At 50.4% G+C, this 70462-nt stretch overlaps 2 protein-coding genes across 2 annotated transcripts in view; one reads left to right on the top strand and one right to left on the bottom strand.

Moving 5' to 3' along the window:
* LOC105516240 overlaps positions 1-11688 on the top strand; it is a 38071-nt gene extending 26383 nt beyond the window's left edge. Inside the window, exon 5 of the mRNA XM_011948353.1 lies at positions 11597-11688. Within this exon, the coding sequence (XP_011803743.1) occupies positions 11597-11604 (8 nt within the window). The 3' untranslated portion in view covers positions 11605-11688. The remainder of the gene's footprint in view (positions 1-11596) is intronic.
* A 33739-nt stretch (positions 11689-45427) lies between these two features.
* On the bottom strand, positions 45428-69980 carry RHCG (Rh family, C glycoprotein). The gene is made up of 11 exons (XM_011948311.1): positions 69734-69980; positions 60206-60392; positions 56400-56550; positions 53629-53776; positions 52729-52895; positions 51254-51391; positions 50916-51052; positions 50484-50608; positions 50156-50229; positions 46737-46889; positions 45428-45880 (listed from the first exon to the last, which is right to left on the bottom strand). The coding sequence occupies exons 1-10, from the start codon at positions 69915-69917 to the stop codon at positions 46761-46763; spliced, it is 1440 nt and encodes a 479-aa protein (XP_011803701.1). The 5' UTR covers positions 69918-69980; the 3' UTR covers positions 45428-45880; positions 46737-46760.
* Between the last annotated feature and the right edge of the window lie 482 nt (positions 69981-70462).

The following is a 70462-nucleotide window of genomic DNA, read 5'->3' as shown; positions in this document are numbered from 1 at the left end:
GTCAGGAGATCGAGACCATCCTGGCTAACACGGTGAAACCCCGACTCTACTAAAAAATACAAAAAACTAGTTGGGCGAGGTGGCGGGCGCCTGTAATCCCAGCTACTTGGGAGGCTGAGGCAGGAGAATGGCGTAAACCCGGGAGGCGGAGCTTGCAGTGAGCTGAGATCCGGCCACTGCACTCCAGCCTGGGCAACAGAGTGAGACTCCGTCTCAAAAAAAAAAGAAAAAAAAAATTCTTTTAAGGGGGTAGCGGGGTGAGGTTTTGCTGTGTTGCCCAGGCGATCTTGAACTCCTGGCTTCAAGCAATCCTCCTACCTCAGCCTCCAGAGTAGCTGGGATTACAGATGCAAGTCACTGTGGCTGGTTTGCATCTTGCTTTTTTAAACTTCACATTCTATTTTAGGGGTGGTCCCATATCAGCATGTGCAGAGCTGTCTCATTCTTTCTTAACACATGGCAGGCTGCTGCTGCTGAGAGTCTTTGGGTATGAACAAGAGGTGATCCGGGCTTTTAAGGGACTCAGAAGGATGTATATCCTTTCATGCTCAGCATTTGGCACAGTGGTCAGCACCACACAGAAGCACTTACTAAATGTTTATGGCTCAGTGAGTGAGTAGCAAATAAAGAGGGAGGAGTTGGAGAAGTAAATAGAGGCTAGACCTTGGTGGGTTTTTTTTTTCTTCTTTTTCTTTTCTTTTTTTTTGAGACAGAGTCTCGCTCTATCACCCAGGCTGGAGTGCAGTGGGACGATCTCGGCTCACTGCAACCTCTGCCTCCCAGGTTCAAGTGATTCTCCTGCCTTAGGCTCCCAAGTAGCTGGGATTACAGGCATGCACCACGATGCCCAGCTCCCGGCTCATTTTTTGTATTTTTAGTAGAGATGGGACTTTACCATGTCAGCCAGGATGGTCTCGAACCCCTGACCTCAAGTGATCTGGCTGCCTTGGACTCCCAAAGTGTTAGGATTACAGATGTGAGCCGCCATGCCTGGCCCCATGAATGGTTTTGATGGCCATGCTGAAGGTTTGCATTTTCTCTGATCAGGGATGAGGTCCCCTGAAGGCCCTCATATGGGGGCCAGCATGGTCAGACCTGCTGTCATGGAAAGGTCCTCTGGGAGCTCAGGTAGAATCAGGGTGACCACATAGATGACCACAAATGAGGTGCAGGAGGCTGTACACTGTCCTCATATGCACTGTCTTCTCCTTTACTGGCCCTCCTGGCAGGAGGAGTATGCACCTATCTCTGGTGAAGGCAGGCTGGCTATGTGACTTGTTTTGACCAATGAAACATGTGGGGAAGAGATATGTGACATTTTTCAGCAGGAGCCTTAAGGGATAGTAAGTTTGGGGTTTGTTGTGCTCTCCTTCAGTTCCCAGGAATGGTGGGAGTATGGGTCAATATGGAACTCACTGCAGCCTGCATCCCGGAGTGACTTGGATGAGCAGAGGCTTCTTGCCCATCTTCAATGGGCATGTAAATAGGAGTGGGAATGAAACATAGTTGCTTTAAGTCATTGAGGTTTGGAGGGTTGCTGTCACCATAATATAGCCTACCCTGACTGAAAGTCTTGCAAAAAACCTTTCTGTTAATATGTCACGTGAGATTAGACTCTAGGCTCAGATTTTTCACCTACATTTCTGTCCAGTGGAACATTTGAAAGTCATGTGGGGTTCAGGCCAAAGTTTTGCTATGTGCAACTGTCAGGAATTCTCACCTCGATCCCTGCTCACCAAATATCCATAGTGCCCCCACCATTACAAATTATGTCTCACAAAAATGTAACACCCTGTGGGACGCCGCTGCTCCTCTTGAAAATCTGTGGTCTGGTCCAATCATGAATCCTTTGCTGGGCCTGCGATGGGGTGGCTGCCTGGGATTCTATTAGGAAGGAGAAGGAAGGAGTGGAGGTAGGGAGGTTACAAGTGTCCCACCAGGCCTCAAGCTCACCTGTTACTCGTAGGATTTATGGTTCACTCCTAGAGTCCCTTTGTGGGCCTGAAACATCTTAGAAGACTCACAGAGGGGCTCTCAGGAGGACGTTTGCTTAGGGGTGTATGTGTATGTGTGTATATGTGTGTGTGTGTGTGTGTGTGTGTGTGTGTGTGTGTTTTCCATTGAGCTGACTGGCATAGGGAATATTCATGCCTCTCAGTCATAAAGAAAGAATAGACAGATGGTTCAGTTGTGGTTCTGTGTCTACCAGGAGAGAATAAGCTTTCTCCTCTCAACTTTTCCCAGGACACTTACCCTCAGACGTGTCCAGCTCTTCCTGCAAAGCTCCTTTCCTGCTATTATCTCATTGGACCCTTGCCCCCTGTTGGGTTACTCATATTTTTTTATTATTAACATATAAGAACTCTTTATGTATTATAGATATCACTCCTTTTTTACTTACGTTGTAGACATCTTCTTCCATCGGTCACTTTTCATTTACCTTCATATGAGGTATTTTTTGCTTCACGTAAGTTTGAAATTTTTATGTAATCAGGCCTGGGAATCCAGATGCCTTTGCATGCACCAGGATTGTGGGGCGGGGTGAGCTGGTGATGGAGGCCTGCTGTGGCGAGGGAATTTGAGACTTGGCAAATGTCCAGCAGCCTAGACAAGCCCTCCCCTCCACTCCTCTCCCCAGGAGACACAGCCATTTTCAAGGCCTGGGATGTGGAGTTTCTCCTAAATCCCACCACATAATCCTCTGGAGTCATGAATAGCTGGCAGTGCTGTCTGAGGAAGGCCAAGAGGTCCCTGAAGGTCCTCTCTTGGCTTCAGGAGTAGGGTGTGCAGGGCATCAATGTGATCCAGTGGAGGCCACCAAGATCTGGGAGCCAGAGTGGGCAGGATGAGTCTCAGTGCACCAACTAACTGGTTGTGTGGCCTTGGGGCAGTCCCTGCCCTGCTCTGGGCTCAGCTTCCTTTTCTGTCCAGGGAGTGGGCCTGACCATTGTGGTGTAGTTTACATTCACTGATGCTATTCCACCACTGTTGCTCCACACACACACCCTTGAAAGAGTCCCACTGCTGGAGGCTGCCCTCAACCTGGCATGCTCTGACTCCTCACTTAGGGCAGGAGGGGGCTGTGGCATGAGGATGTCTAGGAGTATCCAAACCTCAGAAACTTGCTCCTGGTATGGGATGTGATTTCTAAGCCTCCCTGGTGCCTGGCTTCAGCCCTGGAAGTATAGAATGGAGGCAGGTCCTGGGGATCCCCCACTGGACTTCCCTGCCTGCAACATATCAAACCTATTAAAACACACTCACATTCTGCTCTGTGAATTATGTGACAATTGGCTGGTTGGCATGAGTTCCATTCTGTAGACATCTAATTAAACATTTGTTCATTTGGATTTTGTAGTTTCCATTTAAAAATCTGGATACTTCTGTTTTTCATGCCCTTATATTTTTGTTGCCCTAGAAAAATCCATAAGCCAAGCCCTGTGCCTGTCATCACTGCTGGAGAACCCAGCGCTGTGCTCACACCCCACCTCCCCACCAGGCCAGGTCTCCTCCAACTCCTCCCCAGGACCAATGCCCAGTTCTGAAAGTCTCTCCAGCTCATCCTACACAACACAGTTGAAATGATCTTAACTGACTTGTTTTTATTATAAGGACTTTACACATTTTAATTTAATAGTTTTTGTTTCATGTATTTTTCAGAAAGGTGATTCATTCCCATGGCTCAAAATGAACAAAATACACGCAGTGAAAGTTTCCCCATCCCTGTGCCTAGCCACGAATCTCATTTCCTGAGGACACTGATGTCCCCCATTTTAAAATATCTTCCAGATATATCCTATGAACACTCACAATGTATAGTCTTTATTTTGCACCCTTCCTTCGTTTTTTAAAAACACAAGTAATAGCACACAGAGCGCCTTTCTGAGCACACGTCCGCTCAGACTTTGCTCGGCTCCCTGATGCGCGTCGTGGGAAAGCCTGAGCTCTTCCGGCTGGGACTAAAGGCCCTCCGTGACCCAGCCGCTTCTGAGCGCCCTTCAACGTCCTTGTTCACCGCCAGGCTGTACACAACTGGATCTCCTTGTGAGCCTCCCGCCAGGCTGTGAGGTGCTCAGGGACAGAGGCTGTACCTCATTTGTCTGGACTCCCCAGGGCCAGTCACCGTGCCTGGCACCGAGCGCGCTCAGCAAACGTAGCCGAGCGGGTTCGGAGGCGTCCGGAGGCGGGGATCCCTTTGCCACAGCGACACCTCGTGGTAGATTTCGGAAGTGCAGCAGAGACCGGGCAAGGGGCAGGAGTAGGCGACAGAGGCGGTCTTTGTCGCTCAGGACCTTTGCTGGGCCCTGAATCCTCTTCTATTCCTTTCTGCCTTCCATTCCCGACCCCACCTTGTCCGCCAGCGCCCACTCTGGGACCCACCCTCCCACCACCGGTACTGCTATTGGCTGGAGAGATCCACCCACTCCTGACCAGCGGACTTGGGCACTTAGCAGATGGTGCACGTGGGCATGTGTGTGTGTGTGTACACGCACACGTATCTCAAGGTACCTAGCATATACCCTGAGCAGATTTTTAATACCACCCCTCTTCTATAAGACAAAATTATTGGCAGTAGTAATCATGAAATGAATAACAATAAATGGCAGGCAGCCAAAATTTTCTTTTATTGAATTTCCTATATAAACTCATGCCATTTCAAAAATAAATAAAATAAGAAATAGTCATTATAGTTCAAAAAGGAAAAAAATGGGCAAATGCTTTTAAATTACATTATTTAAACAAAGAGGGGAAATATACTTACATATTGATTTGTCCCAGTAATGAATAACATTACATTAGAACTAAATAAGACTAAAATACTAACAATCTGCAAAGAAGAGACTTCAATTTTTTTTTTTTTTTTTTTTTTTGAGACAGAGTCTTGCTCTGTCGCCCAGGCTGGAGTGCAGTGGCCCGATCTCAGCTCACTGCAAGCTCCGCCTCCCGGGTTCACGCCATTCTCCTGCCTCAGCCTCCTGAGCAGCTGGGACTACAGGCCCCCGCCACCTCGCCCGGCTAGTTTTTTTGTATTTTTTAGTAGAGACGGGGTTTCACCGTGTTAGCCAGGATGGTCTCGATCTCCTGACCTCGTGATCCGCCCGTCTCGGCCTCCCAAAGTGCTGGGATTACAGGCTTGAGCCACCGCGCCCAGCCGAGACTTCAATTTTTTTAAACATATTGTTCAAATTCAATAAAATATTCCCTATAAATGTAAAATTTGCATTTTCCAAACAAAAACTATTGCAGCTTCACAGCCTGCTCTCTGATTCACAGTTTTAAATTTTAGTCACAAATAAAATTAAGCAATTCAAGTTCTGTTCTACAACTTCACTATCACTGAGCTAGGGCCTGGAGACACAGCCTGCACCTGAAGTGACTTGGTGGATTCCAACCATCAAAACCTGTCTAGGGGCCAACTGCGGAGCCAGGAGTTCTTGGAATTAACTTTCATGTAGAACACAAGGTTAACTAAAGGATAAGTAATATAAATGTGCATATTTGAAGCCTACATATGTAATCCCAGCTATTCAGGAGGCTGAGGCAGGAGAATTGCTTGAACTTGGGAGGCGGAAGTTGCAGTGTGCTGAGATCACTGCACTCCAGCCTGGGCAACAAGAGCAAAACTCCATCTCAAAAATAAATAAATAAATAAATAATAAAAATAAATAAACAGTTTAAGACACAAAAAGACAAATGTATGATTCTACTCATGTGAGGTACCTAGAATAGGCAAATTCACAGAAACAGAAGTAGAATAGAGGTTACCAGCAATTGGGAGATGGGAGATGGAGAGTTATTGTTTAATAGGTACAGAGTTTCTGTTCAGGATGATGAAGTCCTGGATCGTGGTGACAGTCACACAACATCGTGAATGTACTTAATGCCACCGAATTCTACACTTTATATGATTTTTATCATATAAAACATCACATTGAAAAAGCAGTTAGATGGTAAATTTTATGTTATGCATACTTTACCCCAATAAAAAGTCAGACTAAAACAGGTTAGAATTAACAGAATAATTTGGGGAGGGGAATGGAGCATCATTTTATGGACACGGTTAAGGAATTGCAGTGCAAGTTGATAATCAAAAGCATGATGACTTTTAAATTCTCTACAGACAAAGCACCTGCCTGCCCCTGGCTGGCTCCGTCCTACCTCCTGGCCCTTGGGACATCACTGGTGTGTTTACCTTTGTGGGTCCATGGTTTGGTTGTCCTTTTTGTGTGTCTGAGTCTGTGAGGTATTTGTCTTTTTTTTTTTTGAGACGGAGTCTCACTCTGTTGCCCAGGCTGGCGTGCAGTGGCCAGATCTCAGCCCACTGCCTACTGCAAGCTCCGCCACCCAGATTTATCCCATTCTCCTGCTCCAGCCTCCAGAGTAGCTGGGGCTACAGGCACCCGCCACCTCGCTTTGCTAGTTTTTTGTATTTTTTAATAGAGACTGGGTTTCACCGTGTTAGCCAGGATGGTCTCAATCTCCTGACCTCGTGATCCGCCCGTCTCGGCCTCCCAAAGTGCCGGGATTACAGGCTTGAGCCACCGCGCCCGGCCAAGGTATTTGTCTTTGGGTTTCCAATATGTGTGTCTTGGTCTCTCTGCTTAAGTCCCATTTTGTGTACATTTGTGTGTTGTGTGAGGATTAAATGAGATGATCAGGGCCAGGCACATGTCACAGGGCCCATGATAAAGATCCAAAAGCCATTGTCTGCTGTGTGCTTGTGTGTGTGTGTTCATCTTTGTGTCTCCCTGCATCTGTTGGTGAGGGGATCTCGTGTCTCTTGCGTATGTTTCTGTATGTATCAGCGCTGTGTGTGACGGACACAAGGTCCACCCTTGCTCCCTCTCTCTGGCCTAGGGGTGAGTGGATGGGGCTGTCAGGGAGGGGTGTTGCTGCCCTCAGTTCTCAGGCTTAGGGATCTCCCAGAGCTGGCCTGATGGAAAAGGATGCCCCATAGCCTGGCTTTCCGGACAGCCACACCAAAATGTCTCTGAGGCTGTCCTCTGGGTGAGTCCTAGGCTTTCCAGAAATCCCAGCTGGCTCTGCACTTGCTTGTCCATGGGCTCCAAACGGAACTGTCAGTATTGGATAGCAAATAACCCCAGCAGTATCCAAGGCCCCTTGAGGATACCTTGATTCACATACTTACACAGAACTAGTGGTGTGAGTCATTAAAGCGAATGGCCTGGGAGCCATATGCAACTCAAATCCTGAACTGGTGTCTGGAGACACGATCCATGTTCCTCCCCTAGCTGGGGAGCCTGGGCTCATCATCAGGCACCTCTGTGGGTCTCAATTCTGCAACCTTCCAAGTGGGCACAGTCACTTCAATTGGAATCCCTTCCTCCCTCCCTCCAAACACACCTGCAGCAGTCAGGGACTCACATTGAGTCTTCAATGTGAGTCCCTTTCAAGGCCAACAGGATGAGCCTTGTGAAGGTCTTCAGCATTCAGAGCCCTTGATGAATAGGTGGGGTGGGGTGGGGGCAGGGAGGTGTCCTGCCAAGGCCTTCTGGCAGTCCTGCAGCTTCAGGGGCTGGAGGGAGCAGGGCAGACTCACAGAGGGGAAGGGAGGCCTCTATACATACTTCCCTTTCCAGCTCCAAGATTCCCAAGTGGAGGTGGGGTGCGGGTGGCCAGGAAGCCCGTTTCCTGAACAAAGGTCAGCCCCTCTTGCCGTTGATGCTCTTTTGGGAGCCTTGGCCTTGGCCAGCAGGAAAGAAAGGCTCCTTCTCTTTGGGTGGGGGCAGGTGCTGGCACGGGACTGCCTGGGAAACAGAGTCCAGTGTCTGGCTCCAGTGGGCATTCAGACACCCAGGGCCTGGCAGGCTCTGCCAGCTGCCTGAAAAAGTGGGCATTGTTCTGTCTTCATCCACACCAAAGGGGCCTTCCCTCCACTGCTCCTGGGAGCCTGGCTGACTCTTGCTGCCAGGGTGGGCTGGGACCCAGAAGTGTCCACATCCAGGCACCACAACCAGCTCTGTGGGAGGAGCGGCAGGTGTGGGCTTGGAGGATGGGCTGGGACTCATTCTCATTCTCATTCAAGTGCTTGGAGTTTGGGAAAAGAGTTCTGGATTCTGAACCACCCTCTGAGCTACAGGAAGGTCTGATTTGTGTGTGTGTGTGTGTGTGTGTGTGTCTGTGTGTGTGTACCAAGCAGCAGGGACACAGTGCCTCTCAGATGCTTTGGGTGTCCCAGTTCCCATCTGTGTGGTTCAGCTCTGCTCTGACATTCTTCCCTCAGCTTTCCACGCTAGCAAGAAGCCACAGAACTCCTTCATTAGTCTAGAGCTCTGGGAAGGGAGCTCCTAAATGCAGTGACGAGCTTAGGAAACCCACTTCCTGATGGGGAGACTTAGCAGGACAGGAGGCTTGTGTGGGTCATTTCCCTATTCCAGGAAACGGGCCTTTCCTTCCGGGAGTGAGCAAAGCTAATGAAGAAGGGACCTTCTGCTCTTTCATCCATGACACACAGGTGACTGAACGCAATGCGGTGCCCTAGACTGGATCCTAGAACAAAGCTCATTCCCAGAAAAACTGCTGAAATCCAAATAAGTATGGAGTTTAGTTCATGGTGTTGTAACTCTGTTAATTTCTTAGTTATGGCAAATGTACCATGGCAATATCAGAGGTTAATGTTAGGGCAATCTCACTGTACCATCTGCAACTTTTCCGTAAATCTAAAGTCATTTCAAAATTAAAAGGCAGGTAGATGCTGTAGCAGGAGTGTTTACCACCTCATCTCTTTACCCTCAACATATTCAGTTTACTAAGATTGCTGGAAACCTTAGCCCAAGGCTGCTTCTGAATACAGCTAATGTGCCATTAATGACCATTCCACATTCACACTGGGCCTAAGGAACGTAGCTACTATATAGAGACCAGATCGTCATGAATGTCAGGGGCTTGATCCCAGGCATCTCGTTTAATGCACTCCCCAGCTTACAAGCAGTAACTCTAACTTGTTTGAGAGATGGAGAAACCTTGGATCAGTGGGATTGTGAAGTTTGCTGAGGCCACACAGCCAGAACTGCAGAGTCCAGTTTTGCTGAATTCCGAGTTGGGGTGCTTTGGGGGTGCTTGCTGGAGTACTGTGCCTATAGGGTGCGACTCGTATCTGACAAAGCAGCTGGCTAAGGAAATGGGTCCTGTGATGTGAGGATGGCCCAGAAGAGGAGCCGTTTCAAAGCCTGCAGGAGCTGCATTCTGTCTGCAAACCAGTGGCTCCTCATGGGGGAAGACTTAAAAGTAGCCCCATGGTTCATCAGAGGCTTGAAGGCCATTCTTAAGCCCACCCTCCTCCGTCACCAGTTCCTGCTGCTGTCCTGGGAAATAGGAAAGCAGCATTCCTCCAGCCCCAAACTCAACCTTCCTTGGTGCTCTTCTGGTCCTTTCTAGGCCCCTTGGGCAAAGGAACTTTCCTTCACTCCCAATGCAGCTGCCCAGGCTGTGGGTGGCTGGGGCCCAGTTGGCCCCCCTGGTGGGTGGTGGGGGGTGTGGGGAGGATGCCTCCGTGGGCGGCCAGTGAGAGCCGGCTTCCTGGGGCCTCCCCGGGACTGAGCAGCGTGGCCACTTCCGAAGGCCCCTTTGTCCGTCCCTTTATCCAGAAGAGCGGCTGCAATTGTGCAGGGCACAAAGCCCCCGCCGGCCCTGACTTCCCACCCCTGCCTGTGGCCTGCCTGGGAGAGGGTTTCCCAGGCTCCACAAGAAGGCAGCCTCCTGCCCCCTCCTAGGCAGCCAGGGACCCAGACCTTCTACTTCCGGGCCCAGGATCTATTCATCTAGCCTATCCCAGCTCCCCCGTCCCCCAGGGGGCCCAGGCATTCACAGAGGCCACGGACTCACTGCTCCTCCATTGCGTATCCTGGACACACACGGGCAAATGGTTCCCAGGCTTACCACTGGGGTGGTGAGGGAGACCCCAGGAAGACGCTGTGTGCTCCATTCACCTGCTGCAAAGCATTTTTGGAGGATTTGCTGACATGCAGGCATCTTGGGGTGGTGGATTGAGTGTGGGTCACCCCAAGAGGCAGCTGGAAAGTGGGATACAGCCTGGGAGTGGGCTGGAAGGCGTGCCTGCAGGGTCCTCGTGCCTGCTGTGAATACATAGCAGCTGTGCCAGAGGAGGGACAGAGTGAAGGAGGGAAGAGGGAGAAGGAAAGGTATCTTGACCTCCTCCTCTCCTCTCCTTATGCCTTTAAGCATTGGCATGCTAAACCCTGGGCTGCCATCACTGCATGCAGTCCTTCTAGTACTAGTACTACCCCTTCTTATAGACAACCAAGGCTGAAAGGAGTCAAGTGACTTTCTCAAGGTCTCACAGTGGAATTCAAGGTAGTGGGTCTTTGACACTTAAGTCTGTGCTTCCCCTTCAGGAAAGGGGGCAGAGAATGCCAGAGGGGTGAACTACATGGCCAAGCCTGCAGAGGCTGCTCCAGGGCTGGCTGCCTTGCCTGGCCTGCCCAGGTACTGGGGCTCTCTGGGAACCCAACTTCGGCTGATCCCCTGGGGATGGCCCCCTCTGCTCAGTCTAAAGGCTCTGGCCTGTCTAGGAAAGGGCCAGAAAAGCCCTTCACCCTGGTTTCATCCCTTACCTCTCTGCCCACCCCTCATGGCCAAAGAGGGACTGAGGATGGCACTCCTGGGCCTATCCATATGCCCCGGGAGCACTCCTGGAGGAAATCTTGGCCCACCTAGTGGCTGATGGCTTTTACCCAACCTGTTTTCTTCTGGGTTAGACGAGGCAGTGACTCAAGGTCTAGAGGTCCTTCCCTGGAATCCAGAAGGGCATTCCTAGCCCCAGGGGCCAGGCTCAGGACATCAGCCCTCCAGACAGAGCCAGCCCTGCTCTAGCCTCCAACAAGCCCGGGTCCTTCTGGTGTCCTTAGGAGCAAGCTCATTTCTGGATTTCTCTGCAGTGACCGAACCAGCCCTGCTGACACTTCTTTCTCATGCCTCTTCCTTGCCTCTCTCTTCTCCCCCTTCCCTTCCACCCCATTCTCCTGTACTTCCTCCTTTTCTCTTTTCTATTTTCCTTCCTCTCCCTTCCTCTGTCTTCCTCCTCCCCTTTCTCCTCTTCCTCTTTCTTCTCTTCCTTCCTACCCCTTTTTCCTCTCCCTTTCCTCTCCAGTTCTCCTCCCCTTCTTTCTTTCCTTCCTCCTGCTTCACATCCTCTTCTTCCTCAGGCCCTCTGTCCCTTCCTTCTTCCCTCCTTCTTCCTCCTTCTTCTACCTCCAGTCCTCTCCAAGGGCCCAGGACTTGAAGCTCATATAAACAATGTAGTGATCAGTCTCCTCCTGTCATCCCAGAGTGCCCACAAATCACAAAGCTTACATCAAAGGGAGGTCTTGGGCTTCCTTTGCTGAAGTCCCTCATTTTACAGATGGGCCCAGAGAGGGTATGCAACTTGCACAAGGTCACATAGCTCAGAGCACTGAAGTACCATGTAGCCACTTGTCCATGGGAATACAAATAATCACAGTTACCATTAATTGAGTAACTACTCAGTATTAGGTCCTGTGCCAGGTACTTTATATCTATTCCATGATATCAACCCTTTAGAATAGGTGTTGCTGTTGCCTTTTACTTTGCACAGGGAACTGAAACACAGAGAAGTCCAATGACTTATCCAAGGTCACACAGCTAGAAGGCAGAAGAGCAAGGATTCAGCCTGGGTTGGCTCAACTCAACTCTGATCTGCCTTTTTTTTTTTTTTTTTTTTTGGCATGCTAAGCCATATGACATCTATTCTCACTCTGTCGTCCAGGTTGGAGTGCAGTGGCACAATCTCGGCTCACTGCAACCTCTGCTTCCCAGGTTCAAGTCATTCTCTTGCCTCCGCCTCCCAAGTAGCTGGGACTACAGACGCATGCCACCACGCCTGGCTAATTTTTTGTATTTTTTGCTAGAGCGGGGTTTTGCCATGTTGGTCAGGCTGGTCTTGAACTCCTGACCTCAAGTGATCTGCCTGCCTTGGCTTCCCAAAATGCTGCAATTACAGGCATGAGCCACTGTGCCGGGCCCAACTCTGAGCATTCATGAGATCTGCTAGGGTCACTAGCTCTAGCTTCCTCCTCTTCAGGACTCATTGGTCACTGACTTCCCCAGAGCCTGCTTGAGGTCCCACGAGGCCTCTGTGTTATACCAGACTATCCTTAGTCAGCCCAGACCTGAGGCCGCATCATATACCTAGATCCTGCCTGAGACGAGACCATCAGTTCAACCAGGGAGCCTGTCCTGCTTGCTCAGGCCCCGCACATGAGGGCAGAGGAGAATCTTGGGAGAGCAGGGTGGGAGGAAGGCCTTGGAGAATCTCCTTTTCGCATCTGTCTGCCCACCCAGGAGCTCTCTCTCTGAGATGCCGTATGAATTCAGTGTCCACAGAAGCTCAGGGTAGAGGTGAGAGTACAGCTACAGCTGTGGGGATGAGGCCAGGAAGGAGGCAGCAAGAGACACCCCAACCCGTTGCTGCCTCTTGGAGCAGAAGGAGACCTGTCAGATGTGGGAGGGCAATGGGCTACACCCTCTCGAAGAGGTGCTAAGCTTGGGCCTCTTGCCAGCTCTGAAGAGAGCCTGACCCCAGCTGAGCCAGGTCAGTGTAGGCCAGAATGTCTGCAGGAGGCTGCTCAGTCCAGCAACTAGGTTCTTGTCCTTCACATGGCTTCCCTGCACTCATCGGTCACAGGCCCTGTGAGTGTGGGAGTAGTAAGGGATCCAGGTGGCAGGGAGTTCCTGGTGCTGGCTGGCTGAGCACCCCAGACTAAATGTGTGCCAATACCAGGATCTGAGAGGAGAAAAGAAATGGGTCCACTTGACAGATGAGGAAACTGAGACCCAGACTGGGGAAGAGAGTTTTGTGAGTTCACACAGTAGATGACAGACAGTCCTGGCTCTTGGAGGAGAGGAGTCTGGGAGGACCACCAGGGGATTCCCCTCCTCATCCCATACTGGCTCACCAGCCCAAGAGTGCTCAGAGCTTGGAGGACTGCTATCAGGAAGCTGGGCAACTTCTTCCCAGAACAGGGCTTGGGTCCAGAGGGAGTGCTTATGGAGGTCCTGCCTGCAGCACCAGAGCTAGCCCATATGGCATCCCCATTTGAGTTGGACAAGAGGACCCCCTCTCCCTATCACTTTACCTCCCTTTGCTAGATGGTAAACACATCCAGACTTTCTTTTCTTTTCTTTTTGTCTTTTCTTTTTTGACAGAGTCTCCCTCTGTCACCCAGGCTGGAGTGCAGTGGTGCGATCTCGGCTCACTGAAACCTCTACCTCTCAGGTTCAAGCGATTCTCCTGCCTCAGACTCCCAAGTAGCTGGAATTACAGGCGCCCACCACCATGCCCAGCTAATTTTTTTGTATTTTTAGTGGAGATGGGGGTTTCACCATGTTGGTCAGGCTGGTTTTGAACTCCTGACCTCAAGCAATCCACCTGCCTAGGCCTCCCAAAGTGCTGGGATTACAGGCATGAGCCACCATGCCCATCCCACATCCAGACTTTCTGATCCAATGCCTGAGGGCACCCCAGTCACCTGGCCCCTCTCCATGCCCCTCTCTTCCCTCTGCCATCACCTCTCTCTACAGCCCCTCTTCTTTCTCTATCTACCCTCTCGTTCTCTGAGCTCAGCTGGGCCATGTCCCCAGTACCCCCAGAAGTCCCAGCTTTACAGAGGGGCTCCTCTTGCTGGCCTCCCTCTGCCTCTGCTTGCCCCAGCAGACCCACCTTAGCACCTGCTGTACCTTTGGGCCAGACGCCATCCCTCCTTCCTCTCCTGGACTGCTCCTAAGCATGCATCCGGTCTTAGTGCTCCCTTCTTTTAGGAGGCCTTTGCACCTTTGTGACCCCGTTGGCTGACTTAGCTGCCCCTCTTCTAGGCTCCTCCTTGGGTGGGCCTGCATGCTGCATGCTGACACTCTGGTTCCCCAGGTGGCACAAGGCTTCCAGAGCAAGAGAGTCTATCTGTCTCTCACCCACCTGCATCTCTATGCCTAGATCCAGAATAAAAATCGCTACTATTTAATGACTATATTGAATGTTTCCTGTGTACCAGACACTGTGCAGAACATGTTATATACCATACCTCAGTGACTCTTCACAATGACCTCTTATATTCTATTACTAATAATAAGTACTAACGATAATATATGCTATCATTAAGCCCCTTCTACAGGTAAAGAACTCCAGAAAAGTTTCCTGTTCAGGAGTATGTCTCAATCTTCTGTGATAGGTACCGTCTCTGGGAAAATGAGAGTTGAATGAACCAGTGAATAAACCGCAAGGATCTTCAGAGATGGGCAGGGAGAAACTGGGCTGCTTCTCTCACCAGAGGGTGGCATCTGGTCCCTGATCCCAGCAGGGACTGTGTCCCAGCCCAAGGGGTTCTAGAACCTTCTGAGATTAGCTCTGGGTCCAAGCCTCAGGTGTGAGATGTATGCGCCTCATTCTGTGAGTTCTGGGCCCACCTGTGTAAAATGGGCATTGCAATCCTGCCCTGGCTACCTGCATGCTGGTTTCAGGGGCTCAGGCCCAATCCTGAATGTCAACATGCTTGAAAATGGTAGGCCGGGTGCAATGACTCAATCCTGTAATCTCAGCACTTTGGAAGGCTGATGTGGAAGGATGCCTTGTGCCAGGGAGTTTGAGACCCCCCTGGGCAACATAGCAACACTCCGTCTCTAAAATAATTTTTTACACCATTTTGGGAGACTGAGGCAGGCAGATCACTTGAGGTCAGGAGTTCGAGACTAGCCTGACCAATGTAGTAAAATCCTGTCTCTACTGAAAATACAAAAATTAGCAGGTGTGGCGGCAGGTGCCTGTAATCTCAGCTACTCTGGAGGTTGAGGCAGGATAATCACTTGAACCCAGGAGGCGGAAGTTGTAGTGAGCCAAGATTGCACCATTGCACTCCAGCCTGGGCAACAAGAGTGAAACTCCATCTCAAAAAATAAATAAATGAATAAATAAATTTTAAAAATTCGCCAGGCAAGGTGGTGCACACCTATAGTCCCAACTACCTGGGAGGCTGAGGCAGGGGGAGTCGCTTGAGCCCAGGAGCTGGAGGTTGCCATGAGCCAGGCTGGTAGCTGTCCACTGTGCCATGAGCATAGATGGGAGTGAGATGGTGGCAAGTCACCAGGAGCTGGAAAGCTGCCCCCTGAGGCAATGCAGCTGTGGCTGCACAGGCTCTATCCACCTGCTGTGTCAGGGAGGAGGGAGGAGAGGAAGAGAGAAGGCACTGCTGGGGCAGTGGGCAGACCAGGATCAGTGGCCTGGGTGAGGTCTAGGGCATCCAGATGCCCCTCCTCTTCCCAAGGCCACTGTGGCTTCCCACTAATCCTGGGCATAGGAAGGCGTGGAACCAGGAAGGCAGAGCAAACCTCACAGCCTGAGGGGAGCACCTGTGGGCGAGGCCTGGGAGAGGAGCTGAGAGAGGAGCTGAGGCTGCACAGCAAGGAGCTCGCCAGTGAAACAAGGCTGAGTGTCGCTGACTTATTCAACAACCTCTATTGAGCCCTTTTACTGAGCATGATGATCCAGGCATCGTGACATACAGCTCTGAACAAAACACATGATCATCCCTGCCTCACAGAGCTGACACCAGAAGGTGTCAGAAGGTGGGCAATGACACCAGAAGGTGGAGAAGGTGGGCAATAAACAAGATAAATAAGTACATTATAGACATGATCTGAAGGTGAGGAATAAAGCAGGAAGGTGAACAGGGTGTGCTGGGGCTGCCATTGCAAATAAGGAGGCCAGGGAAGGCCTCATTAAGAGGGTGACATTTGAGCAAAGGCATGAAGGCAACTCTGATGCCGACCCACCTATTCATACTTTGGAGTCAAGTTCGGATGTCAGCTCCAAGACTGCAAGGGTATTGGTTTTTTCACTGGTGGATCCCAAACACTCGGGTAGGGCCTGGTGCCTGGTTCAATAAGTATTTGTGGATATGATAGAAATGAAAAAAAGGAGTCATTTGGCATCCAGTCATTGCCGGAGCTGGTGCTGGGGTTCTCCTGGTGAAGATTCCAGCCCCCACCCTCCTGGGACAATGCTTGAAAACCACTAACCCTACTGGAAAAGCAGCAAGGGGCGAGGTGGCAGGAGGGAGGGGACGTTTGCTGTCTACAGGCAAGACTATGTCGTCTTGCTTGGGTTCCCGGGTCATGCAGGGTCTGCGGTACTGTGGTGCCGTGCGGTCAGAGACCATGGTGGTGGCTGGGAGCCTCTGATGTGCTTCTGGAGCCGGGCTGCAGTGGCTTACATGGGACAGCTGAGGGTGTTCTATGTCGGTGGGGGTAGGGGCAGGGGCTCTAGGTTCTGGTTGCCGCCTGCCGCCCCCTGGGAAGGCAGTAGGTGGTGGCTGGGTTGCCTGGAAGTCACCTGCCCCCCTTCTTGACTGGGTCCTGATACCATCTCAAGTCTCTGTGGGGTGGCGGTGGTGTGGCAGCTTGCTGAGGTGTCTACCTGGGAGATATGAAACTCTAGGTCCTAGGACCCACGAGGCCCTTTGCAGGCGAGCACCCTAGAACAGGGAGCCTCAGTTTCTGCGTGTGTAAGATACCAACCTGCCTGTTTTAGGGGCTGTTGTGAAGACTGAAGGGAAGGAAGGACCTAGCGGCACCTTTAAAAGGCCCCTGAGGGCCTGTGCTGGGTTAAAATCCTGCCTTCCCCTAATTCCTAAGCCTCTGTGTCCTGCGAGGGCTGCATCTGCCCCAAGAGGGCGCCCTTTCCTAATTTTCACAAAAGTTTTGCAGGGGCCAGCAGCCGCGATGGGGCACAGGCCTTATCAGGAGAGAGGGTGGCCTGCCACCCGGAAGCCTTTGGGGACTCCCTGGGGTTAAAGCACCTTCCCTGGTGCGGATGTTTGTCAGTTCTCGGAGGCAGGCGGAGTGGGGATCCCATCCCCAGTGGCAGATGAGAGGCCTGGAGGACCTGCGCAAGAGATCCGTGCGTGGAGGTACGGCCAGCAAGTCCGGGGCTATGCTCCACGGTCGCCCCGGGGTCTGCACATCACCTGCCCAGGTGGCAACCGGTTGAAGGCTTCCAAATGTCCGACACCCCTCTCGATCCTCCAAGCCCAGCTCCCACCTGCCCATCACCCTATCACTAGGAAGGAGGAAACAGTTAATAAAGTCCTTATTTCCATCACGTTTGCCATTTCCTGATCTAAGTGGAGTGTCAAGAAAATGACAAGCTAAAACTGCTGATTACCGTGGCTTCAAGGCAGTGACCAGTGAAAGGCACTAGTCACTGCCTGTTTTGGGTGCCTAACCCTGTAATTAATCAACATTGGTGGGGGTGATAGGGGGATGAGAAGAAGCTGGGGGTAGGTTTGTGCAGCTCCCACCCCAGGAGGTGGGAATAGGGCAATTAAAGGGACAGATACCCTCCTCCCCTCAGCAGCATGGTAGGTGGGTCTGAGGATGGAGGAGGCAGGGACAAAGGTACAGTCACCAAGAAATCGGTTGGGTTATTTTGATTTCAAACCCAGATTGTCGGTCTGTGCCTAGGGTCTTCTCTTCCCCCTCCTCCAAATCCCTAGGGTTATCATTCAATCCAATTTAGCAGCCTGCCCTCTGGGGGCCTAAATCTTAGAACGGATGAGGCTGATGGAGACTCAAACACACAGAGCCATTTAATCCGTCTGGCAGGAGGGACTGTTTATAGAAGAGATTTCATTTATTTTACTCCCAATATCGAGGAGGCTTGGCGGGGAATAAACCCTTCCTCTAGGTAGGCTGGTAAACTTTGCAACTTGTTTGCAAGCATGTTTGAAACATATGGTATCATAGGAACAAGGATAGCCTGAAGCCTGGTTCCAGCTCACGCTTTTCATTTTTTCACTCATCCAAGTTATTGATTTTGTCGACACTTGTAGCATCAGGCGCACTGCAATCTGGATCGGGGTTTCTGGCATTCCTTGCAGAAGGAGCCCTGGGAGTGCTCTCTGACCGCACAGCACCAGCCTGCCACTGGTGGGGCCCCCTTTGTCGTTAGGGCTGTTTTCTAGGATCCAGCGCGCTGCCAGCCAGGGCTCAGGAGGAGGCTTGGAGTTCAGATCTGGATCTCCCGGGCAGGCAGCAGTGCCCTCCTCTGAGGCAGAAGTGTGCCCCAGCCTCTAGGTGGCCAGGGTAGGGAAGTTAGGCCTTGATCTTCTGACCTGTTAGTCCCCTGAGGATCAGTCAATTAATCCACTAAAGCTCGGTTGTTTTTATTTGACTCCTAACACTGTTGCCCCACCAGTCCCCTTTGTATACCCTAGGGGCTGAGAGACCAGACAAGACTAAAATCCACAGAAGGGTCAGAGGGGAGGGCCTGGCAATTAACCCTGCATCCTGAGCAGGGTGGCGTCAGGGCTCAGTGGGGGTGGGGAGGGGCTGACCACCAGCTGCCACGCCCAGGAGGAGGCCTTCTGGGACACCCACAGGTGGGATTCCAGGCAGGCCCAAGCTAGGGAGAGACAGGGGACTCTGAATAGCTTTTTCCCTTCCCCACACACCAAGGCAGGGCCCATCCTGCTCCTGCCCAGGCCTCTTCCTGGGGTAGGACCCCTGCCCCCCACCCCATCTGAAGCAGCAGCTGATTCCCTCCCCTGCTGTCCCTTCCCCCTCCACTCTACTTTCCGAGGAGAATAACCTGTGATAATTTTTTCTTCTTCTTTCTGGCAACTAATGGACTCCTTAAATAGCAAAAATTGCGGCCTGTAATTAAGATCTTGCTTTTTAAATGATTAATCATTGTAACCCCTTTGAGCAGCATCCCACTTCCCACTCTTCTCACATTGAAATGCAGATCGTTGGCAAGGGAGGGAGGTGCTCCCAAGCCACTGAGGAGCAATTAAACCTTCCCAGCTGTCACTCGCCCGCCTCGTCTGCCTCCCCGGCCTGTCCAGACGCCTAGGAGGGAGAGTGTAGGGCCCCTGCTCCACGGTGGCGCCAGACTCACCAGCAGCCTGGCTGGGGGGCACCGGGCCGGTCCGCCTCCAAGCCTGACCCTGGCTTGCCCTTGCGTGGCAGCCCAGAAGCTGGCTTTCGGACACTCCCAGGAAGTCAGATCATGTTTGCTGAGCACTTGCTGGGTGCCCACACTTTAAAAGATCTCATTCAATTTTCACAATAGCCACCCGAGAGAAATGTGAAGACTCCCATTTCTACAAAGGGGCAAGCAGAGGCACAAATTCACAAAATTCAGAAGTGGTCATAATAGGATTTCCAACAGGGACTGGCTGATCCAAAACCTAGCCTTCGTGTAGTTGGCAGGAGGTCACAGGAGACCGCACTGAACACACGTACACACACCACACACGCACGCACACACAAAACTCTTCACCAGCTTGCAAAGGGCTCTCCAGGTGGATCTTTTTGAAGTCATTCTTGCAAACAACTGCCATCATTAGTCAGTCTGTGGAAGTGTTTCCAAGCCTTCTTCCATTGATATATACATGCAATGACAGCATGATTTGGGGGTGGTAGGTCATTGGAGCTAGAAGGAAACTTGGAATCCTCAGAGTCCATGCCCCTTTTTACTCAAGAGGACACTAGGGCCTGAACGTCAAGAGACCTGGCCAACACCAAAAGTCACATTTGCAGCACTTAGCAGGTGCCAGCTTCATAGCAGGTGCTCACGGATTTGTTAAATAGTAAACATGGAAAGATGTTCTTCTTCCTTTAGGGCTCTACTGTTGCGTTTTTCAGAAGGGATTTTTGTGTATTTGTGTGGTGGTGGCAGGGGTTTGGGGGCAAAGGAGCTCCATCCTTATTGACTGTTTCAGAGGAATGGGCAGGAGAGAAAGGGACACAGTCACAAGCATGAACAGGGCTTCTGTGTGTGGTTGTGCAGACCCCTGCACAGATGTGCTGGGCTAGGAAAGTTGGAAAGGCCCTTTCGCTGCTGGCTAAGCTAAGACGTGTGCATGGCTTAGTGTAGGCCTGGACCAGGGCTGGAGGAAGCGGGAAGGCCAGCATGCTGCAGAAGGAAATCCCCTCTCGATCTCCGACAGAGAGCTGATTCCAAAAGAAACCCAGATGTAAATAGTGACCCACCCTGGTTAAGATCCTAATGATAGGCTGTGGGTTGGGAGCGGTACCTGCTGCCTGTAGGGCAATTTGGCAAGATTGGCACCATTACGAATGCATATAAGCATTGGTCCAGCAAGGCCCATTTTGGGAATTTATCCTACAGGTACACTCATACTGTGAGAACTCACTTATGTGCGAGACTATTTGTTGCAGCATCATTTGTGAAAAAGGTTGGAAACCACCCAAATGAGCCTCAAGAGAGGATGGGTTCAGGTGAAACCATGTAGCTGAGTAAGAGAATGAGAATGATCTCCTTGCTCTGATAGAGAAAGGTTGCAAAGATCCCCATGACACACTACCATAAAGAAAAACAGCATGACATAGTGCACTATGCCACCTTTTGTGTGAAAATAAGAGTCACGTTTGCATTGTCATGCATTCTTCTTTGTATATGTTTATGTACAAAGAAGCTCTGGAAGGACACATAAGAAACTAATCACAGTGATTATCTTTCAGGGAGTGGTGAGAACTGAGCAGATGGGTGACAAGGCCATGAAGACTTCTCACTGCAAAACTTTTTTTGTACTAGATGGAAGTATTAGCTATTTAAGGCCGGAGGCAGTGGCTCATGCCTTTAATCCCAGCACTTTGGGAGGCTGAGGTGCGTAGATTACCTGAGGTCAGGGGTTCAAGACCAGCCTGGCCAACATGGTGAAACCTGTGTCTACTAAAATACAAAACCTAGCCGGGTGTGGTGGTGGCTGCCTGTAATTCCAGTTACTCGGGAGGCTGAGGCAGGAATCGCTTGAACCTGGGAGGTGGGGGTTGTAGTGAGCCAAGACTGTGCCACTGCACTCCAGCCTGGGTGACAAGAGTGAAACTCCATCTCAAAAAAAAAAAAAAAAAAAGAAAGTATTAGCTACTCAAAAAGATTAATATGAATGATCTTATATGTCCTCATTGATCTGGTATAGGCTTACTTACAAGCTCCTAGAAATGTCACCCACCCCCAGCAGATGGTTCCCTTTCTCTTAGGTGTACATGCCCACCCAGTGGGTATACACTGTCACAGAAGGCGCATGCCCTGGGACAACACCGCTTGTGGCCTGGCCACGTGAGTGTACAGGGCTGAGCCTGCTCTTCCCTTTCCTTCCTCAGGGGCATCCATCCCAGTTTCCTTGGTCTTACTTAGCTGGCCTCACATCAGGACTTACCCAATCATCCAGACATGGCTGTGGCCCCTCTTTGTCTTGCACCTCCAGAGTGTCAGGCAGGTTCGTGGTCTCTGCTCCAGCCATATGTATCTGTGACACATACACACGTACAATCACACGGACGCAGGCTCGTACACAACATGCACTTATAAGCACACAGGCACACCTGGGCACACGCAGGCCTGGGCCCTTCCTCACATTACAGATGCTTCAGCCACAGGCAGGAGCCGGGGACTGATGGGTGTGAGTGACACCCAGGAGAGGAGGAGCTGGAGGAAAGGAGAGAGCTCCCCCTCCCTCTGGGCCATTGCCTCACACAGTCCTGGTCAAAGTGAGCACTGAGGCTCCACATTCCCCAGGACTTTGGGGAGTGGGGCGCTCGCGAGCTCAGGAGGCAGGCCACCCTGGGTTGGAACCCCAGCCCTGCCACCTGCTCCCGGTGTGCCAGGGCCTGCATCCTTACATTGGCAAGTCTAGAAACCGAGGCACGGGGAAGTCAACTGACTTGCTGAAGTCTCCCAGCTGGTGAGCAGTAGAGCCAGGATTGTATCTGTGCAGGCTGGCTCGGAGGCTATGATCCTCTTCACACCACTGGCTGCCTCTAAGTCCTGCGGATCGTGGGACTTCCTTTCAGCTTTCTGAGGCCTTCTAAACACACCTCATCCAAGATAGGGTGAGAAGTGGGTGCTTAGGACACAAGAAGGTTTTTATTAGGGCCCTTTCTCCTCCATACTCCCATAAGAGGTGGCTCACTGGCTTTTGTTCAGGGTCTGACACATGGTGGCCAAAGGGTCATTGGCCTGGTCCTGCTGGGCACGTTTCAGGACAAGTGCCCCTGGGTGCATGGGGTCCTCAGGAAATGCCTTTTCTGCCCAAGACTGCCCAGGGATGAGGTCTCCTGTGGCAAGGGCATCCCAGAGACCACCACCATTTAGAAAGGGGTAGCCCAGCTCACCATGCCCAGAACCAGTGCCCTGTCCTGGGTCCTCATGCCCATCATGGCCCTGTCACCTCCTCCCAAGGTGGCGCTAAATGGCACAAGCCCTTCTGTCACTCTGAAAGTGCAAGACCAGGAATATGTTCAGGTAGAATTGTTTCCGGCTGCAAGTAATTGATGGACAGGGACTTAAGGCAAATGCAGCCTTATTCATTTCACACGGCAAGAGGGTGGTGGGCCCGGGTTGGTCCTGTGACTCAGTGATGTCAAGGAATGGGCTCAGTTTTTCTGGTAGCCGTGGGACTTGAGTCTGAGGCTTTCTTTTTTCCTGTCCCCTTACAACACATCTCACCAGCCCATCAGGGAAAAGGACCAGTGAACCCTAATTTGTTACAGCCAGGAGCTGTTGGAGCAAGGAGCGACTCTAGCATGGATGAAGGCCTGGGTAGGGAGCCTGGTTAATACAGGGGATTCATATGGCTCCCAGTTTGCACCCTCGCCACCATCCTGGCCTGGAGGAGAGGGAAAGGGAGGTCAGTGGCTGCTTCCTTTCCCCACCCCCACCCGCATTCCAGGACACTTCCTGGAGCTGTGCTGCGCACTGGGCCAGCCCACCCTAGACCGTTCCCATCCTCTCTGGGTGTGATGAATGCCAGGGCTGCTTACAGAGTCACAAATTAGGTTGCCAAAGGCATCCCCGGCCTGGCCTGGAAACACCTCGCAGCTGAAAGGAGGCGCGTCTGGGCTGAGCAGACGTCTTTATTCAGCTGTAATTGATGTTTCACAGACGTCTGTAACTCCGTCTGGAGGGACACAAAGCGCCCCCATGCTTGGCCCGGGCAGCCTCTTTATGTCGCCCCTTTTCATCTGGCAGTCAAAAGTGGAGGAGCCGCCTGGGCTCTCCTGCTTGGTCCCTGGGCCAGGACAAAGGCAGGCGCTGCACACAGAAGCCACCCGGTGGGCCTTCACCTCCTGGAGTGCTCTATGCTAATCTAGCGCCAGCCCAGACCCCTCCTGCATATCGATGGGCGGCAGGGACTGCCCCTGAAACAGGCAGAGCCCTGGCTCACCAGGGAAGAGGTGGCTCCCAGCAGCCAGACCTCAGTCGGTGGGTCCACCTGAACCCAGACTCAGTTGGCTGAGATGGTGGGTGAAGGGACCTTGTAGCGGAGCAGGGGTTCTTAGCCTGGTACCCAGCGCCCCCACGGGAGGGGCATGTGAACCACCGAAATCACAGGCAGCTCTATGCACAGACTTTTTCTCTAGGAAGAAGTTCCATATCTTTCATCAGGTGCTCAAAAAGGTAAGTCCTACTAGGCACAGTGGCTCACACCTGTAACCCTGGGGCTTTGGGAGGCTGAGGTGGGAGGATCGCTTGAGCCCAGGAGTTCAAGATTAGTCTGGACAACATACTGAGACCTCATCTCTAAAAAAATTTTTTAAAATTAATCAGGTATAGAGGTGCATATCTGTAGTCCCAGCTACTGAGGCTGATGTGAGATGATCCCTTGAGCTCATGAGTCTGAGATTACGGTGAGCTGTGATCATGCCACTGCTGCTGCACTCCAGTTTTGGTGACAGAGTGAGAACCTGTCTAAAAAAAAAAAAAAGAGGTAAGTCCTACTGCTGGGCTGACACAAACTACCATTTTACAGATTAGAAAGCGGAGGCCCAGAGAGCACATGCCCAATGTCACATGATAAGTTGGTGGTAGCACTTGGGTCTTTATTCTGCTCAAAGACTCTCTCTGCTCTGCCAGACACCACACAGTTGGGAGCTCACAGAGGCCAGGCATGTTACCGTAGGGGAGCAACCAGGTTCTCCAAGGAGGGGCCAGGGAGACAGGGGAATGTGCAATGATCTGCCAGGGTAAGCCCAGTAGTGCCAGACCCTCAGGGGAAAACTTAGACTTTTAAAAAATGGGAAATTTGCCAATTAAAAAATGCTGATTCATAGCTTGCAGAGAGTAGAGTTTGAGACTTTTGTTTTTTGCCTCACTGAGTTCCTCCTCCTCTCTTCTGCAGGCAAGGGAAGCTCCAATGTGGCCACACGAATCCAGATTCTCCCTCTGTCCCCCTTGCCCTGAAGCCAGAAGAGGGCTGCAGTGCAGAGCTGGTGCCCAGAAACCCATGCCAGTTGTCCGTAGTGCCCTAGAGCAGGTTTGCAGCCCTCTGACTGTGGGGCTTCTGCTTTCGGTTGTCAGTCCTGATTGAGATGCTCTGTCTAGAGTGACTGCAATTCCTAGGCTTTCCTGAGCCCTGCTATTTCCCAGGCTGGAGGCAGAAGTGGCAGGTTCATGGTGTGCTGGTCCCTGCAGGGTGCCCTGACCTTCCCTCTGGGCTTGGCATGATCCTGCAGCATCCTCCAGAGAGGGCGAGAGGGAGTGAGAGGAGACCAGAGTGGGAAAGACAGAAAAAGAGAGAGACAGCCACAGAGAGAGAGAAAACAAGAAGAGAGAGACAAGGAGGCAGATGTAGAGGGAGAGAAGGGAAGGGAGGCAAGGGAGCAGAGAGGAAGAGGGAGAGAGGAGGAGAGAAAGCAAGAGGGAGGATGAGGATCAGATCGATATAGAGAAAGAGTGGGAGGATCAGAGAGACAGAGAGACAGGAAATGGGGCTGCCTGGAGAGATAGAGAGAGACACAGAGAGACAGAGAACAAGACTGACAGGCAGAGAGAGCCAGAGCCAGAGCGACAGAGAGAAGGAAAAAGACCAAGAGGAGAGGAGGTGAGAGGCCAGGGGAGGAGAGAAGGCAGGGAGCGCACAGCTCCAGGTCTGGGCGTTGCCCTTGACGGGTGGGATGTGGGAGGGGGTGGGGGGGTGTCTCTGTGGTTCTCAGGCTCTGAGGGGTGAGAATCAGCACCCTCCCAGATGATTTGCTCTTTGCTGTGATGCCCGGGCCATGCCCACCTGCATCTGAAGCCCAGGTGAAGCCAGAGCTACCCCTGTGCTGGGTCCATGATGCAGACTTCCAGGACTCACCTGTTCTAGACCATGCTCTGAAAGGCAGAAGCGGGGCTTATGCTGATATCCAGGGAGGCGCTGCAGACGGGAGACCCCACCTGCCCATCAAAGGAGTTTACATTTATTTGGGAACAGGTGAGACACAATTTTTCAAATTCTTAAAATTAAAAAAAAAGTTATTGGTTTTTAGGGTAACAGCATAGGAGGGGATCAAGTGAAACATAAAGTTCTCCTCCCCTACAATACCCTCAAGTACAGTCTAGGGGATTTAAAATACTGGGGGTACCCCTATCCTTCCCTTCCCTTTGTGAGATGAGATTAGGGCTATTGGTTGGCATCATGCCATGGTGGCATCTCTTAGGAACATGAGAAATGCCAGTTCCTTAATGACATAGCTTTTCACAAGTACCCATGTGTGTAAGTACTACACACACACACACACACACACACACACACACAATTTATGCTTCAGGTGCAGCCCCTGGTGTATCCAGGGGCTCAACTAAGTGACTTTTCATTGCAACTGGGGGTAGCAGCCAACTAGGGAGGCTGGATCATGTATCAGGCATGATACAAGCATGGTGTGCTGCTCATAACTATGGCCTTTGGGACACTTCACTGTCTTGTTCTCAGCAACTCAGGTGGGGGCATTTCAGGCACAAAAGAAAGATAAACAAAACTTGGCCAGCAGGGGAGATGTCTGAGGGGAAAGATGAGCAGATAGGCCGGGCTCATTCTTTTGTTTATTCATTGATTGAGTCCTTCTTCTAGCATTTACAATGAGTGGTGTTTATCTTGTATGCATTGAATCGACAGGCACGTAATGATTCACACTTAAGATGTTTTTAATAAAAAATACTGTGCAAATACAGTTGAATATGCACTCTTTCTTGCATACTACACATTATATATCCGTGATACATTTATACGTGCATACTACTGTAAAGAGTTGTATATACAGTACTATGATACTGTGTATACTGACTTGCTGAGCAACTTAAAGGCCCAAGGATAATTTTTTTTTTTTGGGAGACGGAGTCTCACTCTGTCACCCAGGCTAGAGTGCAGTGGCACAATCTCAGCTCACTGCAACCTCCACCTCCCAAGTTCAAGCGATTCTCCTGCTTCAGCCTCTCGAGTAGCTGGGACTACAGGCACGTGCCATGACACCCGGCTGATTTTTGTATTTTTGGTAGAGACGGGGTTTTGCCATGTTGGCCAGGCTGGTCTCGAACTCCTGGCTTCAAGTGATCTGCCAGCCTCGGCCTCCCAAAGTGCTGAGATTACTGGCGTCAGCCACTGTGCCCAGCCCCAGGGTAACCCAGTTCTATTAATAGCACTAACCCCGCCCTCTGGGGGAGGGTTCTGGGTAGTTTAAGTCATTCATAGAGGTCCCAGTCCCCACACCAGTGAGTGGTTTAGGCATCAAAGTGTGCTGTGCCATTGGCACAATCATCTACTGCAGCCTAACAAACAACTTCAAAACTTAAAATTGCAGCATTTATTTTGCTCAATACACCTGTAACTGGGGCAGGAAACAGTGAGGACAACTTGTCTCTGCCATGTGGTGTCAGTTGGGCAAAGTTGACTGGGACTAAAGGCCCCATTTCCAAGAGGGCTCATGCACATGGCTGGCAAGTTGTGCCAGCTGTAGACTGGTCATTCAGCCTCGGCTGGGGGCCAGGGGACTCCTGCTTGACTGGGTCCCAAGAGACAAGAAGTAGAAGCTGATGGTTTTTCATGGTCTGGGCCCTAAGAAACCAGCAGTGTCACTTTTGTCCTAGTCTATTGGTCAAGCAGGAGCTTGACCCACCTAGCTCAGATTCAAGGGAGGGTTTAGACCTCACCTCTCAAAGGGAGGGGTATAATTTAAGAGCAACATTGTTAAAACTGTCATAGCCAAGAGAACATGGGAAGTCTATTGGGGGATTTCTGGGAAAGGTTTCTTGGCTCTCAAAAAGAGACATAAGCATAACGGAATAACAATTGAGAATCCAACATAAGAAATGAGACAATCTCAAGAAAAACAAGAAGATCATACACTTGACCCTTCATGATTATGTTCCTAATTTCATAAAATTCAGGGAAAGGAGAAGACCATTAAAGTATCTTCTACAATTGTTACAATTGGGATAATAATAAAGCATAACTAAATTACATATAATTGTGTGACTTATACTTTAAAAATCCTGTAGGATTTCAATATTTGATGGGAAAACTCAATATTGCCAAGATGTCAATCCTTCCCAAATTAAAGCATATATTCAGTGTAATCCCACTGAGATTGGAAATTACAAGCAGACTCACTCATCTGGAAGAGTTCATCTGGAAGAATCAACATGAAAAATTAACCAAGAAAAATTTGAGAGAAGAGATGTTCTTACAGGATGCAAAAGCACATAAAAAGCGTTGTATGGTAGCACAGGTAACAAGAAATTGGAAACAACTTGAATGTCAACAGGGAAATAGATAAATAAATTAGAGTGGGGGCCGGTGTGGAGGTGCACACCTGTAATCCCAACACTTTGGGAGGCTGAGGCAGGAGGATCTCTTAAGCCTGGGAGTTTGAGACCACCCTGGGCAGTATAGTGAGACCCCGTCTCTATTCTTTTTTAAAAAATTAGCTGAGTGTGGTGGTGTGCACCTGTAGTCCCGCTATTTGGGCTGAGGTGGGAGGATCTTTTGTGCCCAGGCATTTGAGGTTGTAGGGAGCTATGATCACACCATTGCACTCCAGTATAGACAACAGAGCTCTTGCTCTCGCTCTGTCTCAAAAAATATAAATAAATAAGTAAATTAGAGCAGTAGATCTCAAACTTGAGCATACATCAGGATCACCCAGAGTGCCACTAAAATACAGATGGTCAGACCCATTCTCAGTGCTTCTGAGTCAACAGGTTGGTAGGCATTCATTCAAGTGTTTGTAGCAAGTAAGTTCCCAGATGATGGCGATGCTGATGGTCCAGACCACACTTGAGAACCACTGAATTAGATGATGTTCTAAAACTGATAGAAACACAAGGGGAGTAAGCTGCAAAATAACATCATTTTTCCAAAAAAAAAAAAAAGGCTCGAACTAAAATGAAACCAACATATATATATAAAATGTCACTTAAACATGTCTGAAAAGAAGAAAGTACACGAAAGGAAGAGATGGTTATTCCTCTTCCCCTGAGCATTGCTGGGTCTGCATGTGATGCCCAGAGCTGCTCGCCACCTTTATATTGACCTCAGGTTGAAGCCAATGGCAAGAGGTGTGGAGCCGTAAGACTCACAGGAAAGCAAAACTGAATGGACGGATGAGCCTGGAATGTCCCTGGGGAGATTCTTATATGAATTCATAAATCCTCTTATGATTTAAGCCATTTTATTGGGGTTTTCCCAATAGTAATAGTCAAAACCATCTAACTCATGCAGTAATGATTATGATTGTTTGTAAAGATCAAATAAGGTCATGTAAGTGAATGCTCTTTGGGGACCTTGACACATAGTAAGGTTCTCACATCCAGTCACCATTTTCTATACTTATTCTGCAAAAACCTGCAGAGCTGGGCCATATGGGGACATTATGTGGAAGCTGGCAGATGCTCTGACCTCCAGGAGCTCAGGGAACACAAGGGGAGCCAGGACAAGCAAAAAGAGGAATTTAATGGCTCATGAACCTGGGATATCTAGGGCTGGGCTGGCCTCAGGTGTCACAGTCCATGCTACTCAAATTTTGGCAATAAGCCTTTTTCAATGTGTCTCAAGGCTCCTCTTTGTGAGCCAGTTTCATTCTTTCCTGCTGTGTAGAGTTTCCTCCACGCAGCAGGAGAAGAACATGGCTTTCACAACCATAAATTTACATCATAGTGTCTAATCAAGCCAAGAGGAAAGACAATGCTCCTTTTTCTCTGCCTTTGTTTACAAAATCCCAGGGAAGAAGGCTGATTGGCCTAGCTTTGTCAGGTGCCCTTATCTGTGCCCATCACTGTGGTCAGAGGGATAGGATACCATGCTTGACCAAACAAATGTGTGATATGTGGTTGTTTACATACATCATTTATGATAGCTAGGTATAGATATCTGCAGAACAATATTATCACAAATTCAGAGGCAGGCGATGCACATATGTATTATCTCAGTTTCTGTGGGTCAAGAATCTTGGAATGGCTGAGCTGGGCCCTCTGCAAGCCTGCAATCAAAGTGTGGGTCAGGACTGGGTCCTCATCTGGAAACTTTTTTTTTTTTTTTGAGACAGAGTCTCGCTCTGTCACCCAGGCTGGAGTGCAGTGGCCGGATCTCAGCTCACTGCAAGCTCCGCCTCCCGGGTTTACGCCATTCTCCTGCCTCAACCTCCCGAGTAGCTGGGACTACAGGCGCCCGCCACCTGGCCCGGCTAGTTTTTTATATTTTTTAGTAGAGACGGGGTTTCACCGTGTTAGCCAGGATGGTCTTGATCTCCCGACCGTGATCCGCCCGTCTCGGCCTCCCAAAGTGCTGGGATTACAGGCTTGAGCCACCGCACCCGGCCTGGAAACTTGACTGAGGAAGGATGTACTTCCAAGCTCATGCAACTCTTGGCAGAATTCAGTTCCTTGCATTTACAGGACTGAAGGGCTCATTTTCTTGCTGGCTGTCAGCTGCCCTCAGTTTTACAGGCCACTCTCAGTTGGACCTGAAATGGCCACCTGCTTTATCAAAGCCAGCAAGAGTGTGAAACACTCCAGCAAGACAGGTGCTACAATCTTATCTATTTAATTATGTAACCAGGTACACAGACTCACCTGCATCCCATACCTTTGCTGTATTCTATTCATTAGGAGCAAGTTCCAGGTCCTGCCAAACAAAAAGGAGAAAAGGTTACACAAGGCCAAGAATACCAGAAAGTGGGGTCATCTATTTTTTTTATATCTACATATTCATAGTATTTGTTGTCCATCTGCTATGTGCTAATTACCCCCTTTAATGCTCACAACTCACTCTGAGATAGATGTGATTTTCCACATTTTACAGATAAGGAAACTGAGTCTCAAAGAAGTGAGGTGATCTACCAAAGATCACATATGTAATTATTGGCAAAGATGGATTTCAATCTAAGTCTATCTAACTGCAACACATCTCCTCTTTTCCTTATATCAAGATGCTAATGAGGCCAGGTGCAGTGGCTCATGCCTGTAATCCCAGCACTTTGGGAGGCCAAGGGGGTGGATCACTTGAGGCCGGAAGTTCGAGACCAGCCTGGCCAACACAGTGAACCCCGCCTCTACTAAAAATACAAAAAATAGCTGGGCGTGGTGGTACGCACCTGTTGTCCCAGCTACTTGGGAGGCTGAGGCAGGAGAATCGCTTGAATCCAGGAGGTGGAGGTTGCAGTGAGCCTAGATCATGCCACTGCACTCCAGCCTGGATGACAGAGTGAGACTCCATCTCAAAAATAAAAATAAAAATAAAAAAAAAGCTAATGAATAAACCGTCCTGGATGTTGTTTAGTGAAGCCAACTATCTCTGGGCTTGGACACAACTGCATGTCTTTCCTCACTTTGGTGTCCCTGTAGCTGAGACTCTGGGTCCTTCCCCAGTCACACATGTGCCATCGAGTCCAAGTAAATAGCTATCAGTTATGTCCTTCCCCTGAGCCTGTATTTTTCTTTTCTTTGCTCCCATTTGGGTAGTCCACTCTGTACTCACTGCCATCCTGTTGGCATGGGGCTGTCCAGGAAATACAGGTATACTACCACCTTCCTGGCTTCTGCTTCTCAATGCCCAAGCCCCTAGAAAAATTCAGATTTGTGAGCAAAGACACAATATCTTGGACAAGCAGAGGAAGGAGAGGATTCTCCTTTCTCCAACACCCTTGGAATAGAGAAAAATTCTCCCAGGCTGGGGAGAGAAGAAAGGGGTGACAGAATGATTGGGTGTTATTGCCTTAATTTACAGACTGAGATTCACAAATCCTCAACTTTAAGGTGTGTTTCCAACCTGCACCCCCTTCTCTGAGCCCTTCCTATCCCTCCTACAATGGGTTGTATATTTGTCAGGATGTCAGTCTGGTTGCTGCATGAAAAGACCCAAAAGAATAGGGCTTAAACACAAGTTTATTTTTCTTACATAAAAATCTGGGTGGATGGCGTAGTGCTGGAATGGTGGCCCCATAATTATCAGGGACCCAGACTCTTTCTGTCTTGTTGCTCTGCCTTTGTTAACATGCAACTTCAATTTAATCTGCATGTCAGGGGGCAGGAAGAGAAAAGTGCTTCTTTCCTGGAGCCTGACTTAGGAAGTTGTGTACTCCACTTCCAGTCATTGGCCAGAATGTGATCACATGCTAGCTGCAAAGGAGTTTGGGAAATGTAGTTTTATATTGAGAGGCTACATGCCCCTTTATTCTACAAATAGTTACGAAGGGTAGAATAGATAGAGTGGGACAATTAGCAGTCTCTACCAGTGGTCCTATGTGGTCCAGCCCTGTGGCCTTAGCTCTGATTCTTTGTTTAGGAGAGTTTCAAGCATAAAATCTTTTAATATGGTGGCTTTGCATCTGTTGGTGCCTTCAGGGAACAAGAAAAGAGTGGACAGGGGCCAAAAGCCATGTCCAAGTGTATCAGCAAGCAAGGAAAGGAGGGTCAGCATGGGGGTCCTGCTAGGTGTTCTGCACCCAAATCAAGTTCCAAGGGTGACAGCCTTGTCCACTCTTACTGCCTGCCATCCTGATTGGCTGTGCTGTGCCCAGACCCCTCACTCTGGTTATCTCCTTCCCCAACTCAAAGAACAACTTTCGAACTTTTTTTTTTGGTGTGTAAGGTGAGACAGGGTTTCTAGGCTGAGGAAAAAATTATCTAGGTAGGATCTGGGTCTTCTACTCTTATAGCCCATGCTCAAAAAAAGGGAAGAATGCAGCAGGTGGTAGATTTATGTCCTGTAAGTCCTGCATCAGAATTAATTCCCAAGCCCCTCAGTATGTCTGTTGTCTTAATTCACACGCCTGCCACCTACATTCACAGCCTGCATGTCATTGACCTGGGTCAGTCCCAGAAAAGCCTCATAAGTGTTCATAAAGGGTATCTCTGCTTGCTAACCTCCACCTCATTCTCCCAGTGTAGCCAAAGTGAATGCATGCATTCATTCTTTCACTCATTCATTCAACAAGTAATGATCAATCTTGCAATGTGCCCAGCTCATCCCTTGGCAGATGGGGTCTCTGCCCTTTGGAACTGGGGAGACCGGCCAAATGGCACAAAGAAGTACACCATCATGGGTGCCTGTAATCCCAGCTACTTGGGAGGCTGAGACAAGGAGAATCTCTTGAACTAAGGAGGCAGAGGTTGCAGTAAGCTGAGATCACGCCACTGCACTCCAGCCTGGGTGGCAGAGTGAGACTTTGTCTCAAAAAAACAAAAACAAAAACAAAAAAACCACACAAACAAACAAAAAAGAAGTATAGCAACACAAACTTGATTACTGCTATGGAGAAAAAGTACAGGGTACAAAAAAGGCATGTGTAGCGATGAAAAAAATGGAATGGGATAGGGTGTGTAGAACATTCTAGGCATCAGGCACAGCCTATGCAAAGGCCCTGGGGCAAAACTGAGTGTGACTAATTCCTAGAATTAAATGAAACCCTGAGGTTGGTATCTCCAACAGCGAGGAGGGGAGTGGAGAATGCTGTTCCTGATCCTGTCACCCCTACTGCTTAGAACTCTTCAATGACTCATTGCCATTAGCTTTAGTATAGGATCCACATTTGCCCTTGGTTAGGTCCCTGCCTTCTCCTCTGGCCTCACCACTCCTGATCTGGATGTTCTGTTGCCTCCCAGACACTGGTGCCTCCATCCCCAATCCTTTGCCCGAGTAACTCCTACCGGTCCTTCAGGACTCAGCCTAGACATCACGGTCTCTAGAAAGCTGGACTGGATATTCTCCTGTTTGCCTCTTCAAATCTAAGCGCTCTCTGTAGGTTTTGCCAGGAGGGAGGGAAGTGAGGTCAGGGGCCTGCTCTGCAGTTAGCTGTGTGGCTGTGGGTAAGTTACTCAACTTCTCTGTACTTCAGTTTCTTCCTGAGGTAAAATGGAGATAATAACTGCACTGACCTCATAGGATTATTGTGAAGGTTAAATGAATTAATAATACATGTAAAGTGCCTGGAGCTGTGCCTGGCACATAGAAGTGCCTTGTGTTTGCTGTTATTGGTCTTTAGTCTTCTCCTGTCCTGGACTGGGTACTATGTCATTGGTTTCAGTCTTGCCTCTCCTCACAGGGCTGGGGAACTTTAGGGAGTGCCTGGGCCTTCCTGCACTCCTGCCTCCTAGTACTTTGCCCAGTGGAAGTCATATGGTAACTGCCTAACCAGTTGGATTTGCTCTAAGAAGAATGAATTTCTGGCTATCTCCCATATGGAAGTAAACATGAACTCTGGCCTCTTCTCCCAGTTGGGGCATAAGGGGTTCTGATCTCTGAGATCTCTCTCCACACCCTGACTCCCAATACCACGCTGCACCCCAGCCTCCTGCCAGCTGGCAGCAGGGCACATCCCAATCGCCCTGGAATGGAACAGTGAGGGGCACTGGTGGTGAAGGCAGGGTGGGTGGTGAGGACGGTGGTCTTGTAAACACCTGTGGACAGGGGCATCTTCACATTCACAGGGAAACTGATAACCCAGGTGGGTCCAGTGGGAAGTGGCCAGGGTGGACAGGGCCCTCAAATCTGAGAACGGAGTGGTTGGGGGTGCCACACCCAGGGAAGAGAGGAGGAGTCTTTCCATGCTGAAGGGGTACCTGGGGAGGAGAGAAGACCCTTTCTGAGTGGCCCAGGAGGCAGAGAAATGCATGCACTGCAGGTTCTGTGTCTGGACTGATAACAACTATTGTTCCTAATGACCTTTGTTCCTGAGCAATGTGTCCAAGTCTTGACACTGCTGTGTGCCACAGCCCCATGCTGACAGTGACTGCAGCACACACCGCAGTATGCTAACTGTCCTGACAGTGCCCTCCCTCGGTCATCTTAGTCTTCTGCATCCTTAGTTCCTCATACGGAATTGGGGCTGGGGAACATCCAGTTCCTGTTTGCTGGTTGAAGGAAGGAATGAACCCATATGGTAGGGGCAGGGCAGAAGAGGCAGAGGAATCAGATAGAGCTGGGTTCAAAGTTCTGCTCCTCATCTCCTAGCTTTGTGGCGTTGGGCAAGTCGCTCAGCTTCTCTGAGCCTCAGTAGTCTTGTCTGTGAAATAGGATACCCAGTACTTACTTCTCTGCGTTACTGTCAGGTTCTGTGTAAACAAAGGGTGGCACAGTGATTGGTGCCTGCCTAAAGGCTCAGGAAACAAAGCAAGAACTTTCTTCCAAGTCTCTGCTTGTCCCTGAATCTGTGTGTAGTGTGACTCACCCTTTCAGGACCCCATCTTTCTGGCACCTTTGAGTCCTCTGCTGCTCCCAAACTTCAAGCCTCAGCCTGTCCCACAAGGGAACAGACACAGGGTACAGAGAGCTGCCCACCTTCACCTTGAGGGAGCCTGGAGTTCACCTCTTTTGTCCAGCCCTCCCTCTGGGGGTCCTTGCCTCTCTACCCCATCCTTCATCTCAGCCAGCCCAAACGAACATCCCAGAGAACAAGGCAAGGTGGAAGGTGCTGGAATTGGTGGGAAAAAAGCCCCACGACGGTGAGGAATGAGTTCCTGAGGCCTGGGTGCCCCACACCCCTTGGGCCTGCCTGCTCCCTGCAGAAGGGTCCCTGGTACCTTCTATTTTCCCAGCCAGGAGGCCGCCGGTTCCCACATTACCACATGAATGGGGCACAAGCCCCCCTGTCCACTCGAGCAAACAATTTGGCTAGCAAATTGACATAATTACAAGAGACAGCAAGGGAAGAAAAACGCCCCCCACCCCCTTGGCCCCCCAGCGGGCGACTCCCACTGAGTTCCTCTGGGCTTTGTGGGCCGGGCGCTCAGGGCTGATTAGAAACCTTGTGGCCTTTTCAAGAGCCCTAAGTGATTGGTCCCTTAATCTGATTACAATTTGCAGAGCCCCTCCAACCACCTCTGAAGGGCTGTTCTCAAGCACCCCGCTAGACGATGTGCGAGTACATACACACACACACAGACACACGCACACACGCTGAGCACCCACTTGGGCCTGCTGGGTGGGGCCTCTGCCACTTTTGTCCTCATGCCTCACTCCCTCAGTCAGGCACATCAGGTCCCATTCCCTGTGCCCCAAACCTCAGACACACAAAGGGCCTGACATTGCCCCTAATACATGGGGTTGCCCATCTTTAGAGGGTCCCACACAGATACAATGCCCAGGCCGGGGGCTTATGTGTACACACACTCCTGTGAGTGCACCTTCTTCTCATCTCCCATCCCTTCTCAGGGCGGCCGCCCTGAACATCCAGGGTTAGGCTGCCTGATCCCATCAAGGGCAGCTTCTCTCCCCAGCAGAGGTATTTCTGGGGCTCCTTGGGCTGCAGCTCCCATGGGATTAGGCCCAACAGGCTGCCTGGACACCATTCAGGCACAGGCTGCCCAGGGACAGGACTTGGGCTGCTCTCCGCTTGGGAATTCAGCTCACAGGGACTTTAGTCAATGGCCTCAGCCCTCCACATCCAATTTGTATCTCTTAATCCCCGGGGCTGAGCCACAATGGCTCCTTTTCCTGTACTTGCTGGGGCTCTCATAGGCCCCAGCCTGGCCTCCCACCCCAAATAGAGCTCCCACTGGGCAGCAGCTCGGGATAGGAGTGGGGTGGGGGGCAAAGCAGGGGCCAAGGCAGAAGTGGACTGAAGTGGGGGCTCTGCCCTTGTTAACTGTTCCACCCTAGAAGATGCAAGTTGGGCATGTGTATGAGGATAGGGAACGTGTGTAGGGCCTTCCAGAGTGATCCCCCAGCCTGCTGTAACCCCATCTTTTGTGCATCCCAGTCTGGAGGCCCTGGGAAGGGTATTGTCTACTTAGGAACCCCATCCTTTTGTCAGGTCATCCTAAATACCTGGAGCCTGGAGCCTGGAGCCAGAGAGCAGGCAACACGGAGCCCAGGTTCAGACACTGGAATCAGAAGGATCTGTGACCTTGACTGAGTAACTTATCTGATCTAGGCTTCAGTTTCCCCACGTGTAAGATGGGAATGCTGCAGCCTCTCTCTCTTTCAGGGTTGCTGGGAGGCTAAATGAACTGAGGCACATAAGACCCTCAGCACGGTGCCCAGCGCAGTCAGTGTTCCATGCCAGGCTGTGTCATTGTTCACAAGTCAAGAACAAAGAGGGGACTTGAAGTACAACCATCAAACACACCGATGGGGCAGTCTGTGTGCACCCCCTGTATCCCTGTGGAGAGAAACTCAGGCTCTGCAGGGCTAAGGAACTTCACTTTACAGTTGGGTTTTCCAGGAGGACCTTCTCAGTTGCCCACGTTTGTCAGATCTACCTGATTATGTGACCTAGTGCTGGTTTTGGAAAGAGGGGCCTCAACCCAGATCTCTCCCAGGGAGGTGAGGCAGGAGAATAGGGTCTGAAAGCAGGGAACCTAAGGCCAATGCATGCTGACTGGACATCAGAGGCTACTGACTTTTCAACCCCTCCTTTGTCTGTGTGGCAGTCAAAAAATGAAAGTACCTCTGATTGGGCCTACTCTTCCCCTTCGGCAACCAATCAGACTGGCCGCAGGCCACTACTTCATTTGCATAGAGTGAACCAATGGGAAACTTCTAGATGGTATTTAAACCCCAGAAAATTCTGTAACCCATGCTCTTAAACCACTTGCTCGAGGCTGCTCCCACCCTGTGGAGTGTACTTTTGTTTTAATTAAATCTTTGCTTTCGCTGCCTTGTTTTGTTTGTGTGTTTTGTCCAGTTCTTTGTTCAAAACGCCAAGAACCCAGGCAACTACCCTTAACTGGTAACATATGTTGGGGAGCCAGTCAGGAGGTAAGCCCAACGTCTAGGATTTATTTTTCTCTTTTTGCTCTTTCTCTCTTTTTCTCTCCAACTCAGGACCCTCGGTGGATAGCGCGCCTATGCACAGAGGCAACTGCAGGTTTCTGGCCAGGGCTACTTTCTGGTGAAACCAAAAGGTTTCTATGTGGAAGCACCTAACCCCCACTTCCCGGCTTGGGTGAGGGACCAAGTCCTTTTCTTTTTCAGTCTTTGAGCGGCCGTTTCCTAGCAGCTCTTTAATAATTGAGGGCAACTGGCCAGGACCACTCCCCGGTGTCACCTCAAGGCCAAGGAGTGAATGGGGATAGCTGCCTGCCTGGAAGCAGGAAGGACTCTTTCCTGTCTTGTCCAGTTATCATCCCTGAACCCTCCATGTGATGCAGTTGGCAGTGGCAGCCCATCCGGGGTGAGCTCACGTTTCAGGCGACTTAAACCTTGTTTTCTTATGCTAAATTCTTCCCTTCTCCTACTCAACTGGCTAAGGACAAGTCAGAGGGTTTGGGCAGATGGTATGTGGGTGTCATGTGGGGGGATTCATAAAAGGGAATTTATGTACAATTTTATCTCGCCTAAATTTAGAAAGTTAAATAATTGTTTTAAGTGGGATAGGAAAAAATCCAAAGGTTTGACTGAAAATTAATTTCTAGAAGTCAAGGCCTTCATCCAGGGACAAGAGGGGAAGTTCATAGTGGGCCATCAGTGGTGGAGGAAAGCATTCCATAGCGGTGTCGGATCTAAGGTCAGAGACGTCCAATAGACTAAGATGGGGTCCTAAAGAAGGATGTCCCCCCTAGGACCCCAGTCAGGGCCCAGAATTTTTCCAGGGGGATGACCTGTGTAAAATTTGGGTCACCTAATGAGCCCTCCACTTTTCAAAGTCCTCTTCTCTTTTCCAGACCACTATGGGCAACTCTCCATCGATTCCACCTGATTCTTCTATGGGCAACTCTCCATCAGGGAAAATACCTGATTCTCTGCTTGGCTACATCCTCCACCATTGAAATCAACTTGACCCTGACATTCTAAAGAGAAAATGTATGATTCTCTTTTTCTGCAATACTGTTTGGCCTCATTATGAGCTGCTCAGCCTGGAACAGCGGGTGGTCAATAGTGGCCTTAATTATGACACCATCCTGCAATTAGACCAATTTTGTAAAAGGCAGGGCACATGGTCAGAAATCCCACACATGCAGGCCTTCATGGCACTATACCAAAACCCAATAATCCCCTCAAAGGAAGGTCCAAATGCAGAACTAGATCTAGACAACCCCTTTTTAGAAGGGCCACCCCTCTCTCAGGGTGACAGAAACCACCCCCATATAACCCCTTGCCAAGTGCTCCTGAGGCTAAAACCAAAACCCTGGGGACCCTACTAAGTCCCCCTCACACTTGGAGGAGAACACCATATTCAACTCTCCCGCCAGCCCCGCTACCCATTGGGGAAGTAGCAGGAGTGGAGGGGCCAGTCCTAGTGCAGGCCCCCTTCTCTGTAACTGATGTACAACAATGTAAGGAAAAGCAAGGAAGCTATTCCAAGAATCCCGGGAAATTTGCAGATGGGTTCCATACTTTGACCTTAGCCTTTGATCTCTCATGGAGAGATGTTCAGTTCATTCTAGCAACTTGTTGCACCCCTTTTGAAAAGGAATGAATCTTTGAGGCTGCCCGCCAGGAAGCAGACAATTTATTTGCCCAAAACCCACAGGGCAATCACCTGGGCCCAGACATAGTCCCCACTACTGACCCTAATTGGGACTATAACACACTCGTGGGAATAAACAACTGGGCTAAAGTTCTTGAGGCTCTCCTTGGAGGAATGAAAAAGGGAATAACTAAGGCAGTAAATTATGATACAGTAAGTGAGGTGACACAGGGCAAGAAGGAAAATCCAGCCACATTTTATGGCAGACTGAAGGAAGCCTTTAAAAAATATACTAATCTGGACCCTTCCTCTCCTGAAAGCAAAATATTAATGGCACATTTCATTCGCCAATCCACCCCAAACATTAGACATAAGCTCCAAAAGCTACAGATGGGGCCACAAACTAATCACAATCAGCTTCTTGATATCACCTTTATGGTGTATAACAATCATGATCTGGTGGAAGGAAAAAAAAAATAGAGTAAAGAAAAATAGCAAGCCAAAATCATGGCAGCCATCATTGGCAATGCCCTGAATGCCCAAAAAGCATCCACATAAGGATGATGCCAGAAAGGGCTCTTGCTTCAAGTGCAAGAAAGCTGGGAATTGGGCAAAGGACTGTATTCATCCCCCTCCAAGCCCCTGCTGAAAATATGAGGGCACCAATTATGACCCCTGGCACTGGAAAATTGATTACCTTTGCTCCTACCGAGGAGCTCCATCAGGTAAAACTCTAGCTGTGCACAAGGAGGAATCAGATGAAGACTGAAGGGGCCCCAGGTCTTCCTCACTGCCCCTGTCTAGGAATATTGTAATTACTACTGAGAAGCCCCGGTAACTCTGTAGGTCATGGGCACCCAAATTAAGTTTCTTTTTGATACAAGGGCAAGTTACACTGTTCTTACTGCTTATACAGGAAAACTTTCTTCCCCGTCCGTGAGTGTTATGGGAATGGAAAGGAAGCCACAAACAAGATTATTTACTCCTCCTTTGATTTGTTAATTTAAGAAACAAATCTTCCAAAAGGAATTTCTAGTAGTACCAAGATGCCCAGTCCCCCTGTTGCAAAGAGATACTATGGTTAAAATAGGGGCACTACTACAATTTAAGCATCACCTAGTGAAATTGCTAATAGTAAAAAATATGGACTGTGTCCCAGACCACATTAATAAACAGGTTAACCCACTAGCATGGTATACTGGGAAACCAGGGAAGGCCAAAACAGCAGTGCCAGTCAAAATATGGCTTAAAGACCCTAGCTATTTTCCCAATTGAAAACAATACCCAATTAAGCTGCAAGCAAGAAGAGGCCTAGCACCCATAGTTGTGGTGTTACTTACCCATGGGCTCTTAAAACCTTGCAATTCTCCCTGCAATACTCCCATCTTACCCATTCTAAAGCTTTTGGGGGAATACCAGCTAGTATAGGGTATCTGAATAATTAATGAGGCTGTTATCTCTCTCCACCTATTGGTGGTGGATCTATATACTCTCTTGGCTCAGGTGCCAGGGGATGCAAAATGGTTCTCAGTCCTACACATAAAAGATACTTTCTTTTTCATTCCTCTGGTCCCAGAGTCCCAATACCCTTTTGCCTTTGAATGGGAAAATCCTAATACCAGAGAAAAACAACAATACACTTGGACAGTGCTCCCCCAGGGCTTTCAGAATAGCCTCCACTTCTTTGCCCGACCCTTACAGAGGGATCTGAGGGGTCTGAAACTGGGGGGCGGGAATATACTCCAGTATGTGGATCACCTTCTTGTGTCTAGCCCAACCCAAGAGGCTTCTGACCAAAATACTATAAAAACCTTACATTTCCTGGCTTACAGGTGATACAAAGTTCCAAAAAGAAGACTCAGATTATTCTCCAACAGGTCCACTATTTAGGGCATATCTTAACACCTGGAACCTGGCAAGTATCCCCAGAATGAGTGCAAGCCAGATGTGGTTTTCTCCCCCACTCCCCACCCCAAGCAGCAGTTTCATTCTTTTTGGGGAATGTCTGGGTTTTGTGGAATATGGGTACCAAATTTAGGACTCATGGCAAAGCCACTGTATGAAGCAACAAGAAGGCCTGAAAATGAGCTAATAGAATGGACCCTGGAAATGAAAGAAGCCTTTGCAAGCTGAAATAAGCCCTTACCCAGGCTACAGCTCTTGGGATCCCAGACCTAACTAAGCCTTACCCTTGTATGTAGCAGAGACGAATGGCATAGCTGTGGGAATGCTAGTCCAGAAATAGGATCAGAACCCAGACCAAACGCCTACTTTTCAAAGAAGTTGGAGAGAGTGGCCTTGGGATGGCCAAATTGCCTGTGGGCAACAGCAGCCACTGCTGTGTTAGTGGAGGAAGCCACTAAAATCACCCTGAGCCAATCACTGGAAGTTCTAACCCCCGATCAGGTAAAGTCAGTCTTAGAGATAAAGGGACACATCTAGATGATGGGGGAAAGGTTAACCAAATACCAGGCCATGCTCCTAGACAATCCAGATGTAACCCTTAAAACCTGTAACACTTTGAATCCAGCTTCATTAATACCCATAGGCGCAATAACAGATCATTCCTGCTAGCCAGTCATTGCACACACATATGTTAGCTGGCCTAATTTAAAAGATCAGCCTCTCCCAGATTCTGAGGACTTGTTCACAGATGGCAGTTCTGTGTCAAATGCAGAGCACTGAGTTGCGTATGCAATAGTCAATCACATCACCATTATCTAAGCCCAGCCACTGCCCCTTGGCACATCAGCACAAAAGGCTGAAATCATTGCTCCTAGCCGAGCATTAATGTTAAGACAAAAGAAAAAGCTTAACATCTATACAGATTCTACATATGGCATTCCTTGTGGTTCATGTTTATGCTACAATCTAGAAAGAAAGGGGACTACTAGCTAGCAAACACTCCCCCACAAAGCATGGGCCTGAAATTCTTCAGTTATTGGAAGCAATACACCTGCCAAAGGCCATAGCTATAATCCACCATAGGGGGCATCTAAGGGACTTAACCCCTATAGCACAAGGGAACAGAAAGGCTGATAGAGAAGCCAAAGCCCACATCCCTCAGGGTACAATCCCAACAGATCCTAGCACTGATTCCTTTCTATGATTCCCAATGGATCCTGAACACACACTACGGGAAGAATAGTTAATAAAGGAGCAAGGGCAGGGGGCCAAAAAAAAAAAAAAAAAAAAAGGATCCTGGTGGTATATGGGATCAAAATTACATCTCCCTCAAACAGCCCAATGGAGAATTATAAAAACCTTGGGTGACTCCTTCCATAGGGGGAGAGATGCCACCCTGGCCATGGTTAACAGGCTCTTCATTTGGCCTCACTTAGATTCGGTGGTTAAGCAGGTCTGTCATGCCTGCTCACTGTGTGCACTTAACCCAGGAAACAAAATGCCTCCTCTAATAGAACCAGTCCAGAGGAGAGGAACTTACCCTGGGGAAGACTGGCAATTAGACTTCACTCATACGCCAGCTTGCAGAGGATACAAGTTTTTGTCAGTGCTAATAGATATCTTTACTGGTTGGGTCGAAGCTTACCCTACCAGAACAGAGAAGGCTAATGGGGCTATAAAGTTTCTCTTAAAAGAATCCCCTGGTTTGGGTTACCTCAGAGCCTCCAAAGTGATAATGGCACATCTTTTATCTCCCAAATAACTCAAGGGGTTGCTAAGGCTCTTGGATTCAAATACTATTTGCATTCAGCATGGAGGCCTCAATCCTCCAGGAGAGTAGGAAGGGCTAACCAAACTCTAAAATGAGCGTTAGCTAAACTATGTCAGGAAACATAAAAAACTTGGGTCAGTTTACTGTCTCTAGCCCTCATAAGAATCCATTATACCCCTAGAGCAAAAATTAAAATAACCCCCTATGAAATGTTATATGGAAAGCCATTCTTAACTAATGATCTAATTACTGATCCAGAAACAGCTGGTTTAGTAAAATACCTAGTTAACTTAAGTTAATTTCAGCAGGCTTTGCAAAAGTTTGGAACTCAAAGGCTCCCCATACCGGGAACTAATCAGCAACCTAAAATCAGGCTAAGGGATAAGGCACTTGTTAACACACGGAAGGAGGGATCACCTGCTCAACAACTGCAACCCCAATGGAAGGGACCATTTTCAGTGGTACTAGCTATGCCTTCTACGGTCAAGGTACTAGGATTAGATACTTGGATACATGTTTCAAGGATCAAGTCTGTGACACCTGAAGCCCCGGGCCAGGAGCCTGAAGCTCCCATCAGACAGCCAAAAGACAAGTAAATGCCTACCAACTTTCCTTGGTGTTTTTGTTGCATAGCTACTGTAGGCTGGATAATAGCAGCCATGTTCTCAGATTTTTTTGCAGTTTAATTGCTTTCTTTCAAATGATTGGAATCACTTCCTTTGTAGTAATTAAGCAGACTGTTGTAATTCATTCCTATAGCAAACATTCCTGAAAGCATAAGTATCCACCCCCTGAAGTTCCCATTAAATCTTTTAACCAAATTCATTTCCTCTCACCTAGAGACCATCAAGCTTCAGATGATCCTGTGACAAGGTTTTCAGCCTGTTCCAAATGAAGACAGCACCCCTGGCCATCAAGAAACTACCCTGTCTCCACTCGATAGATCAGGGCGGGAGTTCAGTGATCCCCAGTAGGTAGGGACTGCGCCTCAAGTCAGTGTGACACAGTTACAAAAGAAAGACCATCAGTCCATCTGTCTCCTATAAAGATTTCTGGGGATCATGTCTCTCAGGGGGGAAATGAGGCAGGAGAATAGGGTCTGGAGGCAGGGAACCTAAGGCTGATGCATGCTGACTGGATATCAGAGGCTACTCCCTTTCAATCCCTCCTTTTTCTGCCTGGCAGTTGCTGCCTGGCAGTTGGAAATAAAAGTACCTTGGATTGGTCCTCTTCTGCAACCAATCAGACTGGTCGCGGGCCACTACTTTATGTGCATAGAGTGAACCAATGGGACACTCCTGGAGAGTATTTAAAGCCCAGAAAATTCTGTAGCCCAGGCTCTTGAGCTGCTTGCCGGAGCCCACTCCCACCCTGTGGAGTGTACTTTCGTTTAAAATAAATCTCTGCTTTTGCTGCCTTACTTTGTGCATTTTGTCCAATTCTTTGTTCAAAACGCCAAGCACTTGGACAACTATCCTCAACCAGTAACAGATGCGCTGGTCATAGGCTCTGGGTGCAGCCTGCACATGGCCCAGCCAGCGCTGGCCCCCTGCCCTCTCTGTGCAGCTCGCAGGATGCAGGTCATGTGATCAGGACGAGGGGTGAGCCCCAGAGCCGTAAAAGCCTGGCCCTGGGTTGGGCCCAATACTGTTGGCCTGGTGGTGCCCGGGATTGGGGTGGGGATTGGTGGGAAGTGGGCTTCAGGAACCCCCCCAAACCCCCTGGCATCCCCGGCCACATCACCCCACACCCTCTCAAGCTGAGGGCCCCTCCCAGGCCCTTCGTAGGTGTATGGGGCTGGGCCAGGCGGCTCTACTGGGGGAGGGAGACTGGGGCTCAGATCAGCTGAAATCAAAGCCACAGCTCTCCTCCCCGCCACACCGCACCCCTGCCGAGCACCGCGCACCTCCTCCTTTGTCACAATGTTTTTCAATCCGGTGAAGCAAACTGTCCAATTAGAGCCAGGGCCTCCGGCTTCCATCTTTGCCGACGTTTAATTAACATGCTCCTCTTGGCAGCTGCTGACAAGTTCCAGAAACAGGTTGTAAAGGGTTTTTGTCTTTACCCAGCATGGAAAATGAGGGGTGTTACATCGCGGGAACATGAATAGGTTGCATTTCGATCCCTCCTTCCCCTCCCCACTGCACTAGTAAGAGGCATGCAGCCGTGTGTGTGTGTGTGTGTGTGTGTGTGTGTGTGTGTGTGTGTGTGTGTGAATTGCAAGGGGGCAGGGGAGAGGGCGGAGTTGGAGGCTGAGAGACCTCCTCCCTTTTCCCTCACCCCTTCTTCCCAGGAGCCTTTGCTCCACAAAAGATCCGGATTCCATGTCTTATTCTCCAACTGGCACACTTTTGCCTCGCCTCTCTTCTAGCCAGTAACATACTTCACCGTGTTAATTCCTACCCATGGGTCTGTGCCCATGCTGCTTCTTTGCCATCCTTCTGGTAAACTCCTATTCAGCCTTCAGAACCCTGATCAGGTGGCCCTGCTTTGAGACGCCAACTGGGTACAGACTTCCTGTCCAGCCACACCTGTCAGAGTTCAGCATGGATTCTGAGGGTCAGGTCTGTCCCCCAGCTAGACTGTGAGACCCTGAGGCCAGGAAGTGTGTATTACTCTGCCCAGGGTGGTGGTGAGCCTGGGAGATCTACCCTACTGAAACCTCCCCCCACTGTCCAGGGAGAAGAAGGCTGGCTTGGCAGAGAGGAAGAAGGAAAGGGATGGGGAGGAGGAGATGGGCCCAAAGAAGCCCTCCCTCCCTTCTCCCAGTCCTGCTGGAGTGCCCAGAGCAGGACCACATGGAGGGCACAAAAGGGATGCCAGATTTCTCAAGGGCTGAGTTTCTGGAGTAGCTGATGGAGGGGGCTTGAAGCAAGACCCCAGCCCAGAGCTGAGCCCTGCTGGGTGCCCCAGGCTGAAGGCAAGCTCCAGGACCCAAGTTCTGTTTCCTCAGCCTGGGATGGTTTTCCCTGTAGTGTGGGTGGTACCCTTGGATGAAGGTAAGGGCTGGAGCAGAAGCAGGTCTCTTGGGTCTTTTTCTCTCTCATACTGGCCCCATTGGAGCACTCACACCCATTTTACAAAGGACATCAAGAATGTTTATTCCCAGAGGCTGCCACCTACACAACACAGAGAAGTCTAGGGGACCCAGGAAGCATAGGAGATGCTGGCTGATGTGCAGGCAGTGGGTAGAAGAGGCTCATAGGTGGTGACTGGCAGCTAAGTTGTCTCCTAGCAGTGCTCAGGTTCACCCCCAGGCTCTAGCCCCACTCTGAGCCTGTTTTTCTCCAGTGTGGCCAAGACCCCAGGCAGAGGCAGAACTGCTGCAGCCAGAACCTGGCTGGGATGACCACTTTGTTTGTAGCTTCTCCTTCTCCATTCTTAGGCAGACCCCCTGGCATGAAGGGGAGGGAAGGGGTGGAGGCACCTTGAGGCCAAGCCAGCAGGTGGAGGTGCTGCTTGCTCGCTCTTGTGTCCCTAGTTAGGTCAGCACCAGCTCCTCTGGAGCCCCGGGACAGTCTGTGGAGCCTGCGGGGAGACAGCCAAGAGCAGTGGGTCACTGCCCGGTCCTGCTGTAGCCTCTCAGGTACCATTTTCTTTTCTGGATGGGGTGGACATTAAAGGCAACTGGGCATAGCCTCACCTTTCTCTTTCCTGGCACCCTAACATCCTCTCTTGCCACATCACTCAGCCTCTTGCCCCAGACCCAGCTATTTCCAAGCTCTGGCCTCCAAGGAAGTTAAATAACAATAATAAGAACAGTAACAATGACCAGCAAGGACCTCAGTTTCTCCACTTGCTAGTTGCGTGATCTTGAAGAACCAGAACTTCTCTGAGCCTTAGTTTGCTCATCTAATAAAAAGAAGGCAGTAATTCTACCTGCCTTGTAGAGATCTTGGGAAGGTTAGATGTGAAAGCCATGAGCAAGGGCTTGGTGCATTCTGCAGAGGAGGAAAAGTGTTAGTTGATGGAAAAAAGGGGGGGAGGGTGGGTCTTGTCTGAGTTGAGCAATTGAATACAGCCAGACCTGTCAGCTACACTTTTATAGACGAGGAAACTGAGGCACAGTCTCTGGGGTGAAGAGATTCTCAAAGTCACAGAGCCAGCAGGCACAGTCACAAAGCCAAGTGTGCCCCCAGGTCTCCTTCCATGCCCTTGTGCCTTCACATGTTTCTGTGTCTGTCCTGGATGCACGTTGTCTGACTCTAAGAAGCTCTCCTGCCAACCCGTGTGCCCACTGCACCTCAGGCAGGAGGGGTGGAAGCCCTCATTTCTTGATGTTTGCTTTTTGCCTCTTTGCTGGTAGCATCTGATTCTGAGAGCTGGGCCCCCACTGGGAGAACCTCCCTGTCATCCCCACAGACCAAGCCAAGCCCATGCTCACCTGCTCCTCACCTGCCCTGGGAGCCTAGGGTACCAAGGGTACTGAGGAAGCCATGGGTAGTGGGGACACCATGGGTACTGAGGGTACTGAGGGTCCTGAGGGCTTGAAGGTGGAGTCTTCAGGGATGTAGACAGTGCTGTTCCCTTCAGGCATCTGCAGAGAGAGGATGCAACTCTGAGGGCCCTGTCCCAGGCCAGGCAAGGGTGTCCCTGGTGACTGGAACCTCCTGGAGCTGCAAATGGTGTGTGGCGAGCGCCACCTTGTGATCGCCATGCAGATCACATGCCACGGAAAGCAGGGTGGTCCTTCAACACAGGTGTCCTGCCCCTACCCTATATTAGGCACTATCCTGGGTGCTGGGGCATGGCAAGGATAAGACAGGGTCCTTGCCCCATGAGGGTAATGGTGAGGCATTCCAGTGAAACGCCCAGTGACAGTAAGAGTTGTAAGTGCACACCAAAGGCTTATAACCCAGCCTGGGGGATGCTGAGAAGTTGTGCTGAACCCACTTTTAAAAGATGAGTAGGAGTAAGGGGCAGAGGCAGTAAAAGGCAGTATGGCAAGCTCTGTAAACTGCAGACAGGTCCGAAAGTGGGGTTGGGAAGGTGCAGGGAAGGCCAGAAGTGGGTAGAGAGGTAGAGCACAGGCAGGGCAGGTCAGCCCTGCCCTTGCCTCATCTGTGGTCCTAGGGAACACTGGTCCAATCCCCATCCTTTGAGAAGCCACCTCACTCCCAAGGTAAACCACTCAGGGCCTCAGGGACTGCCTGATAGTGTTCCTTCCACTGGCATGGAATTTCATTATTCCCAACCAGGTACAGCCAGCCCTCCAGACCCATGGATTTTGTATCAGCAGGTTACACCTATCACAGGTTGAAAATATTCAGAAAAAGCAACAAGAAAAAATGACAATACACAACAAAAAATAATACGAATAAAAAACAATACAGCATTTACATTGCATTAGGTATTATAAGTAATCTAGAGATTACTTAAAATATGTGGGAGGATACATGTAGGCTTATATGTAAATACTATGCCATTTTATATCAGGGACTTGAGCATCCCAGCAAGGGATCCTGCAACCAATTCCCTGAGGTTGCTGGGGGATGTCTGTACTGCTCAAGGTTTATAGAACTGAGAGGTGTGAACTTGCAATAAATTATAAAGATCCAAACAGAACCAAGAGGGAACTTCTACATGGGGGAACTGATAACATTTCTGGTTTATTTCATTAGCATAAAATCTGTGTGGTTTCTAATTGTGGTGTCTAAAATAGTTTAAGTTCTGACTTTATTAAATACAGAATAGAAATAATTATCCTGTGAGAAAAGAAAGTTTATTAGGAATGTAATAACACAGAACAATTCTTATGATAGAGCAGTAAGGAGAAAGAGACGGACACTAAATTGGGTGAATAATACAATCTCAACTATGTAAGAAAAATCTATGCAGAGAAAAAAAGATAGAAAGGAAATATATCAGAAAATATTAATATTGCTTGACATAGGGTGATGGGATTTCTATTTTTCTCTATTTCCAGATTTTCTTTAATGAGCACCTAGTCATTTTTAATTAAAACATTTTTAAAGAGTTAATTTAAGAGACATTCGTTATATGCATGAAGTTACCTTACAGTAGATATTAGTTAAAATTATGCTTAAAACTTCTGGTATGGTTTTAAAAATACAGAGCTAAGTGAAAGGCATTATGGGTGGCCCCTTGTCCCAGGAGCCACAGACACAGGCCAGTCCTCACCCTGTCATGAGGGAACAGTGTAGGAAGCATGAGGGGAGTCCTGCCATCCTGCATCATCCAATGGCAGGTGGGCACCTCCAATCATGATTCATGGGGAGAGGCCTGCCTGAAGTCACAGAAAGCCCAAATTGTGGCATTTTAAGGAAACTGAGTTCTGTGACATTCCACCACTTTCATATCTAGAACAATGTTCCTCAAGCTGCTGAAAGTGGTGGGATGCTGCAGAACTCAGGTTCTTTCTTTCTTTCTTTTTTCTTTTTTTTTTTTTGAGATGGAGTCTCGCTCTGTCATCCAGGCTGGAGCGCAGTGGCGCGATCTCAGCTCACTGCAACCTCTGCCCCCTGGGGTTCAAGTGATTCTCCTGCCTCAGCCTCCTGAATAGCTGGGATTACAGGTAGGAGACACTGAGCCCAGCTAATTTTTTGTATTTTTAGTACAGATAGGGTTTTGCCATGTTGGCCAGGCTGTTCTCGAACTCCTGACCTCAGGTGATCTGCCCGCCTTGGCCTCCCAAAGTGCTGGGATTATAGGCATGAACCACTGCACACAGTCCAGAACTCAGTTTCTGTATCGGAATCACCTGGGAGCTTGTCACTTGCAGAGTCCCGGTCCCTACTGAATCAGAACTTCTGGGGTGGTGCCTGGGAAGGTCTCCAGGTGGTTCTTATAGAGACTGAAGCTGAGCACTGCACTGTGATTCCTAACCCAGGCTGGGTGTTAGAATCCCCAAGAAAGTTTTAAAAAATTCTAACTTCTAGACCCTACCCCAGAGCAGTTAAATCCAAGTCTCTGTGGGCTGGGGCCTGGGCTTTGGAATGCTGTCAAAGCTCCCTAGGTGATGCCAGTGTGCATCGTAGTGCTGAAAACCACTGCTCAAATACAGTGGTGCTTAGACTTGTTTGTCATCAGAATCACCTGGGGGCTTGTTAAACCAGAGTGCTGGACCCACCCCCTTGTTTTGGAATCAAGATGTCTGAGGAACTTAAGACTTTGCATTTCTCTCTCTCTCTCGCTCTATTGCCCCGGCTGGAGTGCAGTGGCACCATCATGACTCACTTTAGCCTCCACCTCCTGGGCTCAAGTGATCCTCCCGCCTCAGCCTCCAGAGTAGCTGGGACTACAGACGCATGCCACCACGTCTAAGTTTTCTATTATTTTTTGTAGAGAAGGGGTCTCCCTATGTTGCCCAGGCTAGTGTCAAACCCCTAGGCTCAAGCTGTCCTCCTGCTTCAGCCTTCCAGTGTAGGAATTACAGTTGTGAACTACTGCACCCATGGGAATTTGTACTTCTAACCAGTCTGCAGGTGATGCTGATGGTGCCGGGCACCAAACTGTGGGGACCACTGCTCTAGAATAAAGCTGACTGAGTCTTTAGGGACAAGAGTAAACTCCAGCTGCAGCCCTGACTGTAGGTTGCTTCTGTCACCCCCGCTAGGGTGTGCAGAAAGAGAGGTACACACCACCCACTCCGAGCCCTGGGGTCTAGAAGGAAGAGTTGTCAACCTCCATGAGACACAGCCTCCCCCGATGAAGAAGTAGGGTAATGCAGGCTCTGACCCCCACCCCCGGCATCTGGGTCTGCAGGCCCCAGCCCAGCCGATGCAGGTGGAGGCGGGGAGGGAATGCAGCTGCACTCCTTCAGAGGGACAAATCAGAACTCACCTCCCAGTAGACTGCATCCTCAAAGCAGTTCTCATCGGAAGGTTGTCCCCAGAATGGTAATCTCAAAATGAGCCCTACAGAAAGTTGGAGATTACAGGATGTCAGGAAATGCCTTCCCTCTGCTCACCCCAGCCATTTCCCTCAGCTGGGAAAAATCCTCCTAGGGCCCTTGGGCTGAAGTCCAAATTGTCTCAGTCCTGTAGCTAGAAGTGCAGAGATCAGGGACTCCTGAAGGCTCCAGGCTGACCTGTGCTGCACGCCCTTTGGTTCCCCACCCAGGGAGCCCCACAGCAGTCCCCCCTTCTCTGGCTCAGCCATTCCTGCTCACCCACAATGATGCCACCCATCAGGGCCATGGCCAGGGTCACCAAGAGACCATAAATCTGGAACTTTCCCTGTGTTCTTGCAGTCCAGTCCCTCTTGAAACCTTGAAAGTCAAAGGAATGGACAAGCCTGGGGTGGAGACAGGGGGCAGGTCAGGGCCCCATGGAGAAGCCAAGTAACCGCTTGCTGCCACCCCAAAAATGTGAGCGGGTACCACGGGCCCCAGCCTTCCCACCACAACATGGGGACACCAGACATACCAGTTGGCCTCTAATGGGAAGGGACAGAGTTTGGGGAGAGAGGCCCATGAAACAATTGGTCCAGAGTGGGGAAGGAAAGGGAGAAAGAGGCAGTCGGGTCCCAGAGGAATAGCAGGAAGAAGGGATGGGAGAAGGAAGGGGGAAGCTCCGTCCCGCCATGCCTCCTCCACATTTACCCTTCTTTTCCATAGACTTCAAGGCTGGCGGAGGCCGCTGTCACAGCACCCACGATGCCGCCTATGATGCCAGGAATGCCATGCAGATTGTTAATGCCACATGTGTCCTGGATGTGCAGCCGGGACTCCAGGAATGGCTGGAAAGGGAAGGTGGGTGCTGCTCAGGCCAGGGGCTGCATCAAGGTTGTGGGGAGGCGGGGATTCCAGAGGCCCTCAAATACACAGAGACCCAGGATTCTCTAGCCCTTAGCCGCCTTCCTAGGAACCCTCAGCTCACTGTCAGGAACACAAAGACCTCAGCATTCTCCAGCCCCCAGCCCCTTGCCTGGGACACTTACGGTCAGGTATACAAAACCCAGGGTCGAGATGATGCCACAGATGAAGCCGATGATGAGGGCGCCATAAGGCATGAGCATCATCTCAGCAGCGGTACCCACGGCCACCCCTCCTGCGAGCGTGGCATTCTGGATGTGCACCTGGGCAGGGCAGGCAGAGCAGGCAAGAACTCAGTCCTCTCCCTGGAGCACCAGGCCTGGAGGAGCTCACTCACTGGCTGTGCGAGGGTGTATCCTGGGCCCTGGGAGCCAGGGATGGCTGGGAGTTTACCTCAGCAAGCCAGGAGCATGCAGAGGACTTCAGCCCTCACCCAGGCTTGCTACAGCTGCTCCCTGTGTCTCTCTGCACATGCCACCCATCCCACCTAGCAGGTCTGGGCATTTGCCACGTGCTGGTGCACCTGCCAGTGAGCCCTGACAACAATCACACAGTTGTTTTATGTGTACCATGTATACCTGTGTGCCCAGACTAGCGTGTCTGAATGTTCTTGCCAGGGATGCAAGTCCACGTCAAGTGCCTATGGGGTCTAGACATACACAGGTACTGGCTGCTGCTGTCTGAACGCTAATCTGTACCGGGTGCCGTACTGCTGGCTGTGGAGGTTAGCTCTTTCCATCTCTACAAGTCTGCAAGGTGAGGACAGTTATCTTGCAACATTTGCAGATGAGGAAACTGAGGTGAGGGAGGTTAAATGACTTGTCCAAGACCATAGAGCTAGCAAGACGCAGAAAGGTGTCTTGATCCAGGCTGTATGGCCCCAGAGTCCCTATCCTTGACCCTATTCCATGTCACTCCCTGCAGGTGGGTATGGATACACACAGGTGTGCCAGTGTGTGTGTCTGATTCTCTTCCCCAGGTGCCTGAGTCCCCACCTCTCTGCATGGTGAGTGTCCCCAAATAATTGATACTCCTGACAATGTCTCAGCACACATATGCCCATGTCAAGATGCTTGTGTCAGATTATAAGATAGGTTGGGTGCAGTGGCTCATGCCTGTAATCATAGCACTTTGGGAGGCTGAGATGGGTGGATCATTTGAGGTCAGGAATTTGAGACCAGCCTGACCAGTATGGTGAAACCCCATCTCTACTAAAAATACAAAAATTAGCTAAATTATCTGGGCGTGGTGGCCTGAGCCTGTAGTCTCAGCTAGTTGGGAAACTGAGACAGGAGAATTGCTTAAACCCAGGAGGCAGAGGTTGCGGTGAGCTTAGATAGCGCCACTGTACTCCAGCCTGGGTGACAGGGCAAGACTCCATCTCAAAAAAAAAAAAAAAAAAAAAAATTACAAGGTAAAGAATGTCCTTGCTCTGGGTGCTGCTGAAAACTGGCCTTGTTCTCAAAACAAATCATTTCTCCCCCAGCCTCATCTGCAAGATGGGTGTGATGATCTCCTCAGAGCTGTTGGCAGGGCATGGTGATCAGCGCCCTCCAGGCCCAGGCAGTCAGAGCCACACCCCCAGTGCTTTCATGCTCACCATGTCCAGCTTGCCCTTCTTGTGCAGGGCACTGGATACTGCCACCGAGGTAAGCACACAGGCTGCCAAGGAGCAGTAGGTGTTGATGGCGGCTCGGTGCTGGCTGTCCCCATGGTAGGATATGGCTGAGTTGAAGCTGGGCCAGTACATCCAAAGGAAGAGTGTGCCTGGTCAGACCAGACAGGCCCGATGGGCCCGGGAGGAGAGGCATTAGATAGAGCCCCACAGCTCAGGCAGGCATCCTGTCCTTTAGCTCTAGAGGTGACCCCACACCCAGCTGTTTCAACCTCTGCAGCTTTAGTCATGCAGGGGCTCTTCCTGGAAGGCCCTCCCTGCCTTCCTCACCCCCCACTTAGCCTTCCACACTACTCCAGGAAGTCTACCCTGACCCCCATTTCTGGGCTAAATGCCCGCACCCTGTTCCCACAGCGCCAGGAGGGAGAATCTTTTCTCCACTGTAGGGAGATCCTCCAGGTGGCACTGCTGTCTATTCCACTACACTGTGAGGAGCTCCTGGAGGGCAGGGCTGGGTTTTGAGAGACCAGAATGGGAGTGGTCAGTGTCTTCTCTGGAATGAATGGACACAGAAGTGGAAATGCACATCTTGCCCTAGCCCAGGGGATGGAGTGAGCAGCTCCTGGTTACCACTGTGTCTGCCTTGGGGCATTCTAGGGGAAATACAGGATGAGTGACCAACTTCTTTCAGCTCCATGGGGAAGAGGGACAGACATATGGGATTCTAGAAGTACCTACAGGCAAACTCTGTCTGCCCTTCCCCCAAAGAGAACTGGCAGCCACCCACCATACCATGTGGGGATCAGGTCTGATCATGGTGGCCTTCACCCATCATGGCCGCCTTCACCCATCATGGTGGCCCTTGGTTATCATGGCAGTTCTCACCAATCATGGCAAAGAGGTCCGACTGGTACGCAGAACTCTGTCTCTCCTTGCTCTGCTCTAGGTTGCGTCGGTAGAGGATCCGGGTCACTGTGAGCCCAAAGTAGGCGCCAAATGTGTGGATGGTCATGGAGCCCCCTGCATCCTTCACCTGGGGTGCAAGGGACTTGTCAGACTCTGGCACCTTCTCTCCCTCCCTCCTCATAGCCGTCCCTATCCTGCCACACACACACACCCAGAGCTCCAGCCTTCTCGGACTCTTCAGGGTGCAGCATGGAGCCTGGGGCCCTCACAGACCAATCGGTTGGTAATGGGGAGAAGGTAGGGATTCCCATCAGCAAAATGCCAGGGTGTCCTCACCCAGCAAATTTGGTTGTTCCCAGATGGGGAAACCCAGGCCTGGAGAGGGACTTGCTCATACCACTGGAGGAGGTAAGGCAGAGGCAGAACTGAGGGAAATGCCCTACCTGCTTTGTCACCCACTGGTTTCCACCTCTGTGCCTCTCATTTGACAAGCTCTGCATTTATACCACCTGCTAGTGCTGTAGCAGGGCTGCTATCAGGATTCATGCAGGCGACTTGCCCCTGGCAAGGGCCTGGCACTTAACAGGTGCCCGATTAATGTTGGTCCCACTCACACTCACCTCCCCTTCTCTTTAACCTCCTCCTTCTTGCCCACTCAGAACTAATCTCAGATGAATAGAATCACAGACTCACTCCTTCACTTTAGATGGGGGAAACCCAGCCAGAGAGGTAAGTGTGTCATCCAAGGTCATAGAGCTGGTTGTGACAGCACTGGGATTCTCAACTCCCAGCCTAGCGGATGCCTCTACTAGCTGTGTGACCTTAGGTGAGCCCCTTAATGTCTCGGAGACTCAGCTTTCTCATCTATAAAATGGGGGTAAGCCAGGCACAGTGGTGGCTCATGCCTGTAATTTTGGGAGGCCAAGGCGGGCGGATCATTTGAGGTCAGGAGTTCCAGACCAGCCCGGCCAACATGGCAAAACCCCGTCTCTACTGAAAATACAAAAATCAGCTGAGCATGGTGGTGTGCACCAGTAATCCCAGATACTCGGGAGGCCAAGGCATGAGAATCGCTTGGACCCGGGAGGCAGAGGTTGCAGTGAGCTGAGATTATGCTACTGCACTCCAGAGCGAGACTCTATCTCGGGAACAAAAAAAAAAAAGAGAGGGTATGCATACTGAGATTCAGTAATGCAAAGGACTGAGAGATGACCCTTAGAGGCAAAGGGAACAGCAAGTGCAAAGGCCTTGAGGCGGGACCAAGCTTTGTGCCTGAAGAGCAGACAGCAAGCTATGACAAAGCACGGGAAGATGGGGAGAGGGTAGACAATAAGATGGGGAGAGAATAGACAATATATGGAGAGAAAAGTTGGTGCCAGAACAGGAAGGGCCTTATAGCAAGTTTGGATTTTCTCCTGAATGAAATGTTAAAACTACTGAGAGATTTTCACTGGGTGAATGGTCTTCTATGCATTATTCATTTATTTGTTTATTTATTTTTTTGAGACGGAGTTTTGCTCTTGTTGCCCAGGCTGGAGTGCAATGACGTGATCTCGGCTCACCACAACCTCTGCCTCCTGGATTCAGGTGATTCTCCTGCCTCAGCCTCCTGAGTAGCTGGGATTACAGGCAGGCGCCACCACACCCAGCTAATTTTTGTGTTTTAAGTAGAGACAGGGTTTCCCCATGTTGGCCAGGCTGGTCTTGAACTCCTGACCTCAGGCGATCTGCCCGCCTTGGCCTCCCAAAATGCTGAGATTACAGGTGTGAGCCACCGCGCTTGGCCTAATTTTGCATTTTTAGTAGAGACAGGGTTTCTCCATGTTGGTCAGGCTGGTATCGAACTCTCGACCTCAGGTGATCCGCCTGCCTCGGCCTCCCAAAATGCTGGGATTACAGGCATGAGCCATAGTGCCTGGCTTCTTCTCTATGCATTATTTATAGGCCACTCTGGCTGCTGGAGATGATTTTCCTTAGGGGCAAGGAAGGCAAGAATGCAGCCAGGGAGATGAGTCAGGAGGAAGAGATATGGTAGCTTGGACTAATCTGGTAGCTGAAAAAAATTACAAAATGAATGACTGAATTTAGGGTGACCTAAATCACCCCCTGCCAAGGAGGGGGAGTTCCAGACAGAGTCCAAATATAGAAGAGGAGGGTGCTAAGAAAAGGGTGCAGTTTCTACGTGAGTTCCCCTACTGTCCAAAAGCACCAAGGAGGCTTCTGAGATAGAGTCAAAGGTCTAAGGTGCCTCTTATCTGAGCCACTGAATTGACCTCCCCCAGGGAGCAGCGCTCCTGTCATGGCCCATGTGAATGGCAGCTCTGGTGCTGGATCGTACACACCATGGCCACCTTGGCCATTCACCTGGGATCCTGCCCTACAGATTTGCCCCCTCAGTACACTGGATGCCTTTTCTTGGCAGAGCAATCTGGAAAAGTGGTATGTGTGCAAGAGTATGTGCAGGGATATCCTATTCATTCCATCTGATGTTGAGAAAGAAAGGAGGGGGAAGAAAACAACATTCAGGGAAGCCCTGCTCTGCCCAGGTGCTGGATTGACCTGCTAGGTGGACTATGGTACCTGTCTGGTAGATATCATTACTCCCACTTTAGAGATGAGAAAACTGAGTGACGTTCAGGAGGTTGAGTGACTCGCCAGGCTGGCATGTCTCCCCAGCTGTATATTTCTCCATACCCTGTCCCCCAAAGCATCCACACCACCTTATTATCCCCATTCTGAGCCCTGCTCACCTTTAGCAGGTTAAGGAGAATGAACTCATTCACAGCGAAGAGGGTCACTTGGAAGAAAGTCATGATGAGCAGCTGAATGGGGCTGACTTTACCCAGAACTGCCCCAAAGGCCACGCAGACAGAGGCCACGCAGAAGTCAGCATTGATGAGACTGTGGGGAGACAGGCCAGTGGAGAAGCTGGGGCAACAGCAAAAAGTGGCACTGGAAGCCCTGGACTTTGGTCCATATATGGATTTTGGCTTGTGGCTTAACCTTTCTGAGCCTCAGTTTCATCATCTACACTAATGGGCACTTAACATTTACAGCTACTCCAAGAATGAAAAGAAACCACACATGAGACAAGACCAGTACAGTAGCACACACTAGATGCCCCCCTCCCATGCAGCCCTATCTCAGGCCCCCACTGCTTGCAGACAGCTTGGGCTCAGGGTGCCATGTGGTCTCGCTGCTATTGTTGAACATGCTCCATATTTTGGGGTCCTGCCCTGCCCTGCCCTGTAGCTTCTACCTGCTTTTCCAGAACCACCTCTTACTGCCTCCTCTTTCAGGAAGCCTTCCTGTTTCCTCCAACCAGATGCAGTTTCTGCTTCCAGATCCTTATCTCTCACTCTGCACATACCTCTTCTGCTGGTGACCAGGGCCTTGCTTGAGTTTGAACTGTTGGGACCTTTCCTTTACCTTACCCATGAGAGAGGATCTGTGTCCAGGGAAGAAACAGAGGGACTTTCCTGCAGGAAGGAGCGAGCTGGGGTGGTACTGGATGGAAGGAGGGAGCAGGAAGGCCAGCAGGGAGGATGGAGGCAAAGGGGCAGGTACATAGGTCCTGCTCAAGCCTAGACCCTGAGCACCCTGCCAGCCCAGCAGAGGGCTGATGAAGAGGCAGACAGCTGAGTGGACATTGTGTAGACCCTGGTTCTATCCATGTGCCCACTTTGCCCAAGCCTGGCCTCCTTGTCCCCTGCCAGCAGCAAACCTGTCCTCTGGATTCCAAGGCAAGACCCGCGGTGTGGCTGTTAGGCTGGGAGAGTTGCTGATGGGGTGGGTGTAGGGATAAAAGGGGCTACTTCCTCAAGACTGTCACATCTAGAGGGGACTCCCTTCCCTTTCCATGTTCAGGGCTGTGTGTGTGTGTGAGAGAATGGGGTGAGGAGCGAGAATGAAACTAATTGTAGGGCCAGTTAGTGGAATGGGGGTGGGGTCCCTCCCAGTCCCTCCCAGTCCCTCCCAATACAGAGTGTTCACTGAACTGTCCACTCCACTATTGCCTCATTCACCACTGTGTCCCCAGGGCCTAGTAGGGCCTGGCTAAATGAGTGACGGCAGTTCCTAAGTGCTAGGCTCTGGGGTATCTACTAAGTACTATATATGCTCCCCTGTGCCATCCCTGAGCCATACAAGACAGGCACTGTCATTAGCCACATCATTCAGATGGGACATGGAGAATTAGAGAGGCTGAGTTATTTGCCCAAGATCCCATAACTGCAGCTGGAAGATTCATCTTGATAGAAGTGACCGTTAGAAAGGAGAGAGAGAGGCCAGGCACTGGTGGCTCAGGCCTGTAATCCCAACACTTTGGGAGGCCAGAGCGGGTGGACCACGAGGTCAGGAGTTCAAGGCCATCCTGGCCAACATGGTGAAACCCCATCTCTACTAAAAATACAAAAATTAGCCAGGCTTGGTGGCAGGCGCCTGTAATCCTAGCTATTCAGGAGGCTGACAATTGCTTGAACCCGGGAGGTGGAGGTTGCAGCGAGCCAAGATCATGCCACTGCATTCCAGCCTGGGAGATAGAGTGAGATTCAATTTCAAAAACAAAAAACAAAACAAAACAAAACAAAACAAAAAAACGAGGAGAGAGAGAACAGAAAGGCCCATCCCTTGGGCTATCAGCATCTGGGAGATGGAGATCCAGATGCCACATATCTCAGGAGGGCTGAGGAGGCTTGGGCAGGGCTGGCAGAGGGGCACTTTCTACAGTGACAGGTGGAACTTGGAAGACTTCAGCAGGGACAGGACAGAAGCCGGCGGGGGCAGGGGGTCCACATCTCTGGATCCACAAGGTCAGGTCTGGGGCTACATGCTCATCCCAGCCTTGGGCACCAGAAATCAGCTCCAAGTCAGGTGCTGAAAAATCAGTCTCCTGAGAGCCAATTTGTCCAAACTCAGATTTTCCAAGTGACCAACTTGCTGAACAGCTGGTTCACCACAAACCTGTTAACTCACAGTTTGTAATAATTCCCTTTGAATTTTTTTTTTTTAGATTAAAAACATTCATTTAGCCATAGCTATTTTGCTGTGGTGGCCAATGATATATATTACGGGTGTTTTTATACTTTGGATCTATGGCTTTGGGAATGATAATTTCTTGTGCATTTTGAACTTCAGGGTGATATGATATGTGTGTCAAGGGTCTTATACACAAAAAGACTCATTTATTGGTTCTAACGCTTATCCAGTCAACTACCTTTCCTGTTTCTCTTAATTCATGGGTTAATTAGTTGGCTTGGATGAAGTAATTTTTTGCAAATATTTGACACATGTCCTATATTTCAGACACCTGGCCTATCAGAACTGGTTGGTATCCTAAAATCAACAGCAGGGATTTGCCCTTTAAAGGTGGTTTATACCAGTTCGCCTCTGCCCCTTTTCTGTGGACAGTTTATGAGTGAGCTAATGAATGTTCATTTTCACACACCAATGATTACTTTTCTCAGATTAAATTTTTTTTTCTTGAAGGATGGAAGAATGGAGGAAAACAATTTTTGTTTCTCTAGCCAACCTTGTCATATGTCTACAGAAATAAAAGTCTGCCTAAACTGGACTTAAAGAAGAACCTCCAATAAACTAAAACTTGGTTAAAGCGGGAAAAATCTCCCAAAGGCTCTTGGTTAGGACCTGAGCAACAGAAATTGCTATAGGTTTCATAAGTTGCCATGGGATAGAGAATTTGATAAAGGAGTCATTCAGTGAGCTGACCACTTTGTCCATTGATTTTTTGGCAAGTTGGCTTTGGGTGAATTTATTTTATAACCTGTTGGTGGTGTTGTGGGTTGGGGAGGTGTGTTGAGGCTTGGAGGAGGTCACTGCAGAACAGAGGGAGGGGCTGAGTAACCTGACAAGAAGGGGCTGGTGGTGCTCATCAGGCCAAGTCATTACAGAGAAGTCATGAGAAGGACGGAGCTGAGAAGTGAGGGTAGGGTGCTCCACCCTTGGAGGCTGAGGCAGGGGGAGGGGGGCTTCAGCCCTAACACTCCACACGCACCCCTGTCTCACAGCTGTTTCCAGCACCTGTTCCCTCTGGTGGGTGGGGCGGTGAGGCAAGGCAGGGGGAGAGGTACTTCCATTTGGCTGGAGTCCCCATTCGGTGTTCCCTTCACAAGGAGCCTCAGAGGCTGGCACAGACATCCCAGCTCTCCCACCAGAGTCCCGTGGGCTGCGGTCTCTCAGGACACAGGGCTGGTAGATTTTGATGTGCCGGGCCCGGCTGCGCCCGGCTGGACCCTGCCCCCAGAGGAAAGTCTAGCCTCAAGTCCCTGCAGCTTTTGTCGTAGGAGAAGGGAGACCCTCCTATGACACCTGGACGACAACCACCCTGGAGAGTAGCTGATCAGGAAGCGAAGTAAGTGTGTGTGTGTGTGTGTGTGAGTGTGTGTGTCACGCAAGCCCAGTGTGGCCCGAAGGAGGAGTTGCCCTCCAGCCCCAAGCCCTGGCCCCGCCAATGGACACGCCCTCCTCCCCCGCAGGCTCACCTGCCCAGCCCCACCCCTCCCAGTCTGCCCCGCCTCCGGGGCCGACCCACACTCACTTCTCCACTCCCACGACGATGTAGCGGTCTTCTAAGAAGTGGAACCAGCCCTGCATGAGCAGCGCCCACTGGATGCCGAAGGCCGCCAGCAGGAAGTTGAAGCCGACGGCGCTGAAGCCGTAGCGCTGCAGGAAGGTCATGAGGAAGCCGAAGCCCACGAAGACCATCACGTGCACGTCCTGGAAGCCTGCAGGGACAGTACAGCCCGGGACTCAGTGGTCTAGCAAAGGTTCATCCCAGCCCTGGGTTGTACCAGGAGGGCCAGGGCAGCGCCTCAGTCTTTCCCGCCACTGGCCCGTCTCCCTGCTCCACCATCCTAGCCCCGTTTCCCCATCCCTACATCTGAACCCTGGGGCTGGGCGCGGTAACGCTGCTGGCAGAGCCTCCAGTCCCTTCATAAGGGCCTCTCTAGAAAGGGAGGCGCTGGGGGGGGGGACCCGAGGTGGGCCCCCACCTTAGCCTATTTAAACCACTGGGCTGTAGTGCCAAGAGATTCCCAAGCACCCTCCTTGAGAGATGGCAGTTCCTTGGTTCTACCCTCCTCCCTCCTCCCAGCTCTGCTGGCCCAGGCTGGAGGTGGCAGCTGGGCATCGGAATTTGGGGCCAGGTGTGCGTTACACGCAGGGTCTAAGGTCTATAGCCCAGACCATCTGAGGCTATGATGCCCTGCCCTCTCCACCACAATCCTGTTCCTTTGCTATGGAGAATCAATGCTCATCTGGCCAAGGAGTAGCCTGGACAGGCCAAGCACATCAGTTATGCGGATCACATCCCCACATCTCACCACCGACTCCAGCAGATACACATCCCTGCATCACTGAGACTTGAATTTGGACCCCAGTTACTCCATCTCCTGGGTGGATGACTCTGGGAAAGTTAAGTGTTTTAACTTAGGGCTTGGCACCTGCTTCTGTAAGGCTTACATCACAGATGTTGCAGGGATTAAACGCAGATGTGTATGTAAAGAAGCATCTAGCACAGTGTCTACCCCATACTAGGTGATCCAAATGGGCAGATGTCATTGTTTATTTTCATTCAGGCATGGCCTAATTCTGAGTTCTGACCCAAATCTTCTCCACCTCACAATGTGGCCTTGGCAAGCCACTTCCCTTCTCAGAGCCTCGGTTTTCTCAACGACCAAACTAAAGGGATGTATTAGGATGATCTTAACTGCCCTCTTGGCACTTATGTTGTATGGTTCTAAACTCCAAGAAAATAAGAGAAGACAAAGAGCTTTGAGAAGCAAAGAGAATTGCAGAAGCATAACACACTAATAGGAACTGCAGATGTCACAGGACACAGGGGCCAGATGGAAGGGCTCCCACTGGCCAAATCTGGGACAGTTTGAGCACCAAAGTAATTATGTGTTATAATGAATTAAAACCATTTAAAAAGGAACTCATGAGATCACACTGATAATAAGAAGTTGGTAAACACATAAATGAGGTAGCAGATAGGGCTCTTGCCTACAGTAGAACGCTGAGGCTACGCTGGTAAATGTGGAAAAAGTGTTAGAGTTGGAAAATCATCATTTTCATGGTAAAGATTCAATCAGTGGATGGTAAATGCAGGCGGGAATTCTGATTATGCACAAGACATTTGCATTGTCTTAAAGGGTTTCCTTATAGACTGCTTATTAGTTGCAGAGGAAGAAAACAACAGTAATTATACTGGGCAACATACTGACTGGGTGATCAAAATTAATATCACCCATGCCTCCACATGTGATACCCTGAAAAGGACCTATCCCCTATGTGGGATTCCAGCTGAGACTGCAGAACCCAATCTCATCATGAGAAAACATCAGACAAACACAAAATGAGGAACATGCTATTAAAAAGGGGTAAGGCTGTATTCTTGAAAAGTATCAGTCATAAAAGACCTTCAAAATGTTCCAGATTAAAAGACATGACAAAAGTTATTAAAGTCAATACCTTACTCTAGACTGGATTATGTATTTGGTGGGGCTGGGAGGGTTGGGGGAGTGCTATAAAGGTCATTAATGGGTCCATTGAGAAAATCAGATATAAACAGATGAAGATATTGTATTAATCGGATATAAACAGATGAAGATATTGCATTAATGGAAATTTATGAAGTTGATTACTATGGTTATGGAAGAGAATATCCCTATTCTTAGGAAATATACTGGAGTAGTTTAAGGTAGAGGGCCATGATGTATGCGATTGACCCTCAAATGGTTCAGAAAAACAAAGCACACATGTGTATGTGTGAGTATGTGTATGTGTGTGTGCATATGTGTAGAGAAAGAGTGAGCAGATAGCTGAGTCTGAGTATACGGTATTCTTTTATTGTTGTTGAGACATAGTCTCATTTTGTTGCCCTGGCTGGAGTGCAGTGGCGCAATCTCAGCTCACCAGAACCTCTGCCTCCTGGGGTTCGAGCGATCCTCCCACCTCAGCCTCTGCAGCAGCTGGGATTACAGGCATGTGCCACCACACCCAGCTAATTTTTTTTTTTTTTAATTTTAAGTAGAGACAGGGTTTTGCTATGTGGGCCAGGCTGGTCTCAAACTCTAGGTCTCAAGTGATCTGCCCATCTTGGGCTCCCAGAGTGCTGGGATTACAGACGTGAACCACTGCACCTGGCCGGAGTGTAGCCTTCTTTGTGCTATTTCTGTTTGAGCAGCTTTTTGTAAATCTGGAATTATTTCCAAATAAAAAGTCAAAAGGAAAAGAGACTTCAGGGCCCTGACTGGCCTGTCCCAGCCCCGCCCACCTGTCTCCCCAGGGATTCCTACTCCCTCACCTACCTGCCTCCCCGGGGATCTCTACCTCCCTACATCTTCACCTCCCCTTGGTGCTCCAGCTGCTCTGGCCCCTCCTTCTGCTTCTCAGTCCTACACTCTAGGGTCTTTGCCTATGCTGTTCCCACCACCTGGGATGCTGTTCCTGCAGAATGGCCAGATCTCAGCAAATTGTCACCTCATTAGAGAGGCCTTCCTGACCACCCATTTAAGATAGGTTCTCTCCCTATGGCACCCTGTTTTCTTTCCTAGGTTCTCTTCCTTATGACATCCTTTTTTCTTTCACGGTTCTTGTTATAATTTGAAGTTATGCATTTGTTTGTCTATCCCACTCCACTATAAAACGCCAAGAAGGCAGAGCCATGCCTGTGCCAAGGTCGACTCTCAGTTAATAGCTATGGATGAATGAATGATTGTTATTGTCTCAGAAGCACCCAGGTGTGCCAGCTGAGCAGTGGTCCAGGAGTTCAGGTGGGATTTCACAGGAGGGGCTGCAGCCCCTCTCCAGTCCAATGCCTCCCACCAGGAGGGCTGACAGGTTCTGGTGCCCACTGTAGCCTGGCCAAGGTTGCAGGAGCATTGCTTACGGCACAGCTGCCTGGACCTTGCCTGCCCTCATCTGTTTCCCCTCCAGGCTTCCCTGAGGCTCAGGCCAAGACTACAGACCCCTCAGCTATCAGCTACCTGGAGGAGGCTTAGGGGGCTTGGCACACTGAAGGGGAGGGGTACAAACCAGTGTGGGAGAGCTGTGGGTCCTGCCCCAGGGTGGTGCTCTGAGCTTCCCTCTGAGTTTAGCATCAGTGCTGAGTTTACATGAACAAACACACCTCAGCTTAGGTTTCTCAATGTGTGCAGCTGATTTCATGTATGATCGTGTTGCAGGGTTTATCACATTTCTAACTGTTGTGGAAGAAATTGAGCTGATGTATGTGAAACACTATAAATGGTATTATGGTTATTCTGGGAAGAACTGATGGGTGACAGACTGGAAGAGAGGTGTAAAAGAGAGGGAGTTGACAAATTCAGATGACAATTCCAGAAGCAGGGAGGGGAGTTGGCAGGATGACAGGATGGCAGTGCTGTTGACAAACACAAGGCAATGGCAAGAGGTTGCTGTGTGGGAAGGAGGTGCTGGGTCTGGCCTGGCCGTGGGGAATTTCAGATGACCACGGGGGTGAGGGCTGGGCGGTGGGCGGGGGCTGAGGGGAGAAATGGAGCCTGGCCATGGGGGCTTGGAGCTGGGGTCTGAGATTGGGCAGGCCTGCAAATAGAGCTGTGAGTTGCAACGTGGGAATGAAGGGAGAGAAAGACACAAGCTGAGAACAGGCTGTGCCTTGAAGCTAGCAGAGAAGACAAGGAAGACGCTGGCAGGGAGTTGGGAGGAGCCCCTGGGGAAAGACAGCATCACTGCAGGTGGGGTCCTTTCGAGGAGAGGAGTATCAGTTGCCTGGTGGCATAGAGGGGCCATGCTGGCAGGGGCGAAGCTGAAGAGGACCAAGGGAGCCACTGCTGCAGGGGAAGGTGTGTGTGGGTTCAGGGCTGCCTTGGCCTCTGTGTGGCCTGAGAGCAGGAGCAGAGAGCCCTCGCTTTCCTGGTCCATCCTCCCTGCCTGTCCCCTCTCACCCTGCTCTTCTCCCTGCTCTGGTGGGTGCCCTGTCTCTCCTTTTCACCCTGTCTCAGGGTGTCTCTTTTTTTCTCTTCCCTCCATCAGGAACACAGACACCCACTTCCTTCTCCCTGGGCACCTCCCCGATTTGTCCTCTTGCTTCCCATCTCTTTATCTGTCCAACTGGTCTTAATTCAGCATCGAAATGTATCCACTTAGTAATTTCTGTTTCATGAAGTTTGATGCTACCTAAAATGATTTTTAGGCTGGGCGTGGTGGCTCATGACTGTAATCCCAGCACTTTGGGAGGCCGAGGTGGGTGGATCACTTAAGGTCAGGAGTTTGAGACCAGCCTGGCCAACATGGGGAAACCCCATCTCTGCTAAAAATACAAAAATTAGCTGGGCATGGTGGGGCCCGCCTGCAATCCCAGCTACTCGAGAGGCAGAGGGTGGAGAATCACTGGAACCAGGGAGGCGGAGGTTGCAGTGAGTTGAGATTGTGCCATTGCACTCCAGCCTGGGCAACAGAGAGAGACTTTGTCTCAAAAAAATAAAAATTTAAAAAAAAAAAGATTTTTAATAGTGACGATTTGAGGGTCCAAACTATATGGACCTTCAGCACAACAGGACAGAACCTCTCAGATCTACAAGTTCTTTGTCAGTCAAATGGGAGATAGTAACAGCCCCTGGACAGTGCTCACTGCAGAGCTTTGTAGCACACATGTAATGGGATAACCCAATCAAAGCCTTGTGCGAAGGCAGCTGGCTCTTTAGCAATTGCCCCATAATATTAGTTATTATTTCTCTTTTTCTCCTTCAAGACTGACAAGGCTGCATTGGGTTGGCAACTTGCTGAGAGTCAACAAAAGTTGACCCTCAGTCTCCCTCCCCAGCTTTGGTGACTCCAGCTGTCCTGCCCAGAACTGTCTTCCTCAACCTGGAGGGCCCTGATGGGGCGGGGCTGGCACTCTGGCCTCCAGGGGGCACTAGTACCCAGCTGTTCTCCCTCTTCCCTTACTCCCAGTCCCCAGCCCCATTCTAGCTCCTGTTGCTTCCCTCTGTAGATGAGTCCCCTACCAAGATGGCTGAGTCTAGGGGATCATTAGGGTCCCACACTAATGGGCCTCTGCAGCCCTCTCCTCTGCGGCATCAGCACAGGAAGGACGGTGCCCTCCAGAGGCTGGGTGCCGTCCCCCTCCCATTCATAGCCCAGCCTAACTGTTTTGTTTGAGACCTACTGGCCAGTTCCCTAATTCCCCCAAGACTCCGTGCCCACCTCTTCCACATCAACACTGCAAAATCTCCTGGGGAGATGGTCATGGGCAGCAATGCCACAGAAGACCCTGGAAAGCAGGTAAGCCCTGGGGCAGGGGGGCTTGGCTCTGACCCTGCCTGTGCCACTGGCTGGCTGAGAGTGTCCAGCATCTCTCGAACCTTCATTACTTCCATCATAAAATGGAAATTATAAATGCCCCACCTGACACGGCAGGCAAAAAGCATTTTGTGATTGGGAAGTGCACAAAATAATTTAAATCCTATAATAGTTCCAACTAGTCTCCACCATGTTTCTAACAAGGTGTTGATACTTAACCACCTTAATGGAAAGAGCACTTACTCCCTTCTGGGGAACTCAGTGGCAGCATTTACTGTCTTCTCTCTTTATGCCAGGAGATGAGTGCCCTAACAGTCACCTGTCATCTTGACTCTTCTTAGACATCCTGTACTTTAAATAACATTTCCACCTTAACATGGGCACGCTGAGGCTCGCTGTGGTGAGGTGGTTGGCTCCTCCATGCAGTGATGCACCCGAATAGGATCTATTTAATTCTAAAGTTCCACTGCCTCCTGCCTGTGGGTAAGCTCATCCTTTATCAAACGGAGCCTGCTTTGGCCTCATGACACAGTCCTTCCGGTGTTTGAAACCAGAGCTTCCTCTGCCCAGGGTCATCTCCCAAAATGTGTCCCACTCCCTCCTTGGTCTTCCAGGGAGCTTCTGGAGTCCAGGCCCTGGTGGCTCCTCCTTGGGCCAGCCTCCCTGAAGCCACTGCCTTCAGTGATTCACCCAGACCCTGGATCACCAGCCCATAGGGAAGCTGCATGTTCAGCAGCCACAGCCACTGCCCGCATCACGGGCCTCCAAGGGCACTGCCAGGGTGAGTCCCAAACTGGCTCCATGCCTGCTGCCTGCTGTGGGGCCCATGCCTAGGGAGCTATCCTCAGGCTAAGCCAACTGGAGCTGGACTCCTCTGGACACTGGAGATGGCCAGCAGGCTTCACTAATCCCCTGAGTAGAAACGAGGCTCACACAGTTCCTGATGGCCTGGATCCAGGAACAGGGAGGGCAGCTCGAGGCCTGCCCTCACCCCAATCCCCTAGGAATCACCTCGCTGCCCAGGAACCCAGGCTTGGGGACTTACATGGGCCAGGAAGCCTTGTGCCCTCTAACTCCTAACCACAGCCACCGTGGAGCGGGGAAAGGAGGAAGGTTGAGAATAGGGAGGAAAGTGGGTCAGGAGTATGGGCTCAGACCCCAGGGCTGCTCCTCTTACTCCCTGGTTTCCCAGCTGAGTGATCTTTGCAAGACACTTCTCCTCTCTGGCCTTAGTCTTCTCATCTGTAGAATGGGGGTCGTCACAGTGCCTCCCTCAAAGGTCGTGGTGATGATTAAAGGAGAGAATATATGTGCGGTTGGAGAGGTGGCCACTACTTCTTGCCAAGATTCTTTCCCTATACCCCTCTCCTCTGTTGCTTCCTGCTCCAGTGGCCAAGAGCTCCCCAGGAGAACTAGCATGGGAAACTCAAGGCCCTCCTTGATGCTGGGGCTCTCCCCTTCTTAGCATCCTTACCCCATCCCTTTCACAAACCCTACTCTTGGGCCACACAGAACCACTCCTCCTCCTCACAACACCACCCCCTTTCAGTAGCCCCCTTGGTTGCTCAGCTTCTCCCCTCCTCGCCATCCACCACTTCCCAGGAAGCCATCACAGATCCCTTCTGCTCAGAGCACTTGGTCTCACTGAGCCCTGGGCACCACGGTGCCCCTCTCTGCTTCCAAAAAGTCTGGGAACAGAGACCCAGGATATTCAACTTATTTATCCAGAGTGACCACAGCCTTGGTTTGCCGGAACAGTCATGGCTTATCCCTGGGTCCTGGCAAATTACTACCAGCACCACCTTCACTCTCAAAGGTGTCCTCTGATGATGATAAATTATATGATCACACTACAGATAAGCATTTGTTGTATGAATACATGAAGGTGGGGTGTGAAAGGTGGGTGGGTGAGTGTGGTGGGAGGATAAGAGTTGCAGAGATGTAAGGACTGTACCTCCCCACTGGTGAGGTTCTGCAGCTCCTATTACAGAGTTTCTCTCTCTCTCTCTCTCTCTCTCTCTCTCTCTGAAAGGGAGAGAGATAGAGATTCATTCTGCCACCTAGGCTGGAGTGCAGTAGTGCTGTCATAACTCACTGTAGCCTCAAACTCCTGAGCTCAAGCGATCCTCCCACCTCGGCCTCCCAGAGTGTGCTGGGAATACAGGTGTGAGCCACCGCACCCAGCCTATTTAAGGTCTTGAGGTCCTCCACTCCCCAGACACATTGAGCACCTGTGAATGCCTGTGGGAGGCCTTGCCCCTTATGCTCTGGGGTCAGGTGGGAAGCAAGAGCAGGAGTGGGGGAGAAGAACAGGCAAAGGAGGGTCTCAAGCTTGCCTGCCTCACTGTTTGCTGGGAAGTCCCCCGCTGAGGAGAGGAAAGGTGGACAATGTGAACAGTGGATTTGGAGCCTGAATTCCAAGGCTGCAGCTGTCAAGATATCTTTTTAAAAACATCCCTAAATGGAGCCCAGGAGAAACTGTGGTCTCCCCAGCAGGGGGCGCACCCCTTGTCTGTTACTTCCCTTCTAGGCATCATGTAACTATTAATGCAGCCCATGATAGCCCTAACTTTTTGGCAGCCACTTAATATGGCTGGCTCCCACCAAGCCTGCAGCCCCCCAAACTCAGTCTTTTTCTCATGCAGACCGCCATTCTGAAAGTGTGCAGTTGTTTTCTTGGAGACAGAGAATCCCCTGTCGCCGAGAATGTCTAAGGTGTGGAGGGAACACCAGTTGATATAGGCGGATGCTGGAGAGGGGCTTTAGGGTCCCTTCCAAAGCTAACAGTCAATGACTACATGAACACCACCAGCTAGAATAATTGTCATTGACTGATGGCGGATGGAGTGGAAAATCAGAAAGTACAAGGACATTCTGATTTTGGGAAGAGCCCTGGGCTGGGAGTCCAGAGGTCAGGCAGCTCAGAGTGACCTTGGGCTAGCTCTCCCTGCTCCTGAGTCCTAGGACACCTGTGTTTGGTGCTCTTGTAGCAATTGCTCCATTATGAAGAGAGGATCCCACCCCAACTCTGTGCCAGAACTTTACCTGCACTGCCTCGCCACAGCCTCACCCCAACCCCTGTGAGGGAAGCCCTACCACTATTTTCATTCTGTAGATGAGGAAATTGAGGTTTAGGAAGGTTGGCATTTGCCTGAGGCCACCCACCTGGTTTATGGCAAGAGCCACAAGAGCACGAGAGAAAGAGAGGTATGTGATTGCAGGGTAGTGCTCTTCACCGCAGCACCGCTGACACCAGAAAATTCAGGGGTGCTTGTTTTCCCTCTCCAGACTAAAAGGGGGTGGGTGTCCTGGCCTCCTGGCCCACCAGTGGTCCCACAACACCTCTGCCCACAGCAGGGCTGGCCGGCCATCGAATCATCCCTGTGGCCCTCGACATTATACCTACCCGCTTATTTGGAGTAAGCGCTCCTCTGGACAACGGAGCCAGGTCACCCACTGGTTGGTAATGGAGCGAGAAGACTCGGGTCTTTTTAGGATACCAAGCAGGGCTCTCTGACAGGGATGTTGGGGGCCTCTGACGGCTGGGAGGGCGGTCAAATAAAAACCTTATCCCGGGATTTTCCCTACTAGTTTTTCACGGGGTAAAGGAGTTTGTGCACATCTGACAATTTCCCACGCACGCCCTGCAGAAGCTGGCGAGATGGGGAGTCCGCGGCTGCCAGGCAGATCCCCTCCTCTGCCCTGCGCTGGGCCGAGCCCTTGGCCAGGTGGGGAGCGGCGCGGATATGCCTCCACTGGGCCTGCAAGCGGCAGGACTTACTTGGGTAGCGATAGTAGAATTCGTTCTCTACCTCGCTCAAGTTCTTGTGCTTCCTCTCTGTCCACCAGTGGGCGTCGGCATCGAAGTCGTAGCGCACGAACACCCCGAAGAGAATCACCATAGCCACCTGCAGGAGTAGGCAGGTGAGCGGCAGCCGCCAGCGGAGGTTGGTGTTCCAGGCCATGTTGCAGGGGTGCCTGGCCGGGCGGGCAGCGGGCAGTTCGGACGCTGGGAGGCCGGCGGGGCTTTTGAGACCCGGGCAAGGGGGCGGGGCGGCCACGTGGGGCACGGAGCAGCTGACTTGGGCACCGCCCGCGCGCTCGCCCAACTGGCAGGGGCCCAACCCAAGCTGAGGGTCCCAAAAGATTCCACGCGTTGGGCTGGGGGACAGCGGCAGGAGTAGAGGCCGATAAGGCAGTGGGCAGGAGGATAAGGGTGCCCCAACTTCCATGTCTCCGGTTGATACTGGGGCCTTTCTCCTTTTGTTCTGCTGAACAGGGAAACGGGTATCATTGGCCTCCAAACGAGATCAGAAGGAATTCCCAGACCTAAGTCATCACCATCATCATCATCTGTATCATCATCTGTCCTTTCTTTTTCTGATTATGAAATTCACACAGGGCACATGAAAAACAAGGAATGTTTGGGACACTGTCACACAACAGAGCGGCCTGGGGAGACATCTATGATGTGCTAACCCAGACTTGACCCTGGAACAGAAAGAGGATG

The sequence above is a fragment of the Colobus angolensis genome, unplaced genomic scaffold (assembly GCF_000951035.1).
Source record: "Colobus angolensis palliatus isolate OR3802 unplaced genomic scaffold, Cang.pa_1.0 Scaffold278, whole genome shotgun sequence".
Lineage (NCBI taxonomy): Eukaryota > Metazoa > Chordata > Mammalia > Primates > Cercopithecidae > Colobus > Colobus angolensis.
Note: the sequence above shows the minus strand (reverse complement) of the source record. Positions and strands in the feature narration are given on the sequence as shown.

What these genes read in the sequence shown, in the direction of transcription:
- RHCG (XM_011948311.1), bottom strand. Translation starts at nt 69,917, where the DNA reads ATGGCCTGGAACACCAACCTCCGCTGGCGGCTGCCGCTCACCTGCCTA. An exon ending in TTCTCCTTAACCTGCTAAAG is followed by an intron (nt 53,777 to 56,399) that starts GTGAGCAGGGCT and finishes CTTGCACCCCAG; the next exon opens with GTGAAGGATGCAGGGGGCTC. An exon ending in GGACCTCTTTGCCATGATTG is followed by an intron (nt 52,896 to 53,628) that starts GTGAGAACTGCC and finishes TGGTCTGACCAG; the next exon opens with GCACACTCTTCCTTTGGATG.